At 34.9% G+C, this 60948-nt stretch overlaps 1 protein-coding gene across 1 annotated transcript; it reads right to left on the bottom strand.

The window, feature by feature from the left end:
• Positions 1-204: 204 nt before the first annotated feature.
• On the bottom strand, positions 205-35368 carry LOC149085200 (uncharacterized). The gene is made up of 5 exons (XM_089233064.1): positions 35245-35368; positions 29272-29361; positions 28066-28212; positions 15295-15501; positions 205-333 (listed from the first exon to the last, which is right to left on the bottom strand). Exons 1-5 carry the CDS (start codon positions 35267-35269, stop codon positions 311-313), a joined length of 492 nt encoding a protein of 163 aa, XP_089089190.1. The 5' UTR covers positions 35270-35368; the 3' UTR covers positions 205-310.
• Positions 35369-60948: the final 25580 nt, after the last annotated feature.

Below are 60948 nucleotides of genomic sequence, written 5' to 3'. Positions count from 1 at the left end.
GTTTGTCCCTCACATATAGATTTTTTTATTATTTATACATATATTGTTAAACTTTAAGATGACAAAACTGATTTTTTTTTGCTTTCCAAATGCACATTTGGCACATAACCAGAAGCACCAATAAAAAAAACTAAATGGGGGAATGCACCAGACATCTTGTATGCAGGATTCAAGAATATACAGGGGTGTAGACTTGTGCGGTTGTTCATGAATAATAGAATAGTGTAAAGGTCTCAGTCTTTTCTTCACAAATTTTATTTGGCGGGTTGGCAGCAAGAGTACCTTGAGGCCTCCCCAGGTTTGTTCTTCATTATGAAAGGTGAACCATGTAATCTGAAATATAATTAATGCATTGTCTTAGTGTAAGTAAAGCAAAAATCAGCATCATAATTTGCAATGTGATTCTTCGGGTGGTGAATTTAGTGACAGTTCTTGTACACTTGTGTATTATAACATACTATACATTTTTAACAGCATAATTCCATGAAGTTTGTGATGGACAGTCACAGTTTTATAATCTAATGAATTATCTGTGATATGGCCAGTGATGAGTGGCGAAACTTTTGTGAATAGACTTTTATGGGACAAATATTAACTTTTTATTTACAGAAGTTAATTTGTGTTTCAGAATTTTTTGACGCTGTACTTTAAACTTTTTGTTTATTAAGGAGCCTTAATATAAGTGGAAATTCGTGTATAAATATGCTACATCTTTACTTCTAAAATGCCTTGATTCCTATTTAAGGACTAGTTATAGCTACAGAAATGTAGCTAAAAGATGTGTTAAAAATTATATTTTCAATTTTATCGCATTAAAATAGGTATTCATGACATCGCCAAAGTAAAATGCAACTTTTGTTGAATTCTTTCATCTATTTATTCATGCAGTATGAACATATCCAAGAAATAACTCCAGGTTTTCAATCATATCAATGATTTGCTGATGCATATGTTGGTCGAGTATCTGAAAATAACATCTATTCTCATATATTTATGTTGATTGACTAGTTAAATTTATTCTTTAGTGATTGTAAATTTATATTAAAGTGTTAACTTTACATTTTTCTAGTTACAAATATAGTTCAAAATGTTCTAAGTAAATGCTGGTTTTGAAAACTTCACAAATTTTTGAAAGTGTATTAATTGCTACAGTAATTGCTTCAGCTTTTGAAATTTTTGTTAATTAAAAAAGCAGACATTTTTTTGAGCTTTTGGAGTCAAGCATCACTGCAGCATTTTCAACAACTTTTGAGATAAGTATAGTTTTTCACACATATCACTTTCAAGCTTATTCATTTCTAATTCTATTACTTGTAAGTGTGATGTAAAAAAAAAAAAAAAATCAGGCAAGCAATCTTATTTAATTTGATTTTCAGAGCTTATTTCAATTTTCTTTCTTCAAAAACAAGGAAATCACAGGACAAAATTTATTATTAAAGATTAAGTAATTAAACATGTTCAGGAATTGTTGAAAATCATTGGCAATCTGGTTCTCGCAAACGAATGTGTTGACTCTGGTGTAATGAAATTTTTAATATTTAATATTTTGGATGCTATATATATATATATATATATGTTTGAGTACCAATAAAGAGGTAGAATGAACATTAGTTGACAGATAAAAGTCACCAAAGATGAACCAGCAAATTTTGTATGTTTTTTTATCATCATGGCTTAAATGGCAAAATTGCTGGGGGAATAAACTGGTTGGCTATGTGAAAAAGAATAACCAACCAGTTTATTCCCCCAGCAAGAAGCGTTTTAGATATTCCTTAGATTTGTAGAACTTACACTCCAGCAAAGAATGATAAGAAGAAGAAATCAGGTTAGAGATGAAAGAAACCAAATTTTATTTCCATACACATAGAATTATACAAGAGATAATTTTGCTTTGTGAAGTGAGTAAAACTTTATGTTGCCCATTTTTGTTGAAAATTTGCTTAACATCCAAAGATTTTAAAAATATGTTTGATTTTATTTTTCAAAGTCCTGACCATAACAAGCATGTGTTTTAAACAGCATGTAGTTTTGGTCTTATTTTTTTGGTTTTGAAATTGAAGGGGTTTCTTTTTACATTGTGCATATATAAGGGAGAAATAATATTATTAATATAATCTTATATTATTGAGTTAATCAGTTACCTTTATTATACAGGGCGATTCAGAAAAACTGGGAAAAATGGGCAAAAATGGGTACACACAATACAAACAATTGTTATCAAAGAATGCATCGTCTAACATGAAACTCAAATGGCCACCCCCGCAAACATTAAAACAGCATTCCTGTTGAAATTTATCAGGAGAAAAAGAACACCATGCATGCAAATGTAACCTGGGGAGAAGAAGAAACTGTATGCAAATCTGTGTCACAGTGCATCAGACCGGGAAGCAAGAAAGGATCCCATTTGGCACAGTTGCGGATGGAAGTGCATAAATGTTTTCGAATTGGGCAAGCACCTGTGGGAAAAACGCTCACCATACATTCGTGCTGCTTCTGTGGTACTTCCGTATGCTGCTCCGTCAATGAAATGCATGTCTGCTTTTTCAGTATTACTAAAGTGTGCCATTATCCTGTACGTTACAACTGTTAGAACGATTGCACGCTGCAATAACTTCATAGGGTGACGGCTGTGCCTTTTATTCACTGTGATGCAGATTTGCATATGGTTTCTTCTTCCTCAAGTTACATTTGCATGCATGGTGTTCTTTTTCTCCATGTTTTAACATTTGAGGAGCGGCCATTTCGAAACGTGCTAGCGTATTTGCATTTCATGTTAGACCATGCATTCTTTGATGACAATTGTTTGTATTAGTGTGTACTATCAAGGGTTGTAAAAAACCCGGGTTTTTTTTCCTGGGTGGGTTTTTCTAAAACCATGTTTTTTGGTGAACAAATCTGGGTTTTTGGGCAAAATGGGGAAAATTGAATTTCCTTTTTCCCCACAACCTCAAAATATCTAATTTAAACGTATGTACATCCTTTATGTGTACATCTTACATTATGTCTAGATATACATTTTTGGTGCATGTTAAACTATGTATTTGATTAATAAAATTGACCGTACAATAAGGGAATAATTGTTCACACACAAACACACCCACTTCTGAGTAATTTTATCTGAACCTTGAGTTGTATGCAGAACTGTAGCAAGATTGTTTATGATAAAATGAATGAATTTGAATAATGAAAATTTTCTAGGAAATGAAGGATGGTGGCTGAATTTTTTTTCCTCCAAATTTTTCAAACCCGAAGAAAATGTATCCAAAAGTGTCCTGGACCATCAAAAATAAAACCTTCAGCTGTGTAACTAAAACCATAAAGTGTTTTTTTTTAAATCGAACCCAAACTTTCAGGAGCTAAAGTCCTGTGCCTATCTTTTTCTTGAATTCCTCACTGTGGAAGAATATCCCTGCTTCATTAAATTAAATTCTGAAATATTTTTTAAAGGAGCAGTAATAATTAAAAAGTGATCTGTCTAAGAGGAGGAGATAGCAGTCATTCTGAAGATTTATTACTCTGAAGTTGTATTCCACTTGTCCAAATTAGCTATTTTTGGGAACTTAAAACTACAGAATAACTTGAATTATCATTAAATACAAATGCTAATAACATTATTGTATATTAACATCAGGATCCAGGTTCAAACCTCACTGGCACCACAGTGGTGGTCGGCTGAAGTTGGTTTTCTGTGGTTCCCAACTTTGAGACACGAATGCGAATCAATCTTCTCGTGAAAAAGTCTCCCCACAGAGAGCAACAGGCCTACAATGCTACAAATATTCAACCACTGCATTCACAATTTGAAGTATAGATGGCAGCACTGAAAAATCAAACACAGCACTAGATACACACTCGGACTATTAGGTACACATACTTTGTTCCAGACTCTGCCACGAAGCTGGGCTGGAAGAGATCTTGGTAATGGGATAAGTCCGGTGGCAAAGCCACTGGCGTTCATTCATTCATGTATATTAATATCACTTTATACAAGACAACCTGTCATGTATAGCAACAGACCTACAGAATGCGTTCATCTGGCTGATGATTTTAACAGGCCAATTTTTTGGGGTCAGGCTCATATTATGGGCATCTTGGAAAATCAAGATAGGTTTTATTTTCGGAGGAAAACTACTTTTTGTTCTGTTTCACTTGAAAGTGTTAGTTACTAATGTTCAATTCAAGAATCCCACAAAGTTATTTTCTTTTCTTTGTGAGATAATGTTGTTTTTCTCTCTGGATATTTCAATTATGAAAGTCTCATGTACCTGTGTAAAACTTATACAAAAGTAATTCAAACATGTAAATATTTTTTGAATGAAAATTCAGTTTACATACATTGATTTACTTCTACACAGAGGTTTCAATTTATTTATACAAGGATGTGTGTGTGTGTGTGAAAAATTATTGTGTATTATTAATAATTTCTGTGGATATGTTCATTACATATTACATATCAGGTATATTTGTTAAATTAAGGTCCATGGTTACATTTTCTGCTTGCAGTTTCTTGTAACATATTTTAATATGTGAATCTTGTACCTAAATGCTTACATGCAAAAAGGATATGCAGCAATTTTTAGAATACATAAACTAACCTCAAAATAAAATTTTAACCTGAAAGCAACACATTTTCTTCGAAAACAATTTCCCCAAAAAAACCTGGGTTTTTTAGCCCGGGGGGGGGGGTATCTACCTGGGGAGCAAATTTGACAGTTTGACAACCCTGGTACTATCACCTTTTAAAGTTTTTCCAGAATCACCCTGTGGGTTAGTTGGCATGTTTCAATGTAGTCTGGCTTGAACTAAACTAAATTGACTAAACCCGGAAAGTAATTATAAGTAAATAATTGAAGTAATAATAAGTTTTCATAGTCCAAAGTAGAAATTTGAAATTTAAATTTATTTATCATACAAACACAATAAAACAGCACAAAACAAACACATATTAACATTTCCATACTACCCAAGGGATCACAAGTTCCTCTCAGGGTTATAAAATATTCTTTAAATAGTTCCATGGAATCACAGAATAATTTTGTTATAGGTATGATATTATATAGCTGATTCAGATTACGAGAGGCTGTTCTGGTTGTTAACCACTCATTCTTTATGCCCATGCATCAAACAGGCAACACTTTTTGTATGCAAGGTGATTTTTTGATATTGTAGTATGTGGGAATCTTATTTTTAAAGTCTGTCTTGTCATCATGACTGATTTATTCAAGCTTATTTTTCAACTCAAAAATGCTGTTACTGTACAATGAACATTCTTGGTTTTTATTTTGGGTTAGTTTTGCAAAATTAATTTTCTCAACTTTTTTATTTTATTTTGTCTTGGCATTTGCAAGTTTGAGATTTCTGAAAAAAAAATTTTTTTGATTTTTTTTAAACTTATTAAGTTGAGCAAGAGGCTACATTTTTTAGATTAAGTATAGTCCAACCTTCAAATGCGAAACAAGATTTTGTTCTGTATATATAATATATTTGAGCCTGTTTTTCCCTGCAAAAATTGCCAAATTGGAATCTTTGAAGTCTGTTATTAAAACTTTTACTCTGGTGTATTGGAGATAAAAGAGAAAATTGATAAGCAGTTACAGATGAGTGAATTTTTTTTGCATTTACACCAGTTTATTGTCAATCATTCTTGACTGATGCAGAGTTCAATGTTGATGGGAAAAAAATCTATCTTCATCAAAGATTTGTTAATTCATCTTTTGTATTGTAAGAAATTGAATCAGTCTATATGTTCAAAATTACAATTCTCTTTCATCATGGTGCAACTATCAGGATTTCATAAAAGTATTATCAACCTTAAGGATGAATAAGTTTGATAATATACACTTGTTTTGTCTCTTATTATTTTTTCTTATGAGATGTGAAAAAAATAGATAACTATTATGCTACCACTCTTAAACTTTGCTGTTCTTTTATTATTTATTGAAGTGATCTGCATTAGGGATTGACATAGGCAACAGGAATTATACATGAAATTATCATGCAAACATGGTTTTTTGAGCCTCTGAAGAGAAAAAAAAGTTTTCTCGCATAATACCATGTTTAAATTAACGTGATTTAATAAAAAATGTGTTAGCTGATTATTAATTATTATTTATTACTTAGTTGAAAAATTATTTATTCATATTTTGAACACATGTACCCTTTTTTTTTAACCAGGGGAAAGAAAGTTTATGTTCATATGTTGAGATTATTAATAATATATCATAATTCAGATTGAACATTAATCTATGCTTGCATCAGATAGTGCAGGTTAGTTTTCTTAGATTACAATAAAACCTTGGATTACGAGTAACTTGGTTTACAAGTTCTTTGTGAGCATTTTAAACAAATTTTGACTTAATAAACAAGCAGTCTTGCGCTATGAATAGTACATATACCAAAGCTTCTTAGATGGGGATTAGTCTCTGAAGCAAAGCATTCTCAATGAGTTTGAGGGCCAGGCAAGCATTTTTCACAGTTCTTTTTATTATTTTAATGAAAGATTAAAAACATATTGTATGTGCATATTCGTATTAATGAAAGCCTTCAATAATTTAGGCACCCTTGTCTGACTAAGGGCCATATTCACCGACATGGTTTAAACTGTAGTTACAATTTTTGGATAAGAGATCAACATAAATTGGTTAAAAAATTGAATTTAACCAATATATCTGTGTCAATCTCTTATCAAAAAATTGTGACTATAGTTTAAACCATCTCAGTGAATACCGCCCTTAGAAACCTTCTCAGGGCCTGTAGGCCAACCTGTTAAAATGCCACTGACTGTGGGAAATGAAATCCATAACACAAGCCCATGAAAGACTGTCTTTCCTTCTTGTCACAAATTGTTGCAAGTGGCAATTTCAGAGCTTAACCCCTGCTTTTGTATCATTTTGAAAAATCCACAAGCTTTCAATATAAAATAGGAAGTAAAATATATATCACAATAATATAAAACAAATTATCCTGCATTTTATTTTTGAAAAGGATTATGACTGGTGTGAGAAAGATGGTGTGAAATGAATCATTTGTTTCCATTATTTCTTATGGGGAAGTTCACTTTGATATACCAGTGTTTTGGATTACAAGCACATTTACAGAGTGAATTATTCTCGCAAACCAAGGTACCACTGTATATTACTTTTAAGCCAAACATTTCAATGCAGATATTTTTTTATAATTATTAATTTATTATATACTGATGCTGCCCTACAGTCACAAGGTTAACAAAAATTTCTTGTATGTATGTATTTAGGTTAAAGCCATATCTGTATGGCCACACTGTTTTTTTTATTAACTGGAGAGTTGGGTGACAGGAGATGACTAATGTGATGGAAGAAATGCATTTGAGCTCTCCCTTCTTTTTGTTTTTCTATTATTGAGACTTCATTGATAATAATAGAAATTTAGGGTTTTTTTTGTATATCTCAGCATTACTATTTTTTTCTATTCTCCTTTGCTAGAGTTTGAAGAGGAGACAAATATATATATAGTGTGACATATACAGGATAGTAACTATAGACTGCCTAAGAACGTACATGATTCCTTGTGAAAAACTAATACAAAAAAGTGTTTTTTGTTTTAAGATTGGATTGACGTTTAGGGAGTTATAACGCTTTGAAATTTTGTGACATTTTTCTAATGGTCAGTTACGGGCCAAACAGTGAACGAAAGTAAATTTTGCTCTCAGCAGGGATGTTGCCACTTTTTAAAAATGAACTGAAATATTCAATCCCATCAGAAAAATCAAGTTTGATAGTCTGTTTTCATGTTTGATGCTTTTTCTCTTCATGAAGAGTAATGTTATAACTTTGTTATTATGTAATAAATTTGCCCACACGCTATATTGTCAAATATATCACTACATTTTTAAAGTGTTAGCCAGATGAGATCAATTTGAAAAATTGTTTTTCCAAAATCAACACTTTTTGCCAAAAATGTAGAAATTTTCTCTCCTTTACTGTTAACCCATTGATGCCAGTTGGTAAGAAAATTTGCCATTCTACATTTTAATTTTTTTCTTTGCCAATAAATGGTGGTAGTGGTTCCAGAGTTTTTCTTTCTAAGAATCAGTCTCTTTAATGGGTTAAATGAAATATTTTGAGGGAAGAGGAGCACAGTGCATAGTGTTTACTGTGAGATAGTTTTTACCTTGTCTTTCAAATTAGATCACATGTTGGTCAATAAAACGGCAACATTTTTAAAGTAATTTTAAAATATCAAAACTGTTATGCGTTTGAAGCCTAAATGAAGGATGTAAAAATGGTAGCTTGATGAAGGTGACTGGTAGAAACAGTGAAATAATAGGAAAGATTCATATCAGAAACTTTTAATCAAACTAATTATGTTGTGAATTGACATATTCAATATATTTAGTGGTTTCAGATTTTTTCTACTGATTATTCATCCAGTCACATTTCACTGAATTGTACACGTTGCAATAAAGATTTTTAATTTCCTTGTGACTGCAATTGATTTTTATTGTGCTGAAATTTTGTCTGTTATGCAGCCTTGCTGTCTTTATAAATTTATTTTTCCCCTCTTTTTTAAGAAATATTTTGACGACCTGCTTTGATATTCAAAGTAGGTCATCGAAGTATTGAGTATTGTTTCATACACACTCGTAACATAAATAACATGCCATTAAAATTTGAAACTGTATTTGTGAGACTTTTTATCATGGCAATTTGTAACTGTGATTAATTTCATTCAACAAGCTAACTGTGTTGCAGAATTATAATGTAAATTACAATTACAAAAGCCATGACAACCATGGTCCCTAGACTGGCTGTTTGACAGGCCCCAAGCCAGACTTTGCATAGGCCCTTCTATAGTGAATTTATAGCTTGAAAAAACAAAAAAGGATTATTGTCTTTTGTCCCAGGGCTACAGCTATGTCAGTCCCGCCTTTGGGGGGCCATGGATGCAAGGCTGTCTTGAGAGCCCATAGGTCCTCGGGCCAAGTGATTTTTCTGAGGCCCTATCAGGCAAATTAACATGCATACTCCTCAAAGATTTCAACTATATCTCATTTTTGTGAGGGCCCCTCTTCTCTTGAGGACCCTGGGCCATGCTTTTAGGATGGCACTGCATGAATGCAACATGTAAATCCTTTGAAACTTCTGAGTTGGAACGGGGGAAAAAATCTTATCTCAAAATACAGTAAAACCTTGATAACACGTCACTCAAGTTAACGAAAAATTGTGACAACTTAAGCGGAGTGCCGTCAGTTTAAATGTGCATTACTGTAAAAACCTTATAAAATTTAAATATACAGTTAAACCTCTGTTTTAGGGAATAAAATAAGTCACAACTCTATTTTAAGTCCTCTATCCCATGATCCATCACCTTCAAATATGAACTAATTTACCTTTGAATAAGGGGGCGATTCCATGGGTATCCCTTATTAAGAGGTTACACTACATAGCATTTTATTGAAGAATAAATTGGAGTTTACTAAGTAATAAAATTTTTACCTTTTAGAATTTTACTTTTCTTGTATGGTTAAATACAGGTGCATTTATGGTTTTTTCCAGTAATTTTCTAATTTAGACTGAACAGAGCAGCTATTAGAACAAATGACTTTTTTTCTATAACACATTTAGTGCTTTGAATTCTTCATTGGTTGTTCCTTGCACAGATTTAAGGTAATCTCGAACAGTCTCTAAAGCTTCAAGAATTTTGTTTTTTTTAAGGTGGCAAACGTATTTCCTCTGTCACTTTTGTCACAAACTGTTGTGTTGTTTTTTTCTCTGAAACAGTTCGACACATAACGCTTTTGCAGTCGCTTCTGAACATATTGCAATGTTGTTATCAATGTTCATGTAATCAATGATATCGGGAATATTTGAGTTTTGAAGATTTATGTCATCCAATAAATTGGAAAAAGCATCAGAATCAGGGTCTTCATTTTCAACTACACTTTGCTGATAATTACTCACAAACCCTGCGTGTTTAAACACATTTTTCACTGTTGCATGTGATATTAAATTCCAACTTTTGTGGGTATAGTTAATTGCATAAAACGGACACTTCAAACTTTTCATTTTCTTCAACAGCTTTGAGTAAATCTCTTTAATAAACAATTTTTTTTATAACATCGTTTGAATTCTCTAATTACTCCTTGATCCAGGTGGCTGTAGAAGTGCAGTAACATTTGGCAGTAAAAATATCATTTCAATGGCTTTCAAATTTTCAAGACAAGTGTGAGCCGGGCAGTTATTTACTATGATAGTGACTTTCCTTCTTTGGTTTGAAAATTGCTTATCCAATTTACTAATTTGCTGTTCCCAAATTATTGATGACATCCAACCATTTGAATTGCTATCATAATCCACTGGGAGGGATTTAATGTTCTTGAAGCACCAAAGTTTCCTGTTTTTTCCAATCACCAGAGGCTTTAGCTTTTCAGTTCCATCCATATTTGCACCAAGCAAAATTGTCAAACGCTGTTTACTTAGTTTACCAGGAGTACACTTTTCTCCCTTAAATACTAGTCTTATCAGGCAAAAGACGATAAAATAGTCCAGTTTCATCCATGTTGAACATATCTGATTCAGAATAACATACTAAAATATCCTTGAGGATGTAATTTTTCCAGTGTTCTATACCACACTGACATCAACACATGCTGCTTCCCCATTCACTTAAAGGAAAGGCTATGTCTCTCCTTGAAGCGTTGAATCCAGCCATTACTGGCATTGAAACCTTCAACATCAAGTTCCTTTTCAATTTTTAGGGCTTTTTCTCTCAGAATAACAGCGGAAATTGGGACATTTTCTGATCTAACGAATTTTAACCATCTGAGAAGGACCTCTTTGACAACTTCAAATTTTGATTTTTACAATCGCTTCCTCTTGTCCATGCAATCACTTGCTCTATACTTCCTTTGGACGATAAAATATCGTTCAACGTGGTCCGCGGAATACCATGTTCTTTGGCAAAAGCAGACTTTGAAAAATTAGATTTATCGAAAAGAGCAACCAAATATTTTTCCCTTTAAAGATAAAGATAAGAGTTTTCACTTTTGAGACATCTTTAGTCTGAAAACGTTCGTAAGATGGTTTAAGATTAGCAATTTAGTTACAGCATGTATATAGCATTCACCGACAAGAACCAGAATTTTCGGAGCTTATGGTATATCTTGTGGTATATATATGATATTTCCATATCATATGGTATATCTTGACAACTGAAAGAAGACACTTTCCTTTTTCTCGTCAAAACTGTCATCCACACACGCTGCCACTTAACAATGCAAGAATGTCTCTTTTTATCTTCAACTTCGAAGAATCTATGGCGGGCACATGGGGGGGGGGGGGGGGGAGGAAGAGGCAATGGATGCATTGCATCAGCACCCCATTCCCATTTAGTGGATACTCACAGTGGACCTCCATATACGTAAGAAGTGAGACCAGTTGACCCCACCGACCCCTAGCAGCTTGTGATGGCTGATTTTCTAGTAAAAGTTTATGTGTATGTTTCCGGCACCCTATTCGGGGGGGGGGGGATGATGCCCTGGTCACTGTAAGAAAAAGTAGGTTGGAAACCATAAATCTCTTCCCATTTGGAAGTTCTATTTTTTATTGGAACCATAGAAACCATCTTTTTCTCAAGCTTTCTCATAGCGATGAGTTAACCGAAATTAGTAACCAGTAAACAAGGGCTTTATAACATTATCTATGAAAACTAGAACTTGGACGAAGAAAAATGATGATTTAATCGGAGTGACGACTTATTAGGGTGACGGCTTAACAAGGTTTTACTGTAGTTAGTAATATTTCATTCATTTAAACAAGACAAATCAAATGAACACAGACATTGTGCACTACTTTGATCAAAGCAAAAGCATTTTTATTTTTGGGTATAACAATCGTATAAAAATTTGAAGTGCTCACACACACAAGGGGTAAAAAACTTTTTTTATTCTCAATTTCTCTTTAGGGTTATACCATCATTATCACCTTCAAAAACACCAAGTTATACGTTTGATGTATATGTTTGGTGAATTTGACAGGATTATGAAGTGACGTAATAAACTTTTAAAGATTGTAACTCCTTAATTATTGGTCAAACCAAAAAACTGAAAACACTTTTCCATATTAGTTTTTTCACAAGGAATCACATGTGTAATTATTAAGTAGTTGATAGTTACCACCACCTCCCTGTGGTGGCTGGAAAAATAGAAAGCCCCTTTTCTACTCATCTCTTTTTCTTCCTCTATTTTTTTTCAATATTTACAGTTCCACTGTCAGATACCCCTTTCTGAGATTTATCTCTGGTACTTCAATTGTATATCATCCAAATTTGTTGCTAAAAGCCTGTATGTAAAAATTGTGTTGCCCTTGGTACATTCCATCGCAACCCCGCCCCCCCTACAAAAGGACGATTTCACCCAGTTTGGGAAACATGGGTCAAAGTCTTAAGAAGTAAGTATAGCTCTCGTTATAAGATGCAACATTCTGTGAACCAGATTGTTCCAACGTAAGGCATCTTACTGCACACGGTTTCCATGAACACTTGGTTGGTCAGGGTTCCACTATATGTACTTTTTTGAATTTAAAACATGATTTTTTCTTTTATTTTTTTGGTCTGTCTGTTATGGTGAGACATTTTTCAAATCCTCAAGTGTGGTTTTCTTTCAGTTGAAGCCATCATGTTTCCTATTATTTTTTAAAGAGTATCAAAAGTGTTTCGGTTTATTTTTGATCTTTGGAAGAGATTAAATGACAGAGCTTCATGCTAGAACCATTTTTTTAAATCATATAATTTAAAGTTTTGTCTTTAGAAAATATCACAAATTTTACATATAGAAGAATTTTACTCCAATTTTGAGGCAAGTTAAAGCTGAATTTGAAAATGTTATTTCTGGGAGTTCACGTTAATTCTGGGAATTAAAGCATGAATATAAATTTTTTTTAATTCGTTTTTCTTAAATTATTAGTTATTATTGAGTTTTTTTCTTTAAAAACTATATGTTTAACATTATTTCATTTGTGTCTTGCACACATTCACTACTATATGAATGTTATCTGATTCATGTTATTTCATTTGGACTATTTTGTATAAATTATTATACTTTGCTATTCTGGGAATGGGAAATTTTTTGTCAACTCGTTGTCAAATGTTTTACAAAAATCTATTTTACGTAGAAAAAAAAAGATAATAGAGTGAAAATCAATAGTTTTGTGAAAACTAATCATTGTTTTAAAAACACTATGTACACACGAGATAGAAAAATTTGAGAATTTTATTCCCCATTTTTTGAATGGGATGCAACCTGAAAGATATATTTTTATTTTTGTTGTATGTGGGAAAAACAAGCTTAGTTTTATTAGATATATATATATATATATGTATATGTTAAGAATATATATACATTTTCAATAATTTAAATGCAGATGAATATTTTATTTAGATACAGGTATTATTAAATTATTTTATACTTACATTTTTGTATCATATTTTTGTGTTTAGATATTTATTGACTCAAATGATATGAAGATCACCATTATTTGATGTGTCCCAGTGTTTGTATTGTGTGTGTGTGTGCCATAGTTGGTGGTTGTTATACAAAATCTGCAAAAAGCAATTAATTATTTATTTTGCTCTTTTGAAGGTATTGTAAGAGCTTGGCTTTGCTGGAGTGTGACATTGATGTATTTTTGTGCATTACATGCGACTATAATGATTAGAGTATCAGTAGTGATGATGCTGTTTTGTTATACTATTACTGAGATTTATCATGTCACTAGTTGATAGTAATCTTTGTTTCAGTTAGAATCTGTTTCATGTGCCAGTCACTGTTCTGTTTTGTCATCAGTAATTTCTTTGAGAGATGTTTTGGTTGACTGTCTCCTTTTAAGATTTATTTTACCACTTTTGTACACATACAGTTTCAAAGAGTTGATTTTAGGTGTGCATAGTTATCACCATTTTCTACTGCTTTAGAAAGCCAACATTTTTTGGTTTTGTGTGCTATTAGAATCTTTGTGTTACTAAAATAAATAAGTAGTCTTTTGACCAAGCTTTACTTTAATTTTTCGAATTCTTATCAGCATATCATTCTATATTTAATTGTAATTGTTGATTATGAAATTTCCAGCTTGAATAGTACAAAAGAAGAGGGGTATGATTTTTAAGGATGGGAAACAGTGTGCCTATAGCAGAGATCTTCAACTTTTTACGAGTCGTTAGCACTATCTATATATATGCTTATCATCAAACAGAAAGCACCCCTTACAACACGTTTACATACATATGTCTGAAATCTGCATAACATAATTCTTGAATGCATTTTTACAGGGTATTTAATTGCACTCTTGGTGCTTCGGGGAGCATCTGGTGCTCGCGAGCCACAGGCTGGCCTAGATTATATGATTATCAGCCAATACATTTAAACTTCTCATAATATACCAGCTATCCAACCAGGGCCGAAATTAGAGGAGGGTGTTAGGTGAAACAAAAATACTGTGGGCACAGTATAGCCCAGGTCGATAAGACACTTGTGTAAAATACTAAAGTATGTTTATATAGGTGCTATGAGTTCCATACCTGGTTTGCCCTTGTCAGAAACTTAACTGATGCAGGGGTACAAGAGAAAAGGTGACAGACTGCAGGAAAAGATTGTTACTGCAGGTAGTCCCACACCAGCCTTGCAGTGAGTATAAGAAAAAGGTGCTGTGTTCAGAATTGGCAATAAATTGTAAGTCCTGGTCTAATTAACTCTCGTGTGCAGAAAATGACCATGGTGCAACAAAAAAAGATCAAATGATCAAAAACCATTATAAAATCATTAAATTTGACATCGGCAGGTGCAGCAAAATCATGTTTGCCCCCCCCCCCCCACACACACACACAAAACGGTCCTACATAAAAAAATTAGCTTGAAAGCAATATACTAATTTTACTCTCTGAAAATATTTTTTGATTAAAAAAGGGAGGAATTGCTTCATACTCTTATCTAGATTGGTAATTTTCAAACAATAGCCCACTTGGAGCTCTGGAACATGCTTAAGAGAGTTGCTGGTGAAAATAAAATAAAATGAGCCAAAGCAGGTAGATAATCAGGCCATGAGAGCTTTAAAAAAATAAATTTTTTGTTCCTTTTTAAAAGTTTATATAAATTATTAGACAAGTGATATCTTTGATTATTCATTAATTAATTGTGAGCAACTATTTTTTTAGCTAATCTATTCATAAATCTGTTTTTTTTGGTTTTTTTTTGGAGTAGCTTTTAGCTGGCAAGTGAAAGAATCTGAGTAAGTTGAAAAGTTTTTGGTCACAACTGCAAAGTACCTGATTCCATAATGTTCGAAAATGTTTCATCTTGACTTTCTTCTTTATTTAGTATTTTTTTTTCGCATCTATCCATCATAGAACCATCATGAGCTCTTGCAGGCCATATAGATTGTGCTTGCGATATTGTTGTACCCGGCCGATAAGTGAAAACTGGTGAAGCTTCTCTTTTTTGAAAGTTTGATAGAGAAAGAATATATTTTTGATCTAAAAATGAAAAAATAATTATGTCTTAGAACCATATGATAAAATATAATGAAAGATGAAAGCAGTATTGGTGTAATAAAACTGAATTTTAACAATGCCTATTAAAATCAGATCACGTTGAAGCTATGACACTATTTATTCTATTTTGTGATAGTATTTATCCCATCAAAAACATGTCATATAATGTGATAGAATTTATCCCATCAAAAACATGTCACGTAAAAAGTGTAGCCGAAGTCTCAAGATTCTTCACCCATAAAAAGTTGTCATGTAGCCAATGCTAATGCTCTCATTAACCACTTTATGATCAAGAACATAAAATATTACATCCGAAGCCAGTGGAATAAATTCAAACACAAGTCTATCTGCTTTCTTTTTTCTCTCCTCATCACCACGAAACTGTTGCAACCCTATGAAAAAGGTAGTTCTGTATCTTCGTCATGAGGAGGTAAAAAGCTTCTACTCTAAGGTTAAATAGGTTCTACTATATACATGTACATAAGAGGGGAAAGAGAAAGATACTTCATACCTACTAGTGGAGTACAGTACCTACTGTACTTTAGAGTATTTTACCTGCTACCTAGAGTATGATAATATACTGTTTTCATTTTTTTCTTACTTTTATATATTTTTTCCCTTCCTTTTTCTAACATGCCAATATGTTAGAACTAAGTTATCATATTTATCGCTGATTCATCAAACAGAGATCATCCGAATTTCTTGCCAATTGCTTGTAAGCGAAGTGGTTAAATCTGATATTTTGATTTACAAATAACACCATATATACATCTCTTGTTAAAGAAAATTTTTATGACTTGGCATTGACTGAGCATAGGGAAGTTACCATACTTTCCAATGTTGATATAAAAGTCAGTCATACTTATAGTCAAGTCATGAATACATATGCAGTAAAACCTGTCTAAGTTGTACACCTATAGTTTCCATGAAAAATCTAAGTTAAAGAGGTGTCCAAGATATAGAGGTACAAAGGAATATATTACAGCATCATCAAAAGGCTGTAACTAGTAGAGTATGACAAAAAAACTAACTGTACTTACAAGAGAGATTATAACCTTTTGAATATATAGGTGTTGGAAAATAATTGTGTACAAAATATCTAATTAATAAAAATCTTACAATTAAGAAATTTAAATTCGGTAATTAAAAATGTCAAATTAATCAACTTCTTTGTTTTCAATGGTCAACTCCACTAACTTTTTTTGTTTACTCATAATTGCAAGATTGAAATTTACTTTCACATGTACAGGAAGTCTAAAATGATACTTCATATACAGAATACTATTGAGACTGAATGAAAGTTTGAAATGCAGAGAGATTAAAAAAAAGCTTGAGATATAAAGGGATGTACAGGTGCAAGAAAAACACCATAATCTGATTGTTACACCCTATTTTGTAGGTTAACAATGAAGTTGTTATTGTTAAATCTGCCGCAGAGGTGGGGAAACCTCTTGGCAACAACTTCATATACACTGTCAAGTATTCAACACTTAAGCCGATAATCAGACAATGAGCTGCATTTGTCAAAGATAACCCAGAGCCTGTCCAAGATGGAGTATTGTGGACATGCTTTGATATAAGGTTATAGCCGGTTCCATTCAAAACTGTCTAATATAGGGAGGTGTCCAAAGCAATGGGTTATACTGTACGTTCAGTAATATACTACCATATTAATATTTTGTGCAATAATTTATTAATAAAAGTAGAATATTAAGATTTAACCAACTGTTGATGCATTCGAGTGCTTGACAGTTACCAAGGTACAAATGTTCTTTAAAGTTGAGCCTTAGAGTATCAGAGTTAAAAGAACACTAGACTTTATATCAGATAACACAACTTTTAACTGGCAGAAGATGTAGAAAATGTAGCTAAATCTGAAGATTTACCTACATTTAATTAATTAATTAAATGTAATTAATTTATTTTTTGGATGAAAAATTTTGCAGGATTTTCTATCTTTTGGTGGTCTTTCTTTTCCTGACTTCAGAATATTTTTGGACATAATTTTATTGCTAACTTCATATGGTAAAACAAAATATAATGATATTGATATAAATGACTTTTTAATGCGTGGGTTATACTGATTGGAAAGCTGTATAAAGGTGCCTATACACAATTCTGATTCATGTGAATTCTGTGACGTCACAAATCATAATTCATAACACTGATGTGACGTGGAACCATGTCAGAGTAGTGTGTTGGCACCTTTACTCATGCAAATGTACAAGTTTTTATTTCAGTTCGAAAAACTGTTTGCCAACTGCAAGTAAAAAAATTTGTTTTCATGAATCAATAATGAAAAGGAATTTTCTGGATTTTTTATTTTTCCTTGCTTTTTATCTATAACATTACTTTTATATGGAATTTCAAGTTTCTAGGCCTGCAAGAAGTGCCTTAGATTATTGGTGATTGGCCAGAGTCAAAATAATGAAACTTCGGGACGTGTAATTTGGAGGTTAAATCAGGCTGTCTTAACAGCACTGTGGGTCCTTGGGTAAAGTGATATTCTGGGCTACACTAATTAGCTGAAAGCACCTGTCTGAGCCCTTACGCTGGATTCTTTGGTGGGTGGGCCCCTTCTGTAAGAATTTATAGCATAAAAAGTGATGGAATTGCCCTGGGCCCCAGTGCTAAAGCCCTGTCAGCCCCAACCTTTATGGAAACCATGACTTCAACACAAAGATATATGGGTGGCACCTCAAGAATAGCGGGGGGGGGGGGGGGGAGCTCAGAAAAATGAGTAGTTAAATTTTTCAAGAATTTGCCATTTAGGGCCCAGAAAAATCATTTGGCCCGGGAGTACATTATACTCTTAAGAGTATTAACCGACTTTTTAAGTGGAACAGGACCTCGATGTATTTCACTATACATGGTGCATAGCAAATGGAGGTATGACATTTTACTGGTGAACCGTTGACCCTAGAGGTATATTTCTAGCTAAAAAAAGTTTCCAAATAACGCGTACGATTACTCAAGTACGTCATTCATGTTGCAAGGGGTTGTATATATAGTTATTAAAATATAAAATAAAAAAACTTTTATGCAGTCTTCGTGTGCCCCAAAACCCAGATGGAAAGTTATTGCACTCAGAAACATGGAATTTTTTTGCCCTTGGCATCAGGACAGGGCAACAACTTTTTATCTGGGTTTTAGGGCATACAGGACTATATTAAAAATTGTTTTATTTTAACTATTCAATCCCTTGCAAAATGAATGACATATCTGAGTACTACACTTTATATCGATACTTTTTCTAATCGGAAGTATGCCTCTAAGATCAACGGTTCACCAGTAAAATGGTGTACCCTCTTTGTTATGCACTCTGTATATTAACAAACACTCACCATTGGCAAACAAAAATTTCGGTCACATGGTATCCGTTACCGAGAAGTTACACTAATATCAAGTGCAATTAAAAAATGGTATGAATGCTAACTTCTGACTTTATTATACAGGATGTCCTGTAAGTGCTAATTCGGCCTTTATCTTATCGACTGTTCGTCGTAGAGGCATTCTTCCAATTTAGAAAATGCTCAAAATGTGTTAAAAAATCACCCTTTACCAGTTTTGAAAGTGAAAATACAGTATCCGAGGATGATGTCACTATTCATACGAAGGTTTTTTAATAGCTGGCTGATGCGAAGATATATTTAGGAAAGAAAATTCAACTGCCCTTTTGCGGGGAATCGAACCTACTAAGTCCTGCCACTTTCCGGGTGAATACGAATACATATTCGTTGCCTTTGTAGTCTAGCTCACCCGGAAAGTGAGAATGTGGGTTCGATTCTCCGTAAGGACAGTTGGATTTTTTTTTCATAAATATATCTTCACATCAGCCAGCTGTTAAAAACCTTCGTATGGATAACGGAAAGTGACATCCTCGGATAAGTCGCCATCTGGTGGCAGTGTCAGCAATTGCTTTGGCCCGAGTTAAGTCCGATTGTCCATGTACTGTCCCATTAGCACTTCCTAGAGATAGAAGGCGTCTGTGCGCGAAGCTCGTGACGGTACTGAAGTTGTCCATTTCATCTATAGTCATTGAATATACTGCGAAAAAGGTAAACTTTTCGCATATGTCGGTTTGCTGTATCTAATGGCTACAGGTGAAATGAATGACGTCAAAGCTTCGCGCGGAGGCTTTCTGCTATAGAAGTTGTTGCCTCCGCACTCTGCTCGTGACGTCGCGCAAGTAGTCCATCCTCACTCAGAATATTCAGAGAAAAAGATCCGCTGCACGTGCTAGTACTGCATCGTGCGGAGAAGAAACGATCGGGCTCAAAGTTTGCGATTTCTATGCCCCACATCCAATCACTGTGATATTTGTGAGCCAACCCGGAAGATTCTACGCCAAAATAAGGAGAAATGAAATAGGATGCTGTGGTTCAAAATGTGGCAAACTTGCCGGCTAGTCTTACTGGACCACTCATGACGTTCAGATGAACTTGGCAACCCGTGCGGAGGCCCATGTATAGGTGGTGCTAGTCTCGTTCAGTGCACACGAGCTCCAAGGAAAGATTGAGATATCTAAGGCGGCCCTCCCTGTAACGAAGACTCAAGATACTTAACTTCATATTTATTGAAACAACAAAAGAACGAAATTAACTATGAGAACATGTTAGCTGAAAAGGGAAAGGGCGAGTTACAATATTCGTTACGTATTTATACACTAGGAAATACGATGTCGGTATTACGTCAGCACTAAGAATTTGCATGAGTTCCCTCGGGAGTTTCAGGGTTGGCAGATCCTGAAACGCAGCTCTACCACTCCGCGTGACGTAACTTGAAGACTGTCCTGTTCTGACAATAGACTTTGGCCGGGCCGTCTTAAGAGCCTCATGGGCCCCCGGGCCAATTGTTTTTTCTGAGACCCTACCAGGTAAATTCTAGAAAATTTCAACCAAATCTTATTTTTGTGAGGCCCCTCTTCTCTTGAGGCGGCCGGGCTGGGCCCATGCGTTAAGACCGCACTGACTTTGGCTCAGATGAGCTTTGTGTAGTAGGAACCTGAGTTGAATCGTTGAGGGCGGTATTCACCGACATGGTTTAAACTAGTCTCAATTTTTTGATAAGAGGTCGACACGGATTGGTTAAATTCAGGTTTTTAACCAATCCATGTTGATCAAACCATTCTTTTGAAAGACGGTCCCTCATCTCTAGTCATGATACGGGGAAATTCCCCGGGGCAACCGTACGTAACAGCTCGATGATATCTTGTCTCTCAGCAGGAAATTTTGTAACCACATGTTTTATCAGTTATGGTAGGACATTCCAGTAGTAATTTTTCGCATGGAAAAATTCGGCGAGCGTTTCTCTAGAATATCTGCCGTCAAGTTGAAACTCTTTCTTACTCACCTGACTTATCGCCAATTGAGCACACAAGGGACCAGTTGGGACGACGACTTTACCAACCTGCGAGCTTGCAGGAGCTAGAGGCCCAGTTGAAACAAGTATGAGCAAATCTGCCTCAGTCCAACATACAGAACCTATATGTATAAATGCCAGACCGTATCTTTCTTTGTAGGCGGCTCAACAAGGTATTCTCTCTCTTTCGTGTCGTGACACGAAAAATTAATGATCGTTTCGTTCTAATATTATGATCATTTATACATTTTAATATGAAAATTGCACTCAAAGTTTCATTCAAATCCGAAGTTTTCTTCTTGGTAAGCTATTTGTTTTGACCGGGGGTATATTGGCTTTACAAAATGCTTAAAGAAAGGTCTTCATATCTTACCAAAAATGAATTTCAGTTCCGAACTCCTATTGTATTTTATTTTAGAATGTCAAAATAATTATTACAGCTACAGAATTTCATAAGCTTTGGAAAAGAAAAGAAAAAAAAAAAAATTCTGTTATTATTACCGTAATTATCTGCGGCAGAGTATAATTGCGAATTTCACTCTTTTGAGAAAGAAATGACATCGTCGCAGCGACGTAAAATTCACATATGTAAATTTCGTTCACCAATAAATATGAATTCATAAGGAATGGAAGGGGTCATTGATGTCACGTTTATTCAGAAAAAAAAAATATGTGGATTCTTCTATTTGAATTTATATATGTATGGTAAATGCCATCTATTATCTTTAAAACAATTTGATTTTATTTCAACTTTTCTCAAAGAAAAAAAGACTGCGGATAATTCGCAGTGTTTGAATATTTACTTACTAAGAAATTTCTATTTTTAATTCCTATTCCGCACTAAGGAACAGAAATTTTTCTCATTAGTTGTATCTTTTGTGCCCTGAAACTCAAGGATAAAAAAAAAAAGAAAATATTTTGTGAAGTATTTTTTTTTTCCAAATTTTTTTTCCACCAAATTTCCTATTTAGTGGTTTCTTTTAGAGGTTCTCTTATATTTTCTATTATTTCGCTTAATTGTCTTCAACAAGAAAACTGATGGAATCTTTTTACAGAAATCTCGTTACGCTGGAACCAGAAAATTAACGCTGGAATTTCTGTGAACTATTTATTTCTTATTCAGCGTAATTCTGGTTTTTGAATAAGAATTTTTTTTCTTCAAAACTATTCAGAATCATGCGAAAGCTTTTCGATGGAGAAATTAAATTAGACAATATGAATTTCACTCTAGAAAAGCAAAACTGGTAAGTAAAAATTACGCTATCGCTTTTTTCGAGACACCCTGTAAAAATAGTTTATATTAAGCAGCAAGCCACACTAAAATGAGAGTTAGTTAAATTTGTTGTGAAAATTATGAAATTTTATTTAATTACAGTATACTCGCTAACGGACACTCTTGGGACTAAAACACTTGTCAGCGTACGGGAGTGTCCATTAACAGGTAGTAAAATACATTCAGGCCCGTTGACGTAATTCAAAAAGTGTCCGTTAACTGGAGATGTCCAGTAACGGGGAAGTTCCACTGGAATATTTTTTTTCCCTATGAGACGAGACATAAGATGCGTTCGAAAAATTACGTAAATACACGCACGTAATACACTGGTAATCAGAAGTTGAACAAGAAAGATAATTTTAATTTATTTTTCATGGCAAAATGCGTTTAGTGTAGGGGCAAAACTGATAAGGTGTTAAATTAAAGTAGTGTTCTCATATGATTTCTCTCATACTTTCCAAACTCACCATTTTCATTTGGGAATTATGTATAATCGCTGGCAAAGGTGATAAATGCGATGGAATTTATAAAACTTACCGAGAAAGATTGATGATTATGCATAATTACCGATTTATCACATTTACCGTGACATACATGCTGCATGAAGCCGAGTTGGGAGATCTTGATGACCATATTTTAGTACAGGATGTCCCATGAATTCGCAAATACAGTTCAACACTGCATAAAAATTTAAGGATTTGATATATTTGAATACAATTGTAATTCACTTCATTTTAAACCATAATATTCCTTCGAAAATGTACTCAATAGGTATCAGTGGTGACACACATAAGATGGTGAAATCCTACGTAAAAAATAGAATCCAAAAAGAACCAAATGCTCAAATTTTTACACAATTCTCCTTTATTAATTTATAGAGGAAGTCCCTTAGGGTTCAGTTTTAGGTTCCCTTTTGTTTCAAATATTCATAAATGACTTTTGTAATGTTTATATTTTTGGTAAAATTGTTTGCTTTGCTGATGATACTGTGGTAATGTGTGTGTATTCCAGACGTATTGAACCAAAAAATTAATGACAACCTCTTGAAAATTCGGAATTTGTTTATAAAAAAATGATATGGAAATTAATATTCAAAAGAGTAAATGCATGAAATTTTCCCTTCGAGACAATTCTCGCCGACCCTATTTAACTAATATTCCATACTAGCCAATGCAATCTCACCTCGTGTGTTCATGTAGTTGTCTCGAAAATGTCAAAAGCATTAAATATCTTGATTTATATTTTGACAATTTAAAATTGAAAACATACGCATAACATTTGCATTATAAATTGAGGTACGTGATTTTCAAGTTTTATCATCTTAAACATCTCACGTTAACAAAGTATTCATTAGAAATTTGTATTTTCCATGGTTTCAATCACATATATTTTACGGCCTATGCATTTACGGTGGTGATTACAGTGACAATATTCGATCTATAACCAACAAAAAAAAAAGTAATTCGACTAATATACATACAATGACTATAACACTAGGTCTCAAATCCTCTTCCGAAATGCTGATGCTTTAAACAGTTCGGCAATTACTATATTCATTCAAAACAGGAGTTACTTTTTTCCTTTTTTTAAATGATTTTTATTTCATTACGTAGTACTATTAATTTTACTTTAATTTTCAAAAACCAATACCATTTGCCCATACGCTCTTCACAAGCCCGTAACTAGACTGGGGTAGGGCCGTCTTAAGCGCACCCTGGGCCCCCGGGCCGCACACAGACAAACGATATTCTGAGGCCCTACCAGGCAAATTAGCATGTATGTTTCTCGAAAATTTCAACTCTATCTCATTTTTGTGAGGTCCCTCTTCTCTTGAGGCCCCTGGGCCGTCATGGGTGGGCCCATGCGTTAAGACGGCACTGGACTGGGGCAACCGGAGCAATGCCTCGTGGCTCCGAGCCAAAGGGGCCCCAAACCCCTTCTTTTTCTGTGCTTAACCAAAAACAGCCCCCACAAGAAAATGTCTGCCTCGGAGCCCCGAAAAGGCGCACTACGGCCCTGGCACTTTAGTAAATCCGCGTAGACCAAGTTGTATTTACTCTTCACCATATGCATATAAAGATATTTAAAAAAAACATTTTATTTTCCTAGCGCCAAGATTTTCCAATTCAATACCATATGAAATTCAAATCATCGCAATTCTACTCCATTTCAAACGAAATCATTCACACAATAAAAGATATCGAAATTTATTTTAACATTGTAACGTAACTGCATAACCCATTAATCTGCCTTAATATTTAATTAAAATAGCACTCTGAAAGTCAGAGCCACCATATGTGTATATATGTACTTTTTCTTAATAATAATTTTCATAATAATAGATGTATCCTGCTTATTTTAATTGTTAGTTTTACTTTTCTTTCTTTTAATACTAATCTAACTCATATTTGTAAAATACCATTTTTTGTGGTTTGATTTGATTTTTTTTTCTATCATACGTGATTAACAGTTTTTTAACGTTAATTATAACCCCAATATTCATTACTATTTGCCGCTTGGAAAATGATATGTGGTATGATGCACAAATACGTCGTCTAATAAATGAAAAAAAAAAAAAAAAACAATTCAGTTTGCGAAAAAGTTATTCCCACGAAACGGGATTTTTTTGGCACAGGAAAAAAAAGTCCACATTTTTGTCGATAGAGAGCGCTGTAAACCATTCCGGCAGGTGAGATTGGGCCTAAACCTTTCTCTTTATTCCATCTCTTTTGTGTCCGAAAGGTTCGTAAAGCTTAAAAATAAAGTTTTTTAACGTTAAAGCTTTAACCAGCTTCAGCCGGTGATTCGTGACTGAGGTAAAACAATTTCACTGTTCGCTCTCCGCAAATTCGACAAGTCTGTTTTCTCTGTCGTTTCATACACCGTAACCATGACTTCCAACTGAGCTTTCACCATTTCTCTTCTCTCTCCATTCTGGCATTGGTCAGACATTACTATTTTGATATGATAGTTTCCTTTACAATGCGTCTCGTCTAATTCTTCATAAAAGTCTTCTACTTCTTCCTCAGAATCGCTTGTTGGTGCATGGACTTGTATAATCTGTATCCGGTACCTGCTTTATATTTGCATGACCAGCTTTGCAACTCCATCGGATGCTCTGTCTAACTGAACGATGTGATTTTTCCACTTTTTATGAATATGAGAAATCCTACTCCACTAGTTCTTCCATTATCCGCGTTCCTCTGCAGTAAAATACATGTCCACTGGCAAATTCGATTTTCTCCTCTCCTTATCTTCTTGCTTCGCAGATGCCTAATATATCCCAACTTATTCTTTCCAGTTCTTCCAACTCCTGTAAACGATTTTCTGATGAAAAAGATCGTCCATTATAAGTGGCCAAGGTCATCATCTTATGGGCAGCCTGGTTCAACTCAAGGATTCTTAGCACCCTCTGTCTTCATGTTTTGCTACCGTAACCAGGGACACTCAGACTGCTGGGGACTGAGGGCCCAGCAGTCTGGGCATTTTTCTTTGACTTGTGTACGTCAGCGTCACCTATCGGCTGTTTGTTTAGTTTTTTTTCCTGTCTTAAAAAATTCCCGTGACCTAGCGATGCCCTGCAAACCGTTTTTATTTCGATTATTTTTTCGGTTTTTATGAATTATTAAAGTTTCTACGGACTTTTTGCCCACCCTGTACTTTTTCTCGTTATATAACTTTTTCGCAAAGCCATACCAACTCCTTGAATTTATATGAATTTTTAAATTATTTACCAATTGATGGGAACACTGTGCTGCATTCATCGAGTATACGGAGTGTTCTCTCACGCAGTGTGCCCGAAGGAATGAAAATTCCACGGCTGATTTTAAATTTGAAGTAAAATATGAAAAAATATGAACAGAGAGGGATATTATTGAGTATAGTGATAGATTTACTTCCAATCATAATGAGGAAAAATATAAAAATTCAAATTGGTAAAATTTACACCTCTCTCTCTCTCTGTTATACCGAAAGACTGTTACTGAATGTTATTCCGTAACATTTGAATGAGTCTTGCAAAATTTGAAAATTTGAGACTTGGTTATTTTAGCATGTAAAATGAGCAAAAATCAAGAATTTTAATCGATTTCTCAGCGAATTTTCGTTCAAGTGTTACGGGGTAAATTTCTTTTAGCGTATCATAGAGAAGTTTACATCTTACAAATTAACATTTTTTTGATTAGGGGCCGTATAAAATGTTTAATTTTTATATTTGCCCTCAATTATTTTACAGAGTGCTATCACAGCTGAATTCACTTCTTTTTGTGGACATTTTTATATATTTTACTTAGATTTTAGAATCTCGACCATAGACTTTTTATAATTTTTCGGACTATCGTCATGAAACACCCAGTATACTTGATATCGGGTCCGTAATCGCCAAGGAATTGCACGGTTACAGTAGTGGTAGATCATATAATCAGTTCTTTGATTATATCAGGCAAAGGATTATTCCTCTTTATTTTTAAATTACTCCCTCATTTTTAAATTACCCCTTCATAGCAATTCGTTGCCGGGCGCAGTATCCCAGGTCGATAAGATATTCGCCTAAAGTACCAAAGGATGTTTAGAGGTGTCGCGAGTTCGATACCCGGTTCTTCCTTGCCAGAAAACTTTCCTGACACAGGGGTACAACAGAAACGGCAACATGACCGCAGAAAAAATTGCTACCGCAGGGAGTCCCCATAGAGGGGTTAGCGCACCAACCTCTCGATGAGTATAAAAACAAGCCTGCCGTTTGGAATCGGCAATAAATTGCAGGTCCCAGTCTAATTAGCCCTCGGGTGCAGAAAATGACCGTGGCGCGGCAAAAATGATCACAATTCATTGCCTGCTGACACTATCAAGGCACTGGGCCGTAACTAGGATTTTTGCCCCTCGGGGCAAACATTATTGTGCCGCCCCCGCAACTTAAAAACTCGATAATTTTATGACGGTGTTCTTTGTTCCCACCTAAAACTGCCGCCCCTAAATTTTGCCGCCCGGGGCATTTGCCCCTCCTGCCCCCCCTTAGTTCCGGCCCTGTCGAGGTGACACGTTTGAAACTTCATTGCGGCCATGGTCAATCTCTTAGATCAGGGGTTCTTAACCTGATTGCGATGATCATCATTCCAGAATTAATGAAAAATAATTGAAAATTCAGAATTCATGAAAGAATTTCAGAATTAGTAAAAGCTTTCAATAATTTGGAGCCCTTCGTTTTATTCGGGGCCCTGTTGGTGCACTTGTTATGATGCCGTGGACTGGTTTCACTAAATTCGGAAACTAAACATTTTGTTAATCTGGAATTTTAATCAAAATTTTTAAATTAATGGTTTTTTAAATCGATTTTAAATTCGTCTGATGGGTCGCGAAGTTGATCATGTTCTTCGTTTTGGGTCGTTTCTAAAAAAAGTTAAAATCCCCGGTCCTAGATACAGTACTTTGAACCTCAGTTACTCGAGTTATTTCAGCTAAATAACGACACTTCTACGCCTGTTATTAAATAGTGGATTTTCAATTTTCCCTGTAATTTCACAAGTTGACGTGCACCTACGTACGTTTTGTTATGCGAATTTTTATCATTGGTGCTCAACTTTGTAGTACCAGTGTTGTGCTTAAGGGTAAAGATAACACGGAATTTTATGTATATAAAGTTGCAAACACACAAAAACATTATGGTGTCTCAAAAGAAGTTCCACATTGTTGCACATAGGATAAAATGACAACCATATTCAGTCAGCATGGCAGCTTTTAAATTTATCAGATTTCAGCTACTTGGCTGGATATTTTTATCCTGGAATGAATGTTACGTATGTTTCCATTAGAATCCGGCTTTGAATAGTAGTTCTGGTCCGATTACAATCCATTTGAGTGTATAAAATGACCATAATGGGACCAAATGAAAGATAATGATTTTTCCTATTAATTACTTCCATTCCTCAGCATCTGATGTCGGGAATAGTACTCGGTAGGTACTGTTCGGCTCACTGCAATAGGTTGTCCATCTGACAGAAAATTGGATTGTGGCTTTAGATGCAAGTGTGACCACCAAATTTCTTCAAAATCTAAACTGAAACCTGAAAATATCGAAAATAGTAAAAAAATTTAGTTTTTTATTCGAAAATAAGTCTCTCTTCTCTCTCTCTCTCCAGCTTTTTTTTTAAAGATCTCTCTCCTCACCAGTGCCGTCTTAAGGCATGGGCCCACCCGGGCACGGCCCGGGGCCCCTCAAGCGAAGAGGGGCCTTACAAAAATGAGATCGGGTTGAAATTTTCGAGAATTTGTTTGGTAGGGCCTCAGAAAAATCAATTGACCCGGGGGCCCATGATACTCTTAAGACGGCCCTGCTCCTCACTGAATATGATTAGTGATACTTTTATTCAGACACGAAAAGTTTCATTCATCATTTCCAAAACTCTTCAAATAATCTAAAACCCTATGTCAATGTACCAAAATAAAATTTGAAAGTTGCCTGTTTTTTTACTGACAAATTTTTTTGAAACTCTACATTTGATAGAGATAAGAAGCGGATGAAAGAAAAATAGATTCAAAAATAAGTCTCATTCTTTTAAATTTAAGTGCCTTTTTCTTCGGGCCAAATTGAAATAATTTTATGAGGATATTTAGCTGAGAAATTCTAAATTTCTTTCGACATTATATTCAAGAAAATTAGAAAAGTTTTCTTACCTCAAAATAGCTATATATGCATTATACATATTTCTATATATCTCTCTACAGAAATAAATTGTTTGGGACAGTGGAACTAGGTTTTCAGTTTACATTCCTAAAATTGAAGTGAGATTCCTTCTAACTGCTGGAAGCCCAAATTCTCATATAAATTTAATTTGCATATTTCGCCGCCTTTTCGAAATCAACTATTTTTTTCCAGACGGGCTTATTCTACAATCGTATTCTGATATTAGAAAAGATATGATTTGAATATTCTGTAATAAACGTTAAAAACTGCAATTTTCAAAAACTGGCTTTTTCACATATTGATTCATATCTCGTATTGAAGTGAGTGATCAAATTTATCGGAAAGAAAGTCCCATGAAAACAATTTTTTCAATAATATACAAAGGTAAAGGTCGATATATGCTTCATACATATAATCTAATAATATTATTTTTTCTTACCTTTAGCAATAGATGGCACTTGTGTAAATTGGTGACTATCTCTGGTACTGTCCGATATTTTATGTGATGGCTGGATTAATAAACGTTTGTCTGTTGAAGAAATAAAATACTTAGCACAAAAGTATACGCGGAGCAATAAACATTTTGCAGCATCTGCATATTAAACTTATTTGCCGAAAGTCCCTTACGGTTCCAAAGACTCGTGAGTCATTTAAAACTGAATATCTTTATGTGGCCTGTTAGTCACGCTGTGAATAAAAAATATGTTAATAATTTTTACGACTTTATTTCATTTCAAAAATCCATAGAGATGGTGCCACGTAGGAAAGCAAAGTGTTTAATTCCAGACTTTGCCTCGACTTATTTGTTACGCTATAAATTCAATGGGGAAAGATCAAATGTAAGTTTGTAAATGCTGCAAACGTTATGGCACATGGACGCTTTTTCAAATTATGAACCTTAGCGTCTGGCTTGAACAGCCGTGCTTCAATTCTGTCCTCTAAATAACGTGGAGAAGTGTCATCCCAATCCCGACGTCTGGGTCAGTGAGATCATATGATCGATTTTCAATTAATTATTCCTTCCGTTGTAAACAGCACCCATCGTGTTTTGGAACGTATATAAAGATTTTAAAATTTTCATTGGCTCTCTTCATTGGTCTTATGGATGACAAGGGTTTTATCGACCTTTGTCTGATAGATAATGTAGTTCCTTCCCGTTGGGGAAATGGAAGTTTTTCAAGAGAGAATCGCGCAACTTCATGTGTGTTTTCTATGATAATCTACCTGAAAAATGAATTTCAACAAACAAGGCACAACAATGACGATAGAGATAACTATATTCAATGGACTGGTGTACATCGGGTTATAAAATCCTCAATGATATTCAAGTAGAAGTAGAAGATGTGGAGATCCTAAATCTTCTAAAAAATGTATGTGCAAGCAAAGCACCCGGACCATATGATATCTATCTTAAGGTCCTAAGGGAATGTGCTAATGAATTGTTGGCACCAGTCGCACAGATTTACAGGAGTAGTATTGCTGTGGGTATCGTCCCAAGGGATTGGAAGCTTGCTAATGTGGTTCCGATATTTAAAAATGGTAGTAGAAAGGCTGTGTCCAATTATCGTCCAGTAAGTTTGACGAGATCCCCAACGAAAATTTTGGAAATCATTATCAAAAAGCAATTGGTGAAGTGGCTGGACGAGAATATGTATTGTCGGATAATCAGCATGGGTTCAGGAAGGGGAAGTAACTAACCTCCTTTGCTTCTATGATCACTTGACAAAGGCTTTGGGTAAAGGCAAAAATGTAGATGTTGTTTGTCATGATTTCCAGAATTCATTCGATCGGGTCCAACATGGTAAACTCTTGGAGCGTTTACACGAGATTGGGATTGGGGGCAACTTGCTGAATTGGATAGAATCGTGGTTGAGAGATAGATCACAACGGGTTATGGTGAACGGGGAATTCTCTGATTGTACAGGCGTCACTAGTGGAGTTCCTCAAGGAAGTGTCCATAGCCCCACACTTTTTTCACTTTTCATCGATAAACTCGATCAGGGTATTGATGGGATTGTTAACAAATTCACAGATGACGTGAAGCTAATGGATGTAGTCGGGAATCAAAGCGATAGGGAGTTGCTCCAGACCAACTTAAACGGGATTGGAGCATGGGCAAATGAATGGAGCTTGACGTTTAGCGTTGACAAATGCATGGTCACTCATTTTAGTTCGAGCAACCCACGTTTCTCTTACGAGGTGAATGGCGTCTTTATCCCGGATGTAACTACGGTCACTGATTTGGGAATTCTTATTGACGAGCGGTTTAGGTTTTCTGAACATCGTTCAGCGGTGGTCAAAAAAGCGAATAGAATGCTCGGTTTTATTTTCTTAAAGGTCTTTTCGCGTTCTCCTAAAGTCATTCTTCCGCTTTTCCGAGGCTTAGTTCGTCCTGGACTGGAGTATGCTGTAAGGTTTTGGAGACCATACCTACAAAGGGACATAGACTTGGTTGAAGGGGTGCAGAGAAGAACCACGCGTGTCTTTGTTGGCGCACAAGCCTTGAGTTATGAAGAGAGACTTCATTTTTTGAATATATTTACATTGGATGAACGCAGGTGTTGGGGAAATAGGATAGAAATGTTCAAAATTTTCAACGGTATGGATAAGATGGACCATCATTTATTAATTCGCCGTCAATTAACTGCTTTTACAAGAGGGCACCAGTATGATTTGGTAAGGGACAATTGTAGGTTGTGGTGTCGCAGGGAATTTTCCTTTAATAGGGTTGTTAATATATGCAATAGCTTAGTCTGTGGGTAGTAAAGTCTAACATAATTGAAAAAAGAAAATTGAAGAAATTGTTTAAAAAGAAATACGATAAACACACATGTTGGGGTAAATCAAGAAGCTATCCTTGCTTAGAATAGGACAACCATAAATATATTTTACGTGGGCAATATATTATATTTTATCATGTATATATAGTTTTTAATTTTTATAATTGCATTTTCAAATGGGTTGCTATGTTTTAGAAATATGTGACATCCATATTTGTTATGGGCATCTTTTTCTCAGCCACCTCGTTGGGCATTTTACCTGTTGTGGCGTTGTATTTGTATTCAATAGTGTCCGATTTATAAAATTAGAAGATAGGCGAAATCAAATGTACCGATTTGATGATAGATTGCGGTGACCTGAAGTTTTATACCATCGCAGCATCAATGTCATATTTATTAGGCATCTGCTTTAGAAACTAATTGCTTCACAGTACAATGAAACTATAAAATTCAACAAACACGGCACATGAAACTCTTGATATGTACCGAACTGTAGCACTTTTTTTCACCAGAGATTCGGAAACCACAAAATTTGGGAAGGAGAAAAAAAACAAAAAAACAACGCGATGGGGAAATTTTGTTGTTTGCAGATAGAACGAAAAGAAAAAACCATTCGTTTTTCCAGCCTAGTTCCGCTCCTAGAATTTTATTGCTTCAAGAGAGAGAGGACAGACGGAAAAAAAAGATGACAAGCGGAACCTGAGTTTGCAAAATAAATCCAGGAATCAGCAACATCATTCCCCCCCCCCCCCCCCCCCATCCAGACCGTTTAACGTTTTGTCATTCTTGTCGTTTTGCTTCGAAATCTTTTTATTGCGAAAAAGAAAAACACACTCCCGAGATTTCAGAATGAATACACATTTCAAATTCTCTTTAAGCAAAAGGAGTCCTATATGTTCTTAAACAATTTAAAAAATTCGCAAAAATTGAAGAAATTGGTGTATTTGAATACGGTTTGCGAAAAGTTTTTCCGACGAAAAGGGATTTTTTTTAGTAGAGAAAAAAAAAAGTGAAAATTTTTTGTCGATAGAGGGAGCTGCGCGAAAACAAATCACAGAATTTTGGATCTTTCTACAATTTTTTCTGTGTCCGAAACATTCGTAAAGCTTCAGTCGGCGATTATGGTTAATTTAGAACAACTTCACGAATAGCGCTTTATCCATCAATGTGAACATCACAATCACGAGATTATGTAAGTGCCAGTAACAGAAAAATTGAGAAATGGGCTTTTAATCGTATACTCTGCATTTTACAGGACTCTGATTTGCAGTTTTCCAGCGATTTACACTCGTGCAACACCATATATCGTCAAAAATTTGAACTATTTTTCTGTATCCCCCCTCCCAAAAAAAAAAAAAAAATACTCCTTCGTGAGCATAACTCTTTCGCAGAAAAAACATTCCAATATAACCACTTAAATTTTTATGAATTTTCAAACTATTTACGAGTTTATGGGCAACCCTGTAGATTTTGCTTGGATCCGAACATAGTTCTTCATTTTCCAGCTATTATACTGTGGTTTAAGGGTATTAAAAACAAGTCTTTCGGTGTATTCCTTTGTTTCTCAAACTGGGAGCATTCAGCACCCTTGCGGTCCTGAGATATTTCGAATGGGCAATGGGTGAAAATCAAGTTGAAGGGGAGCATAGTGAGAGGCTACCAGTGGGTCTGTGGAAAAAATTCAGATGTAAAGAAATAAAACTTTTTTTTAAAGTGAAATATTGTGTGTGTGTGAAGAAGTGTCAGTACTTTCAAAATGAAGCAGAACTGCTCATATAACCAGACCCCACGCGGACATAGCGCATAGGCTTCGAGTGCGTAGGAATCCCCATGATAATGAGATCTGTTGCTCTATTTCTCGAGAATAAGTCTATAAATTGATATACAGGTATTTTCTCAGCCAGCTAGGAGGGCCCCCTAATGCTGTTAAAATGGCCCTGCATAGAACCAGGGTCATCTTAACCGGGCTGACTTGCATGGGCCCATCCGGGCATGGGCAACTTCTATAGCAGACGTCACTGAAGTCGTCCATTTCACATATAGTCATTGAATACACTGCAAAAAAAGGAAAGATTACATACGTTTGCCTGCTATATCCAGTGGCTACAGGTGAATTGAACGACTTCAGTGACGTCATAGGTTTGCGAGGAGGCTTTCTGCTATAGAAGGTGTTGGTTCGGACGTGGCTCTGAGCCTGATGTCAATAGGGGGCCTACATGATGAGATGCGGTACCATTATTTACTAGATTAGGTAAGTTGTGTTACATTAGGCCAAGTACGGGGCCGCACAAGAACCCTCACTTAATCAGGGTGCTGACCTTAGTTATGAAATTTTTGTTCGATTTACTACCTAGTGAGTACCTAGTGTGCCGGAAGTGTAACTGTGTTTGTGTGTACCCAACAGTTTGAGTGCGTATGCAGTGATGTTTGATTTTTTAGTGCTGCCATCTATATTTCAGAAGTGAAGTGAGTGATGTGTTATGATTGAATTACATTTGTACTGTTTGTAGGTCTTTTGCTCTCTGTGGCGAGATCGGCTCGCATTCGCGCCTTGAAGTTGGGAACCACAGAAAACCAACTTCAGCCGACCACCACTGTGGTGAAGGTGGGGTTCGAACCCGGGACCTCGCGACGAGAGTCCGTTACTATGACCACTCGACCACCACAGCGGCGGGGAGATGCTGGAAAAGACAAGGGGCCACGAGAAAATAATATGGTTTGAAAGGGGGCCATGGGCGAAAAAGTTAAAAAAAACATTGGTCTATGCGACGGTCTATATCTTTCTCTAAAAAGCGTTTGATCAGCAAGCATTAAATATACAACGTGTCCAGAAATTCAATACCCCCAGTCCTTTTTCTTCTCACAGACAAAACCTTCCAACAACGAAAATGTTCTAAATGAGGTAAATATTCATATTATAGCACATTTACGTGAACAAATGAATTTTTTAAACAGTTACAAAGTTTAACTGCTTATATGTTCCCTTAATCCCCAGTTATATTTAAAAAAGTTTGTCTTTCCGATACGTAAAACAAAACAGGTTTCACACACATTGCTGTATTACAAATATTCAACAAGATATTTAATTACAAAATTTGAGAGTATATTCAAGGGTCGTTCGCAAATGGAGCAGCAAAATAGATATACAGGGTAATTCTGAATTCAGGGGACAAACTTTAAGCGGTGATATAATACTCCTAAACAAGCATTTTTGGTCATAGAATGAGTGGTTGAATCGCAATAGCAAAGGCGGTACAGGGTGTTTTTAAAGAGCGCACACAACAGCACTTCACCAAAAGCAAATATCGTATGTTTCTGACGGATTTGCTGTAATACGTGCAATCAACCATTCGAAGGAGCAGGGTAGGCCTCATGGTGCAACCTGGGTAACGCGAATTCTACCACAAGTGATTATACCGCTTGATCATTCTTTGGTGCAGCATAACCTTGATGATCCCTGCACCAATAAAAAACGAACTGCAATACAATCTCAAGGTGCATATGCACCCTCGAATGGTTGATAGCCCATATCGCAGCAAATCCGTCGCGAAAATTTATCCATTCTGTACGCTGAGTTTCTTGTAATTAATACTTTAAAATTTTTTAATTATTGATTTTCAATAAAAACTTACCTTCAGCGGTACTAGCCTTGGTCATGTCGGAAGTTTTACATTGAAATTAGAAAAGGTTAATTGATTAATAAAACGAAACAGAGCTATTTTGGGTCTGTGTTATTTGACCCACAAGTATAGACGATCTTTTTCCTCATGCTTGTATATATAATAAAAATTTTCCGATCATTGGTTGGTGACACAAAAATGAAACCAATAGCAGCCGCCAACGCATACACAAAACAACCGCCACGTTCAGCCAAAAAACGATATTTAAAGGCTTTTATTTATTTTTTGTTTCTATTTATGTTTCAACCTTTTCTTTTTATACATCGAGAAAAAGATTCAAAGATTTTTTCCTTTTTGTTCTCTTGTTCCTAAAATTGTCGTATTGTCGGTCGCGTGATATCGATGTCGGTGAAACTGACAGAAGATAACTTTCCTTTTTGTCGTTTTAAACGGTTTTCTCAATTTTTCTTTTCTTGTTGTAGAAGTTTCATTCTGTATTTTTTGTACTGCGACTAAAAATAATTTTTTTGCAAGCCATCTTTTTGTTTTATTTTTCCTTTCGTATAATATCTATGATTTGAATTCAAGTAAAACGAAATTAGGTTAAAAATGTACATCAAAAGTATTAAACTGATTATCTTGTGTACAAGGAAACTAAAATAGAGGGAATGGCTGATACACACACAGTAAAACCTAAGTTAGACACCCACGGTTCCATTAAAATCTTTCCAAGTTAGAGAGGTGCCCAAGATATAGGGTGTGGTAGCCCAGGTCGATAAGATACTCGCCTAAAGTACCAAAGGATGTTTAGAGGTGTCGGGAGTTCGATATCCGGCTCGTCCTTGTCAGAAACTTTTCTGACACAGGGATACAGCAAAAACGGGTTCGTGACCACAGAAAAAGATTACTACCGCAGGGAGTCACACATCGAGGGGCTAGCGTACCAGCCTCTCGGTGAGTATGAGTCCGTTCGGAAACGACAATAAATTATAGGTACCCGGTCTAAAATTAGCCCTCGTGTGCAGAAAATGACAGTGGTGCGACCAAAATGATCAAAGTGTCCAAGATGTAGAGGTACGAAGAAATAGCACAATATTTTACAATCAAGAAATTTAAATTGAGAGAGAGAGAGAGAGGGAGGAATATGTAAGAAAAACATCATAATCTGACTGTTACACCCTATTTTATAGGTTAACAACAAACCTTTTTTAAATCTGCCTGAGAGACAGGGAAACCTACTCGCCCAACAGCAACTCATATAATGTCAGTAATGTATTCAACACTTAAGCAGATAAGCAGCTGAGAATGAGCTATACCTGTCTAAGAAACGAACCAAGAGGGTGTCCAATGTCCAAGATATAGAGTATTGTGGACATGCTTTGATATAGAATTATGGCCGGTTCCATTCAAAACTGTCCAATATCGGGAGGTGTCCAAGATATAGAGGTGCCCAAAATGACAGGTTATACTGTGCTTTCAAAATTTGTTGTACAGTGCTCCACAGAATCACCGATATAGGTGCACTGAATTTACTTCAAAAATCACACAAATACATATTTTTGAATGGAATTGGTGTTTCTTTCTATTCTAATGGGGAATGTAATGTAAAATAAATTTTCATTGATTTATAAATAAAAATATGAAAACAAAAGAGGTACAGGGTGAAAACTTTAGTCCGTTTCCATCTCAAATAACTCGTAAACTACTCGGCTATATAGAAACATATCTTCAATTTTTTGGGGATTACACTATACATGTTTGATAAAAAGTTTTTGATAAAACTTGAAAAATGCAACCAATAAGCGTATCGAGTACATTCAAGTGAATATAAAAAGTGAACCAATAGGTTCATTGGTTGTTTTTTTTAAGTTTTGTGAAATATCTTTTATCAAACATTTATAGTGTAATCCCGGTCTTAAAAAAGTATTCAAACAACGTGCTCATCTTAGATGTGCCATTTATTTTACCAACGGCGTATATTTACCTTCTCCTAACCAGATCATGGCCCGCCGCTTTGTCCCAACGAAGAGATATAAGCAGGTGGTGCCGTACATGTACCGAGATACAAAATTTAATTTTTTATATGCCCTCCCCTCTTTCATCCATCTTACAATTAAAAAGTGCTTGACCTGCCTTTCTTGAACTGAACAGAAAAAAATATTCCACGTTTTTAAATGCAATATTTGCTGAGATGTTTTGCATTCAAAAATCGCTGAAAATGAAGGAAAGAACTGCACAAATTGACGAACAAGCTAATTCTACGCTCCACGTTGTTCTTTACCGCGATTCTTTTCAGCAAATTTTGAATTCAAATATCTCAGCGATTTTTAAATTGAATATTTCAGCTAATTTTGCACTTAAAAACAGATTTTTTTGTTGGGCTCAGGAGAGACGGAGCAACAACTTTCTAATTGGGAGTTAGACGACAGGGGGACCATGTAAAATTAAATTTTGTATCTCGGTACATGTCCGGAGTAAAATAAATGACAAACAAGATATAGGCACGTTACTAAAATACTTTTTCTAATTGAAAGTATGTTTTTATAGCCATTTAGTTTACGAGTTATTTGAGGTGAAACAGACTTAATGTTTTACCATATATAATCCTTGTCTTCCATATAAGAGATGTCTCGTATTTATGACCCCGATTTCCCGTATTTTTCTCTATCAATTTGCTCACTTTGATCCTAATAAAAAATAACAACTTCATGCAAAATATTTGATTGCGTCTGATTAACATTTTTCATCAAAAAAAGGTTGACTCCGCTTGTAACGACACCTGAGGTTGACAGTAGTTCTGGTGAGTAGTCTACGGTAGTGGTCCGGGGATATGAAGAGGCTGGTGAGTAATCCACCGGTTGTATTTCAGAATAAATTAAAATTTAGGATGAAAATATGACAAGCGACTATAGCCCAGCAATGAAGGACCTTGGTTGTTATTTTTTTGGCTAAATGGTTCTTGGATAAGCGCTAAAATTAAAAAAACCCCTAAGAGCTACATAATAAGGCATCACATTCAATCGGTGCGGATTGCACACATAATAGATTCGGTAATTTTCATCAGAGGCCAAATTAAACATAATGAGCCAAATTCGATATGGTACAGTGTATATATATGTGCTCTCTTCTCAAAATGTTGGTTGAATCGATTCCGCGTGCAAGAGATAGACAGATCGGGAGAAAAGCTACGTCGTCTCTTAGCAACGAATAAGCTAAAAGTAAAAAATAGGAGATAGATCTCTGTATAATAGCCTAAGCTCTTACAGGCCCCTCGTAATTTTCTCTCTCTCTCTCTCCTCTCTTTTGCAATGTGGAAATAGGTACGCAACCATCATGTGAGAAAGAAAGCGAGTTAATTCGAGTGTCACCCGAAAGGTTATCACAACAGTTAGAACGAGCGAAAAGATCTCGAATAGCAGGCCAACCAAAAATAGATTATCTCATGGCTCAGTGATGAGTAAAATTTCCTACCATAAGTCAACAGTTCTAGCAAAGAAAAAGCAAAAACTGTTCGTCATTCGTAAAAAAAAAGTATAACTAAATCTCAAAATTGCTCTAAGAATCGTTTTCGAGTTATAGAAATTGATCAGATATACAAGTTAATTACAGAAATTGATTTTAATTATTAACTACTTGAATTGCAGTGTAAAATGTAATTAATTTAAATCAAATTTTACACTGCAATTCAAAAAGTTTATAAGTAGTGCAATTATATGAGCACTACTTATATATTTTCTTAGCTACTAAAGAAGGAACTTGATATAGTTCCGAAACGCGTCTAGCTGTTGTTCTCTACGTATTTTGGGATTACTGACGTTGTTTTTTCCCTATGTATATCAATTTAAGAGTATTTCTCAAAAATATGAGTATGATTGACATCGAGTGTTTTAGTGTTTTATACGGCTGATTTTTAGATTTACGGTGAATGTAAAAAATGAAGAATCAATTTCGTGAAATATGAGTTTGATAGATCTTAAAAGTTGAAATTTCAATTTACGAAATCGTGAGTAAATTTGGAAAATGTGAGCGTATAAAAGCAGCCCAATTAAACTATTTATTTCCCCTGTCCTTTGAAATACCGACAACTGCATTGTGCATGCGTCACATCAAACTAAGGATAATATTATTTGCCGAGATTCTTTGAAAAAAATGATTTATCGTGTAGCCTACTTTACGAGACGTATACAAAATACATTTAGAAAAACAGCTGGGAAAATTGAAGGTCTATCGATTAATCACTATTACTTATTTTCTCACCTCATAAATGTGAAAAAGCGTATCTCCAACTCATAATAAATAAATATTTGCTGCCATTTATGGCATAGTAATTCTTCGTAAATATCAGATATTTTGTTTAAAAAAAGCAAATCATAAACAATCATGCAAAATGTTTCCTGAAATCCGAAAAGAGTAAATATATTAAACAATGACGTTCAAAAAAAAAAAAAAAAAAAAAAATATATATATATATATATATATTCACGCGAGCTTATTTGAAAACGTTTATTTCTGCAAACTGAGGTTGGGCTTGGGTTTTGTTCGTGTGTATGACACCGCAAGCTATACATGAGTGGCATTTCTATATGTATGGAAGACCCGTATTTTACTTTTTTTTTGTACCCGTATTAAAAATTCAGACAATATAGAGGTAACCCCACGTAAAAAGACTCAGTCTCTAAGCCCGAAATTTTGGAGAGTTGTTTAGAGTACGAATCGAAGTTGGTTTTTTAGCACCTAATTAGAATAGATGCTAATCGCGACATCCGTTGCTGTTATCATCACTTGGTCATATTTTAACATTATTTAAACTTATTCAAGAAAATTGTTAAGAGGTCTCATACCTTTCTTAATATGGTCAAAAAACTTTAACAACTATGATCTAGTAAAATGTTATTAAAATATTATTTAACCATTGATTTATACTTTTTTTTTTCAAATTTTTTACACACACTTTAGTTTCATATGCTATGCTATACCAATACAATACTTAACATATCTCCACTACCCTTTTTTGCGAATTTTCAAACATGAAGATGAAAAATGTATAGTTAACGTCTTCCACGAACGACAAAATGGCATGACATCAATGTTACTGAAAAATAAATGAATTCAAAATAAAGAAAACTGCTTAGAACACATAAAATGAGGCAAAAGGTTGAAATTTAACTCAATCTTATTCAAAAAATTAAATTTAAAATTAAATTTTTCAGACACTAAAACAAATAAAATAATTTCTGATAAATCAAGTATATGTGAAATATTTCGTCTCATTTTATCAATTAAAAAGTTTCCTTTATTTTGAATCAATTTTTACATAATTTTATTGATATGATGCTATTTTATCATGTGCGCAAGGTGTTAACATTGCATTTTTTCTTAATGTTTGAATATTTAACAAAATATATATTGTAGACATGTAAAGCATTGTAATTATTAACACAACATAAACAATCAAAAATATGAGTGCCAAATTGGAAATTAATCAATTAAATAATATTTTCAATGATATTTCTTCCATAGCATTGTTCTTAAGGCTTTTTTTTTGACCATGTTAAAAGGTATGAGATCATTCACACACACACGCACGCACGATAATCAATAAGAAATTGTAGACACGAAACGTAATCACCGAGTACAGCTTTAGTTGGAGCTGATCATTATACTACTAGTTGAAAATAGAAGATTTTTTAATCAAGAAATCGTAGAGAGAGAGAGAATTGTTTTAAAATGATTTTTTTTTACCACTCAAACACATAAAATGTATGTTATTTGGGAGAAAAGAGAATGCGTTGAACGTTATTCAAGATAAAGCTGTAGAAAAGACATCAACATTATTCTTATTTTCACCACTTTTCTGTCAGTAACTATTAAGAGTTTTTTTGATGAATGGAACTATTTTTAAAACATGTCTCCGGATACAACTACAATATTTCTTACGATAAGAAATGAAGATAAATCCTCGAATTTCCCAGTAAGTTCCTAGGGGATGAGGGGGCGGGGGCTTACATAGTATCCAGAGTTACTTTATGCTGAATGTGTATTTTATATCCACTATCACAGATCTTACAGAAAAGACTAGACCAACGTTTCTTAATCTGTAGTCCACACACTGGCAGATTTGATCATTTCAATTCTATTTGGATGAATGAAATATTATTCAATTTTTGTAACTGATATTAATAATGCGCATATGGGTTCTAATAAAAATTATATATCTTCATACTTCTAGTTCACCATACCTCATCGAGAAAAATGCGAGAAATTGCTGTCTTAAAAACTGGATATCTTGAATTTTAGCAAAAAATACAATTTACGACAAATTCGCTAATTGTTGCTGAAGTTGCTAAAAATTTAGAACACCCAAGACAAATGTGAGATGAATAGTTATATTTATAGCCATAATTATCATATAAGTTATGAAAACTTGAAAACTCTCTTTATTCACGATTAAATTCAAATAAGCATCGTTGAAAAAACGGGACAAATGTATATAAAAAATACAGGAATGTCCCGTAATATGGGACACATGTGGTCCGTCTAATTGTTTCAGACATTTTACTGGTCTTTTGGTTCAGAAAGATTGAGAAACGCTGGACAGTTGGATAAATCTTTCGCTTGGTTTTTAACGCGCTGATTTTCGAAATCTGAGGACGAACGCCATTCTGAAAGAGATTACAGTCGCAGAGAATTCAGCGAAAAATACTTTCTAGGTGATTTATATACACGTGGGCACGTGTTGAGTGAAATGGCGGCGTATATGCAAATTTCCGAATCATGCTCCTATAAGGCGTCATGTTTTAGCTCTGAAACGGATGAAAAGGAAATTGTTTCTGAAGGCGAATTATGTTTGCCGGAAATTTTGAGCATCGGAGATAAATACTGTATGTGTCAAAGACTTTATCTAGATGATTTCACGCAAGGAAGGGTATATACAAAGATGTAGGAAATAGCCCAGAGCGAAAGATGTTTACTAGGAGTTCGGATTTACGTAGTGTGGAGTGTTATATTTTGTCCCTAGACTGCATTTCAAACCTATAAACATTTATCTTAAGAGGAGTAGGGGAGTCGGAAGTGTTTTAAATCTGTAATGCTTGGCTTGAACACCATTCCGAATTCATGATTCAGATTTTGGTGCTCTGAATTAATTCCAAGGGTGCTTAGCCTCCCAGTTAAGGAATATTATGGGTTCTGGAGCACCCACGGCAACCCTGGTTCTGACGCTACTGTGGGGGGGGGTATCTTAAAACAGTAACGCAATGTTCTCATGAATACGCTACAAATGTTTCAATTGTTGTGAGATTGGCTACGAAGTCTTGTTCTGCGAGCTCAGAGATCTATGATACATTGCTGTGCGATTGTAGGGTTATTATGAAGACTTTTTGCGTAACAGAAGACTAAAGTTTCATGTTAGTGATAGCAATGTGATAACTTATACCATCGCCGGAAACTAGCGATTGTTTCTAGAAGAAACCATATCAGACGAGTTCTGATCTTTTTCAGAGTAGTTTCTTAACATAAGGCTCAAATATCTTTCCGTGAAAAAAAAAGTATTAACCGCAACGTATTCCATAATACATACAAATTTATTTATATATAAATAAACTCTAATCATCTGAAAAATAGGTGGCAGTACTCACAAAACTCACGTGACTCTGGACTTCTACCCCCCTCGCATGCATAAAACACGCATGGGACACCATAGTGAGGAGCATTGGTCAAAACCCCTTCAGAAACTAAATGGGACTACATTCTCAAGAAAAATGAATAACATTTTTCTCGACTTTCTATAAGTAAATATATCACAAGTCGTGAGAACTTCATGCCTTAGTATTACACGTATATGACATTATTACACATCCAGTGCCGTCAAATGAGTCGACTTGGTGACTAGCGGGATGACTTGGGTACATGCTCTAATTTTTTATTTTAGATGGCGCCATTGCCACCGTGAATGAAATACGGAGGTGATTCCAACTCCAACCGCAACAGTGAGCCTCCATTAATAAAAATTGTGCCAAAATCTCTCTAATCATCCCGTCTTTTTCTTCCCACCACTTTTATCATAATCTGTGTTTTAAGGTTTCGTGAGACCACTGCAAACTTTGTTTACAGAGCTTAGTGGTTACAGTCTTGATAGAAGTTTGCTTTGATAGGCATACTTATTGTTTCGATTTTGGATGATAAATTATTTAATTAAATCAATTTGTAAATTAATGGTTGTATGATTAGTGAAAAGTTTAAGATTTGCGGGGTAGTTGGGGGACAATATTTTTTATTAGTTTCTCCATAAAAGGAATAACCATTGATGACCTAGAACGTCTAAACGCTAAAGAATCTTCACACACACAACCAGTAGTACTCATCATAGAGAACCAAAAATAAATAAATACATCACGTAAGGGACAGAAAACTGAAGACGGTCATTTTTCAGCTTGAAAAGGCTGATTTCGAAGATGCGGAAATCGATGCTCCTGCACCACAAGAGAGTATGGTGCTCCAACTCCTACTACAAAACAGTTTGATGAAGGATAAAGTAGATCTGACATTCGAGTTGAAGATTTTATTTCTGTCAGATATGAGGGAAGAAAATATCCAGGTCAGATTACTGAAATTTTTGATGATGAATACCATGTAAAAATATCACGGAAAAAAGTGGTAAATATTGGAAGTTAGAGCTGAAAGATGATATTTGGTATTCATCTGACTATATCGACATTGATAAACGCTCCAAAACAGGGATGATTGACTAGGCAGATTTACACTGTAGACATAAAAGAATAATTCCAGTAATCTAAGTATTTATAATAAAAACACAATTTTTTATGTATTTAATACTTTTTTATTTGTTTCGAACTATTTCAGGTCGGTGAAATGGAAACATGCGCTTCGATAGGCGAAATATTAAGATAATAGAGTAGTGTACGCAAGTCACCCCACCTTACTTGGCACGACTTGACCCAAGTCAAGTCGTGCATTATCAAGTCTCCATCATAATAAGTTGCAAAATAATTATTCTTGCATAAAAACACAAAGAAAAACAAATTCTTTCTCTTCTCTCTAGTAATGCAACTTTTAGTAAAAAACGTTAATTTATAAGGGAGATAAAATACAGAAAATGTCGAAAATTTTTACCCAAGTCTCCCTATTTGATGGTACGACACTCGATAAGCGCTGTTGATCTTCTCTCTTAATATTGTTTTGCTACACAAAACATTTAAATTTTTCTAAATTCGGTCAAGTACACTTTGTGTATTAGCGTGTTTTAGTATTTTTAGCAATCCACATTTTGTTTCAAATTTAGCTATAGGCATGCAACATTCAGAGCAAAAACTAAATCTGGCCTTAGGATCTGGATACCAGTGCAAGAAAACATATCTATATTCGATTTTTTCATATCTATATATCCGGCTAATTTTAAGAAAAATTCCATTAAGAAAAACAAAAAAATCACATCGGACAGAAATAGTACACAAATCTGTACTATTTCATCATAACCGACTTAAAAAGTATAGAAAGCATCAGTAGAAAAATCGATAAGCAATGAAATGAGGCAACAAGTTAAAGAAACTACAGATTTTTTTTAAATTTTCTACAAGCTAAATGATGAATTCATTAGTTGGAAATCGATTCGAGAGCATTTGAATAAAATATAAAAATCAGGTTATTTGAGGCTTGAATTTATTCTTAGATTCTTCCGATCTGAAAATCTTTTTGTAATATCCGATTTAAATCGCGAATACAAACGCTGAGGTTTCACTTGGAAAATATTCCGTTGTTACAAACGAAGCCATTTTCCTCTCAAATTCAACGGAAGTTTTCTCGAGTTCTGTGTGTGTAATTTGAGAGAAACTTGAAAGGGCATTTTAGAATCATATGCGTCAGATGATGGTTGCAAAGATTACGACGTTATAATATTGGATGGATAAACTACACTAAGAATACGGCTTGTGATGCTTCAAGATAATTATATGATTTGAGAGTTCGGAGACGAATGAGTGGAAGATTTGAAAGCAGTATACATTAATATTGTGTGCTTTTCAATGCCACGTCTGCAGGCAATTTCTCTGAAGTGGTATCCGATTTCTGAGACGACGACGTCGAGTGCTAATGAAAGCGCTAATGAAGAAGATGAAGGATACTTATCTCTTTCGTCAAATAACACGCTTTAATAAGGGAAACGTGATCCGAGGTTGTAATTGCTTGCCACTCGAGCTTTCCGTATCTCAGGAGAAAGATTCGAGAACTTCATTTACGGAGATCTGAATCTTTACAATTTGGAAACGCTTCACGAAAGATAACCACAAAATTAAATTCGCAAAATCGACACGCGAAATTCCATTGTTAAACGTTGTCTGTTGTTAATAAGTACATGAATTTAAATCCCAAGAGTTTTCCTGAGCACTCTTTTGAAGTCCATGTTTTTGCGCATTCACGAAATAACGAATTTCCGCTTCACAATTAAATGGCTTCTCCAAATTGCTCATGTTACAAAATGAGAAGTCCATAAAAGCAAGTAGCTATCCGTATCTAGTGAAAGAATCTTACGTGCCTAATTTTAGTGCAGAAACGGTCCATGAAAATCTTTCCGACATCAACAGCTCGTCTTTTAAATGACTAGAATTATTCCTCTATGAATAGTTTCTTCGGGAAACATCCGAATATAAATAAATTCATTTATCGAAGTGTCAACAATTGCCCTTCATGATCGGATACAACTCCCAAGTTAATACATTTTCATCCGGTTCGTAAAGCTAATTTGTATGCACAAACGTAAAAGTTGGAGCTTTATAAGCTAAAATGGGGACTTATCAAAGCTATGTGTATGTATGCATTTTTGTGTACCTACTCGATTTCAAGCGGAAACAGTAGTGTACTCGAGTCGAAAGCAAGAAGAAAATGGTTTGTAATGTTCGAAGAGCAATAATTGCTTTTGACATGGCAAACTCAATAACTCATTTGATGTCGAGTGCTTTTACAGTAAAGGTAATTTGTGCCAGGGGCTGCTGCAGATTGGAAAGAGTTTCTCATGTGTGTGTGTGTATACGTGTCGCCCGGGAAACAAGGATTGTCTGACTAAAAGCAACAAGTATTTCAGACACACGACCGACGGCAACAACAACACCACACTCTTCTTCCACCGTGTGCTATTCGTTCTCCTTGCGAAGTAGTTTATATTGATTCATCCCCTTTCCCATTCAAACCACACCAACGGTTTCCTTAATCGACTTCTTTTTGTCTCAAGGTAAAACTAAAAGATCCAAATACATATGTGGAGCTATATATTTCGATGTTGAGAAAATTTTAGTTCATGACCAGTTAATAAGCAGGTATATAGGAAATTTTACAGTATAATTAATTCTTCGAAATGTATGTTTTAACCTTAAATCTTCATCTACAACATTATGAAAAAATGAAATAACTGTATATCATGTAAATTTTTTGGTAGATCATTTTAGTTCCAATTAAATCCTTTAAAAAGAATTTGTTTTTTAAAAATGATACACGTGGAATTAATTAACTTGGTACTTTAAAGTACCGTCAGTAGGCCTACTATATCTTACAGCAAAAATAAAAAATACAAATGCAAATACTGTATATTTAATGATAACCTCTTGAAACCGGAGTGAAAACTGACTATTAAAATTTCTTTTAATTGATTTGTGTGTGTTGTACGTCAAAATGCCATTTAAAAAGAAAAAATAATTAATCAATTTGAATCGATATCTTCACTTAGACCATTTGAGTTGATACAATTACGTACACTTAAAGTCTTTACCTGAAAAAAGAATCATTAAAAGACCGAAGGAGCATACATTCGTGTACCTCTACTTCAACTCCGGCAATATCGCTATATTGCAATTCACTGCCGTTAATGAGTCGGGGTGGAAATGGGAAACTATCAGTGGTCACCTCAAGCTCTCGTTAAAGAAAATTTCTTGTCATCTATATTCCTCCCCCATTCGAACCTGGGACCTGACGCGCCAACCTTCACGGTGGTAGACGAACATCTTACCACCACGCCATTCGAGCGCCTACGTGTACCTCTGGAGAGAAGAGGATAATACAGATGCATAAATATTTATTCATTTTACCATGAAAAACATAATTTGTTCTATATATTTGTTAGGAACACTTCGTGGGTTGTAGTACTAAAAAATGTAATGTGTTAAACACTTTTACAGGGTTGAAACTTCTAACTGAATTTTATTAATTAACTTATTAATTATATATTTTTTTTGGTGGTGGATAAATGCCAACGGTGGTACTAACAACATGAATTTGAAAAATATGTCAAGAGCAGCATAAATTTGGTTGTGCATTATGATGATGCCCTGCGTTTCTCGATATTCAAACATATCTGTGTCATATCTACCTAACGCATTCTCTTGCATAGGTCTCGGCCTAATGAATTAATGAAGGAATGAATGAATAAATAAATAAATAAACAATAAATAAATAAACAATAAATAAATAAACAATAAATAAATAAACAATAAATAAATAAACAATAAATAAATAAACAATAAATAAATAAACAATAAATAAATAAACAATAAATAAATAAACAATAAATAAATAATGATAATCCCTATACAGAACAAGACGAATCGAGCACGACCAGGCTCTGTCAGTTACGCGATATAAGCTCATTGTTGCCCCGAAAGGCGTGGTCGTGCCGGAAAAAATTCTGAATTTCGAGGAGAAAAAAAATACTTGGGGTCCCTATCATGGTCAGGGCCGTATTCAGTCTAACTTTTTTACCCCCCTTCCACCCCTCCCATGCCATTACTAATGAATCATAAACAAACAAAAGACAAAAAAGTGGTACTGTATATAGTTGCGCCTAAATTTTACTTTTCTGTCCTATATCCATATCCTATATCTATACATATTATCTTTAATCACACGTCCTAAAGTGTATTTTGAAATAATGAAATACTTTTTCAAAATTGTTTCATGGACCGATTAAAATTCTAGACGGGGCCCACCAGTGGTTTGTGCACTCCTGTGATTTAAATGCTTGCATTACTTGAATATACATAGTGTCCCACAATCGCCTGATGGTTTTCAAAATGGGAATAGCAAGAAAACGGTGACAATATTAACGTCATTCTTTCGAAATGTAAATGTGGTTAGTCAGGAATTTTATCTACGTCATTCATGTTTCAAGGGATTGTATGGTTATTAAAATTTAAAAACAAATTGACTTTATATATGGACAACCTGTGCCCAAAAACCGAATTAGAAAGTTGTTGCCCTGTCTCTTCTGATGCCAACAAAGAAATTTCCACGTTTCTAAGTGCAATATTCGCAGATATATCTGAATTCAAGAATCAGAGAAAAGTTGTGAAAGAAGCGTTGTCTGTTAGTTTTGCTGCCTTTTTTTTCCCAATTTTCCCAAAATACACAGGCATGGAACATCACATAAGTCCTGTTTCAATAAATAACAATAAATGAATAAAATACAATAACTATTCTTTTTTTTACTTCTCAAACGTTTTTCAATTTATCGATGTATCGTATAAAAATACATTTATATGAGTCTTATATATACGCCTTATTGAATACAAGTATTGCAGAGGATTCCAAATTAGATAAGATTGGATTGTGGCGATTGTTCATAAATTATCATTAAAGAAAACTCTCACAAAATACAAAACGTATGAACTTATCAGAAATGTGAGTTGCTATATTTGATATTTACTTACTTGGTTTTCGTCGGGAAAGTGTAAAATGAAGAGGAGCTTTTTTCCGTTTAGTTGGTGATCCTGTGTTTATAACCGAATGTACTTTTGTGTGTGTGTGTGCAATACTGTACACAATTCATAACAATGTGAGTTCTGCCAAGCTCCACGTTTGTCCCCCTTTTTTTTTCAGGGAAACTTCACATGAGGAGAGCTGTCCTCAGGACCAAATCCCGTGACCCCGCCTCTATTCTGTATTATGATTTCTTTATATTCCAATTAGTGACTGCAAGCGGATGTTGTTCTGGATTGACCAGTTTCATCCCATTTCGGTTCCCAAAGTTTAAAAAAATCGTATTATAATCGAATTGATCCATTCGTTTATATCCACTTAACACTGTTTTTATCCCCCCAGATGGTCAACCATAGCCCAAAGACTCACCGAAGCCCCGACCGGTGCCAACGAAAGCCTCTTTGTTGCAGAAGATTCTTTCTCATAGGGCAGGCGTCGTTAAAATTAGATGATATTTTTTTCCTCTCGTATTAAGAAAAACTGCATTCTGGAATGTTCCGTCTTTACTTTCAAAGAGAGACGAAATTGAGCTATTGAAAAGTTCTTTTTCGTCAGCTGGGAAGCGCGGTGAATAACACTGTAAATACGAAGGTAAGACAATCATATATTTTTTTACTTCAGCGGCAGTCTGTGTGGAAAAAACACAGAAAACAAATAAAAATAAACAATATGGTTTAATAATTATATATTATTTACGATAGAAATGACACATGGCACTTCCACACGTTTACGAAACGTGAAATAAAAAAATGTTTTTTTCTCTCCCCTCTTTCTATACTCCAAAATTTGCCGCCCTGGGCTATAGCCCGCTTAGCCCCCTGTAAATACGCTACTGATCATGGGATCTAAAGGACCCCTAGTCATGTATGTGCATTCGTATGGAATTACAAAAAAAAAAGAAAAAAAAGTGAGAGGTCAGACATATAACGAAGAGAATCAGATTGTACAATGAGTGGGGGGGGGGGGGGGCTATTTTAGGGCATCTAGACCTAGAGGACCCTTAGACAATATGAATTCAAATATGAAATTCAAAGTCACACGAGGGCCTACTAGTATAAAAAAAAACAAAAGTGCGAGACAGTACACAAAAATCAATAAGTAAAAAAAAAATGAATTGGGAGCCCTGACGTGGGACCTAAAGGACCCCAAACCATATGCATTCAGACAAAATTTCAGAAAGCCCCATATTTTAAAGTGCCTGATGTACCAGACAAGACCCGGACTCTGTCCCTTGAGGGATATAAGCCCTTTATTTTAAAGTGCCTAGAGAACTCTTTGATAATATGCATTCAAATGCTTATTTTAAAGAAACGTGTACGAGTATACATATATGAACAAAAGTTCGAGACCGTACAATAAAATCAGGGGGACCTGGTGTGGGACCCAAATGACCCAGAGTCATGTTTATTCAGATACAATTTGAAACACCATGTGCGAGGTCAGGCATAGCGAAAATAATCAGGCTATACAAGGAGTTCGGGAACCCCTTTGGCAATAAGCATTCAATTACGAGATTCGAAGTAACATGTACAAGTGTAAATATAGTATAGATTACACATACTATAGTGGGAAAATATTGAAAGTACATATCTATTGCATCTTGCAACATGAGGTCTTTTAGCTTATCGGAAGATGATGTCACTCTCCGCTATTACTACGAAGGTTTTGACAGCTGGTTGATGCGAAGTCCAAGAAAGGAAATTCAACTGTCCTTGCGGAGAAACGAACCCACGTCCTCTCACTTGCCGGGTGAGCACCCTGAACCACTAGACTGCAAAGCCCACAAATCCTTATTCCTTAGAGCTCGTGTGCTCTGAACGGGGCCGTTCATGAACAGTTAGACCTAACACGTTGCTGACACTGCCACCAGATAGCGACTTATCCGATAAGTCAATCATGCATGAGTAGGGTTACCAGATCCGAATACAGAGAAAGGAGGACGTCTGCGCACCCAGCCTTAGTGACGTCACTTATCCCAACTTTCCCAATAGATGGCGCCACTATTCCGATCAATAAAACCGGCCTCAACAATAATGTTCTCAACTCGAAAACAGAAGCACTAAAAAAGCAGAAAGAGAAAAAATTCTGAGAATTTCGACAGCTATATATATTGGTGAATGCGCGTGGAGAAAAAAAACACAAAACACTCATATCAATGAAGAAATTTATGTTTCGAAGTGGCGAAAGAAAAATTTCTCCAGAAAAAATGAAAAATAATTCTGGAACCTGAAAAGGAGGACAAAAGGCGAATTTTCCGAAACGTAGGAGGACGATTGAAATGACGTTAACCTTATGCATGAGAGTAATTAATTCGACTTAATTTATTTTAAGACCTTGAATGAACCGCAATATTTTTTGTGATTTTATTCAAGCTATTATTTCTCGAGATATATCTCGCTCGAGATTATTTCTCCATAATATCTCGCGGCACACCGGTTAGGAAAGACTGCAATACACATTACACCTATGAAAATAAATATAATAAAATGACTTCTTTTTTCGAGCATTATTTTCCCTTCAACATCCTAATTCTGTGCTCCATCACATGGCCTGTACAATTTTTGTTACATGCGGTATAACCGAGACTGCCAAATTTCTGTTCGTAAGTCGGAGAGTAATTTAATGCATTTTTTAGAAGGGGAAGCGAATTTTTTTTTTTTGCCTCGGGCAGCGAAATTCCTTAGCCCGGCAATGGATATCATCCGAGAAATTCATGGGGAAAAAAATTTCCTGTATGTTTTTGAGATTAATCTTTGTCCATGAAACAAGATTAGAATTAAAATTTATAGATCGTTTTTTCCATCGAAAATGGGTTATTTTAGGAAAATACATTGATACTCCCTATCAACGGATACCTCTCAGATGCGATCACTCGTCTTTTACGGCCGAATAATAATTTACCCGTGTATAATAAATGTATGCCTTTCAGACCCCTGATTAACGGTCACCCCTCTTTTACGGACGAATTTTTTTGTCCCATCGGGGACCAAAAAAGAGTAGTTTTACTGTCTATCAATGACAGTAGTGCAATAATAAATGAAATTTTTTGTTTTCGAAATTAACAGTGAATTTTATATTTTACACTAAACCACAACACCACTGTTGATACATGTAAATACCTTTTTCCCGTCTTTGGTAAATTTTGAACGATTTCAAATATAGTTGGCAATCTTGCAATCATTTGCCATTGCTTTTTGGCGACAATTGTTAATATCCCGAATTTTCCCTTATTTCCGATCGTGAGAGGATGTTACCGGATTTCTTAATTTTTCCTTTCTTTGTATCCTAAACACTATCTTCATATCAAATTTCATGTTTCTAGGGTTGCTAGAAGTTCCTGGAATTTTTGATGATCGGCGAGTCAAAAAATAACGAAACTTTGAGTTCAAATTTCTCAAGAACTACAAATAATAAAAAAATGAAATTAAGAGGTTTAATTGAATTTGTAAAATCCTCTAGATATGTCAAGTTTAAAGTACCTGAACCACTTTAATATCGAGATATTGAGGGTCTCCAAAGTACCTCAAGCTTCTTCCAGAAAAAGGATGCAGTGCTTGTTTTGCTCGACTTGGCGGGGGGCGGACGAAATATAATTTGAAAATCAACAGAAGCCATAAACTCACAAAACATGGATCCAAATTAAGGATGCGAAATTTTGTGCAGGCTGCACCAAAACACATCAATAATTGTCGACAGAACGTCCATTCTAAAACTCAAAAAGTATCATTTAAATGAGAAACCTGACACTTGAAAGGCTTCACGCATAGAAGAGAGAGAGAGAGAGAGGCATTCCAATTTATTCAGAAAACTCATCACATACTACATTGTTCACGTATTGAGAATAGATCAAAAATTGAAAGGCACATATCCAAAGCAATTTCGGTTGTGATAGGTGATCCTGACTGACTGTAAAATTATTTTGATCCAACAGAATTCTGAAGAAACATGTCTGAAAATCTAAATAATCTTCGAGACGTCAAATAAACGTCATCCTCGCAGAAAACTTTCCAATCCAGAGAGTATATGTCTGGAGTTTTACTAAAAATAAATCACGACGGTTAAAATAAAGTTTTCCAGATCAGACAGGCTATCGAGACATAATTGGAAACGGGAACGAGCGGCAACAAAACTAAAAGTGATTCGGAGGGCTGCTGATATTTAAAAAAAAGGATTCCAGACATAACAAGTTCTTTTCTTCCAGACAGACTACCACTAGACAACGCTAGTTCCGCTCAAGAATTTTCGTGAGAAAAAACTTAGAAGACTATATAATACCTAAAATATACCGTAGAAATAAGGGTTTTTTTAATATTAATTTTTTCCTATTATTTAACCTTGTTTTCTTGATACTGAAAATGCTCATTGAAAATTTTCAGACGTTTTGTGATCATTCGTATTTGTATGTACAATAATGGCACGAATACAGTGGTTTTTCGAAACCTCTTCAAAGGTATTATACATTCTCCCCGCAGGTTTACTCGTACAAATATTTGTTTTTGTCGATCCCATTAATGATTCAAACTCAACGGTCGTATTTTTCGTGGAAAATATGATTCATTTTTATTCTGTTTTATTTTTTTTACAATTGCAAGATCAATGGCTTTTTTGAAGGCTTCAGGAAAACTCATTAACGCTGATGCTTCTTGTGAGCATTATTGGCGTAATTAAGGCTGGCATTATTCCGACTACAATTGTCACCTATCACGGGATGATTTACAGTTTCCGGTGCCGGTTTTCAAATTGCATTTCCGATAATGCCACAACTGATTCAGTCCAGCAATATTTTTGTTCGATTATTCATGCTTTGCTTCCGTTTGAAGATTTTATTTTTAAGGCATGACAATTGGAAATGTGTTTTTGAAGCGCACACGACCATAATTTTGCACACTCGCATCGTATTCCGGTACTCCTTACACACAAATATAGTCGATCCCGCTTGTGACGTTCCCACGAGGAACGTTTTCCCGTTTAGTACGACTGGTTTTCGTAGTCCATCTCTAACTAATTCTCATCAAGATTTCCCGTGCGTTTTACCGCTTACAACGTTTTTTATGACGGTTTTTGAAAAACGTTATGAGCGGGATCTACTGTAAACGTCATTTTGAATCACGCAGACAGTGTGTGTGTATTTCGTGTTGCGAGATGAAATACCTTAAAATATCGAGAGGTGAAGTAAGTAAGGTCTGAAGTAAGTAAGGTGAAGTAAAGTCTGTTAATTCTCTTTCGGATGGTAAGAAATTGTGACCAAACGTCAGACATTATTCATCCGCTCCAGAAATTCATGCTCAAATGATATGAATAATGGTAATGCTCATAAATGAGTGAGACTGTTTAAGGAAGGCTAGGGAAACGTGTATGATTAACCACGCTCGCCACTGCCATCTTCTATAATTTTGTAAGTGCGTTAGGCACACCATCCCCACATTCTGACTTTCCTTAAGCGCGCACACATACCTAGTTTCTTTTTGTCAGAAAGATTTCAAAACCTTACCATCACTCGTGGAATTCGGACCTTACACTAGATGGATACGGAGATGAATATCGACCGGTGTCACATTTCTTAACGTCTGTTATTCACTTAGGACCACATCTTACATGGAGCGGGGATCACGATCTGTTGAGAATACTTCTATCCCACGAATAAACCCATACACTACTACTACTCTACTAGTACTACTACTTAACCGAACATGCACCTCGTACACATTCTTCTGCGGAATTTCTAACGAATCGGCACATGCCGGAATGCGTGTTCTGAGTGCATTCTTGGCCCTAACGTACTTATGTTGTCGAGTTGTGGTTATTTCGTGTTCATGCTGCCATCTGGCTTCCATTTTTTGAAGTAAAGCAAACTCATACACTGCAGACATGATTCAAAATGCCATCGGCTTGTGAGGAAAAACACGCTAGGAGGCATTTCGCATGTGAAAATAAGGAACACGCGGAGGGCTCGACTTTGACTTGATGGGGCTCTGGGCAAAAGAGGTATTTGGGGTCCCCATCGACTGTGGTTGAAAAGGTTTGTGCGTCAGCAAATACATGTTGTTTCTAAATACATTAAAAAAGGAAAAAATGATATTCATTATTTTAAATGAGAAATGTGAAATATTTTCCATGAAATATCTTACAATAAATGCTTTTGCGCACTCTCATATGAGCAAAATAATTGATAATGTCATCAAAATCAAATTTTTCAGTTATCTCAGCTTCAATACACAATAAAGCTAAAGAGATGGCAGTTTTTCTCGTAAAACACTTGAGCAAACTGATGATTTCACTTTTTTTTAAATAAGAAGCATGATCTTTTCCTAGAACACAGATTGATACTGGTTATGCTGTCTCAACATTTAGAGAAACATCTTTTCTAAACCTCTAGCGTTATTTAACATTTGTGGCATTGTATCACCAACCTGAACCAAAAATGAAAATTGTTGCAGTTCGTCTGAAAAAGCGTTTGCAAGATCAGATGCATAAAGTTTTACATTGCAAATGTACAGGATCTTAATGAAGATTTAAAGATTGCATGTTGATCAAACAAGCAAATTTTCTTGCCATGTTTTCATAAATCATTTTACGGTGAGAAAGATGTGGAAATTGAGAAATCGAACTAAAGACGGTGACACATTGAAACATATTTTTGTCGTGGAGTTAATATTGTAATAAATGCATTATAATCTATTCTGCGTAAAATCTATTACTGATTGATATAATATTAAAATTGATATTTAATACTAAGTTTTGCTAATAACGGACACTTTGGAAATAGTACGATGTGGCTTCTTTGATTTTCTAAAATTTTACGAAATAAAATTCATACAAATTCGAGTAAAATGTATACTATTATAAATTTGGGGTCCCCTTAAAACATGGGGCACTGGGCTCATGTTACCCATGTGGAAATCGGACCTTGAACAAGCGATTTTTAAAAAGACAGCCAAATGGCCTTTACTTTAATATTTACACAGTAGAGGCCTACTCATCTGTTTGTGGTGAAAGAACCGAATATCTGTTCACACAATGGCCATTAAATATTCCTACGCAAAGCTTCGACTCTGTTGTTCGTTTTGGTTACCCACTATCAAATCGTTATCTAATCACGTACCCTTTACATACAAATTTAATGCTACTTCAAGTAAAGAAAACCACGCTTTTCCATGTTAGTTTTTGTGACACACCTGCTACCAGGTTAAATAGAAAAATACAACTTCTCTTTCCGTTAACGTTGGCAATGTAAGGAAAGAATATTACGGAATTTATTCGCAGGTTATTACTACGGTAGTGAAGGTAAACACGTGTGCATGCTGGAGCGTGTCTGTGAATACAGTTTTGCTTCTTTGCCGGTCACGTACCGAACTCTAATAAGCATATTTAGTTGATCGACCGCATTTAGGGAGTTGCTGGTTTCCGGGAACTTGCCCATTTCACCGCAAATATGTTACATGTAATAGAATCTAATGTTCCGATCACAATTAGCGCAAAAAACCCATAAAAACCGGAAATTATGTGCAACATTAGTTAATCTATAAATAAAGTAAACAAATACAGGGTGCATAGTAGAAGTATCCGAATAATGTGTGACCTCACATAGGTCATTCATATTGCAAGTGATTGTATAGTTATTAAAATAAAATAAAATGTATATGGTAATTCGTATATAAAGAAATAACAATAATATATATATATATAAACGAATGTATGTCTGTTTGTCCTTTATGCATTACTACACCATTCATCCGATCGCCATGAAACTGTGGGAAGTTGTTGAGTACATTCCCGCGAAGGTTTCTGTGGCATAGTTTGTTTAAAAAAAAATTTTTTTTTCCCCTTTCCTTCATTTCCTTGAATTTCCTCTCTTCTGAGATCGCAGAAACGCGCGACGGGTAAGCTAGTAATAAATATATAAAAAAAATTATATGGTAATATATGTATGTATTCTATTTATAAGGACACCCTGTGCTCAAAAACCCTTTAGAAAATTGTTTCCCTGTCTCTACTGGAGCCATAGGTGGAGATTGACTTGGAAGTCTGGTGGGGGGGCAAGGCCATTATTGCTGGGGGACGGGGCACGATAATGATGATGATGTAAATTCATCTATACATATATACGTCAGATCAGTCGACTCCACGTTTGACTCTGGGGGGGGGGTCAAACGTGGACCACCCCCCCCCCACCCGTATCTCCGCCCATGACTGGGGCCGAAACAAAAAAAATCACGTTTCTATAAGTGCAATATTCTGTGAGATATTTTAATTCAAAAACCGGAGAAGAGTTGGGGAAAAAACAGCATAAAAATGTGGGAAAAACATTTTCCGTTAGTTTATACAAGGGTTGGACAAATCTATTTGGACCGACATGTATGTAAAAATTTTGATCGGGCATTTATTTTTAAACCACACACACGTCCTACGCTAGCATATAAAACATTGACTTAGGATGTAAATTCTTGTCCAGCCTTGGTTTATGCTGTTTCTTTCCAACTTTTCTCCGTTTTTTGAATTCAAAAATATTTCAGCCAATATTGCACTTAGAAACGAGGAATTTCTTCTGTTATCCTCGGGAGAGACAAGGCAACAACTTTCTAATTGGGTTTTTGAGCACAGGGTGTCCGTATATAAAAAGTTAGTTTTTTTTATTTTAATAACCACACAACCCCCTTGCAATATGAATGACGTCAGAGGTCCACACGTTATTTGAATACTTTTTCTGATTGTAAGTATGCCTCTCTAGAATGAACGGTTCGCCAGTAAATTGCTGTACAAGCTGTTAGCAACGAACCCTGTACATTTTTTGTAATACAGTTGACGCTCGTTATAACGACCAGTAGTATAAGTCCCAAACGTTTTCACATAACGTTTATCATATGTGTATTTTTCTTTCGATACAACGATCCTCCCAATATAACATACGTTTTTGACGGGACGAAGGGATCATTATATCGAGCGTCGACTGTATTTCTTCGGCAATGAAAGTGTTGCATTAATTAATTTTGCTGATCCAATTTTAAACAATTTTTGATTGATTGAATTTTCACAAACTTGAATTCTCTAAAGATTTATTTGACCTGTGGTTGAAATATATTTTTATGTGTGGCGTATTAAAAACGTCACTCGTTATGACCGAATTGAGAGAAACAAAGGTTTTTTTTATCAAGTATACGACTGAGTGAGAAAATCGGTGGGTATAACAACTCATTGGTACTTGAAATGGTTTCCAAAGACGCAATAGCTTGTGATTGTTCGTGTCTACTTGAGGATGAAGAACAATTTTCAAGAATATATAACATCAGTAACATGCTACAACACTAGTAATGTCCTTGACTGAACGAGAAAATAACACAGACAAGAACAGTTTCTAATGAACTGGTGGGTGTTTTTTCCATTTTTTTTCCGCACTATTTATTGGAATACAAAGTCTTTCAAGTGGAGAGTCCCAAAAATAACAATGGGGAAAAAATAAAGTTTCAACATTTAAGAGGCTTTTTGAACAACATTTCACACATTATATTGTAGAAAATGTCTTAAACAGCTGTAATTTGGAACAATTTTTGAAATTTTATACACATATTTTGTTGTAAGTATTTTAAGGTATAGGCCTATATCTCCGACTACTTTCTTTGCAGTTTTCTATAAAATGCATAGGCGGAGATAGACATGAAAGTCTGGGGGGGGGGCACGGTCATTATTGCTGGGGGGAACGATGATGATGATGTCAATTCATATATACATATATGCATTAGATCTGTCCACTCCACTTTTGACGCCCCCCCCAAGCCCCACCCCCGTTTCTCCGCCAGTGATAAAATAGTACGAGAGTGAACTTAAAATAACATTTTCTGATAGAAAGTTTCTCAAAATGAAATGGTGAAAATAATAATAAATTTTGGAATATCTATGTAATTTTCCTTGAAAAATCGTTTTTATGGTGAATTTTAAGAAAAATTCATGCAATATTCGAAACACTATTGCAAAAAATCCTGTTATTTTCACAGTATATTCAGCTATTGATGATGTAGGTTATGAACTGAAATTTAAAGGATTGTATGTGAGATGCTCATAAGTTACACCCGAATCTGTGCTGAGAGATGCACGTGTTAATTTTTTGTAATTTCATTAAACATATCGTGTATAAAACACTGCCATTAGACAAATACACAAATACATGTGATAGATCTTAGATTCTGGTTACCGTGACAATGTATGGCAGAATGTCATATTAAAATTTTATAATGTTAAAATCGATTTTAGAAATTACGTTTTAGACTTAAGTAAAATCTCAAAAATAGCATTCTTCGCAAAACGAATTTAACTCTTTCAGTAAATTCACTGAAAAAATGAAATAATTAACATGTAAATTTTTTTGGTAGATCGATTTAGTTCTGACTAAAAGCCCTAGAAATCAATTTTTTTTCTAAAAATTAGTATACAGCGAGTTAATTCACGTGTTTCTTTAAAATACCGTTAGCACTCTAAGCTTACAATAAAAATAAAAAATGCAAATTCAAATTTGTATTTTTATACATATCAACGAATAATACAGTTGCAGGGATATTTATTCATTTTGAAGAAACCCATAATTTGTTTCATACATTGTAAAGGGACACACTTATCTATATATATAAAATAACATGCCCTGACTGATTCCCCATCGCCGAGCCGAAACTGCTGAGCCTATGAATATCAAATTTGGTCAATAGTTTTGATTCATGCCGTAAAAAAACTAACCAAGAAGGGTTTCTTTTTGAAATTTGAACCCTAAGGGGGTCAAAAGGGGGATTAAATGTAGCATATATAGAGAAATGACGCCGAGCCTAAACCGCTGAATCTATGGCTAAGAAATTTGTTCAGTAGTTTTATTTCATGACGTAAAGTGTAAAGACTCACTAAGAGGGTTTGTTTTTCTAAATTTTTTGGGTCCCTAAATTGGTCCCTAATTGGGGGCTCAAATGTTGTGTAAATCATCACTCATATATATATATATACACATACATTGAGTACATGTTCTTTGCCCCCCCCCCCCCCTGGAAAAAGTTGAAATGACGGCCCTGTAATAAGTGTATTGGTTACATCCACTCGAATATAACGGTATATACGCTCATTGGTTGCAATTTTCAAGTTTTATAAAATAATTTTTATAAAACTTTTATAGTGTAATACCAGCTTAATGAGTAAGAAAAAATATTATGTATTCATCTCAACTATTTCCTTAGTATTACGCCTCTGCAGAATTGCAACTATAACTGCTTACAATGATGACCGCGAAAGTGAATTTTTATTCATAAACCTTCATCATATTTAAAAAAACTAGTTGTCCCACAATTTTTCTGTGATCTGGTAATCATAAAATAGTTATAAATCTTTTAGGCTGGGATTACACTATAAAATTTTGATTATGTTATTTTATAAAGTTATTTTATAAAACTTGAAAAATGTAACCAATACAAGATCATCAGTTGAATTTCCTCGAATGTAACCGATCAACTAATTGGTTGTATTTTTCAAGTTTTATAAAAGCATTTTTACAAAACTTTTATAGTGTAATCGCAGCCTTAGGCTGGTATTACACTATAAAAGTTTGATAAAATCCCTCTTCAAACTAATCAAACAAATAAATTCGAGCAAATGCAACCGATAAGCTTATTGGTGAATTTTTCATGTTTTATAAAAGAAATTTTATGAAACTTTTATAGTGTAATCCCGGCATTAAGGGTGCTACTGGATTATTAGTTAGAGGTACTCCAAAGTACCGTCAGCACTGAAAGTATGTTTTAGGGTTTTTATTCACAGATTTTTACTTGATGTAAAAACGCAACAATAAAGTTAACGTAACTTCGGTTCTTAGCGCCATATAAAACAAAACAAGGCTTGTTCTGTAATTACAAGAAATAAGGGTTCCATAAAAATTAAAAAATAATGAATCGACGTTTTCTTCCAAAATGATGTGTTAAACGCAGTCGGATA

The sequence above is a fragment of the Pholcus phalangioides genome, unplaced genomic scaffold (assembly GCF_987345545.1).
Source record: "Pholcus phalangioides strain wild (caught in Gottingen) unplaced genomic scaffold, Ppha-v1.0 ptg000007l_1, whole genome shotgun sequence".
NCBI classification, from domain to species: Eukaryota; Metazoa; Arthropoda; class Arachnida; order Araneae; family Pholcidae; genus Pholcus; species Pholcus phalangioides.
Note: the sequence above shows the minus strand (reverse complement) of the source record. Positions and strands in the feature narration are given on the sequence as shown.

Excerpts from the sequence above, each read along its gene's own strand:
- LOC149085200 (XM_089233064.1), bottom strand. The coding sequence starts at position 35,269 with ATGACCAAGGCTAGTACCGCTGAAG. Across the intron at positions 29,362-35,244 it reads CAAGGCTAGTACCGCTGAAG|ACAAACGTTTATTAATCCAG; the intron begins GTAAGTTTTTAT and ends TTTCTTCAACAG. Across the intron at positions 334-15,294 it reads TTCGAACATTATGGAATCAG|ATTACATGGTTCACCTTTCA; the intron begins GTACTTTGCAGT and ends ATTATATTTCAG.